Source organism: Amphibalanus amphitrite, unplaced genomic scaffold (genome assembly GCF_019059575.1).
Source record: "Amphibalanus amphitrite isolate SeventyFive unplaced genomic scaffold, NRLGWU_Aamphi_draft 001370F_arrow, whole genome shotgun sequence".
NCBI classification, from domain to species: Eukaryota; Metazoa; Arthropoda; class Thecostraca; order Balanomorpha; family Balanidae; genus Amphibalanus; species Amphibalanus amphitrite.
Window position 1 is genome coordinate 15,443 of NW_024882863.1, and position 70,137 is coordinate 85,579.

The following is a 70,137-nucleotide window of genomic DNA, read 5'->3' on the forward strand; positions in this document are numbered from 1 at the left end:
GTGCTGGCAGCCCAGCGTGACCTGACTCTGACACAGCTAGGTCAACTAGCTGATGAGCTGGTGCCGCTGATGCAGTCTTCGTGCATGGTGGCACAACCTCACAGTAGCCGGCAGTCACGAGCACGGTCACCGTCACCATCTGAGCGCTATGAGTCGGACCGCGGCGCATACTATTCAGACGGACACACGCGCCCATCGAGACAGCACAGTACCGGACAGCGATACAGCTCGCGACAGCGCAGTCCCTATCCGGATCGGGACCATCGAGAGGGTGTGTCAGCAGGACTTCAGCCGTTCCGTGAAGGACAGCGCCCCAAGGTCTGCCGAGCGCACATTTACTTTGGCGTGGAAGCGCGCACATGCAAGCCGTGGTGTCAGTGGCCTGATAAAGCACACACCAAGATGCAACCCCTTTCTCGCTCCTCCTCACCGAGGCCGTCCCAGTTGGGAAACTAGAGGGGCAGATCCCAGTTCATGCTGCTCATGGACTGCCACTCATGCAAGTAGCAGCAACACTTGGCCAAAAATCAGTTGATTTTGTCATTGACACCGGAGCAGGTGTTTCCCTCCTGCCCAAAACCGTCCCGGTTGGCTCTATCCTGCAGCCTTCAGCAGTGCGAATATCAACCGCAAACGGTGAGTCTCTTCATGTTGTGGGAGAAGTCACATGTGATGTCACAATTCCTCAACTGCGCCGCACCTTCACATGGACCTTCGTGGTGGCTGACGTCACTACACCACTGCTGGGTCAGGACTTCTTGAGTCAGCACTCACTCCTGATCGACTGCGGTACCCGGACTTTGATTGACAGATCTACTGATTTGTCATCACAGTGCCGAGTCAGTAACCAATCGAAGGCCAACCTGGTGGTGAACGACCTGTCTACAGTTTCAGCTCCGATCAAGAACATCCTGGAAAGACACCGCTCAGTGCTAGAGCCATGCCAGCCAGGTGACCTGGAGGGGGCAATGAAACAGCTGCCAGGATGTCACACCATTGACACAGGCAGTGCACCACCGACATTTGCGTCACCGAGACAACTGCCACCAAACAAGCTCAAAGCCGCCAAACAGTGTTTTGACACACTGCTGAAAACTGGGGTGGTGCGGCCTTCAAAGTCTCCATGGGCCTCTCCTCTGCACATGGTGGAGAAGAAGACACCCGGTGAATGGCGCGTCACAGGGGACTACCGAGCTCTGAACTCGATCACGAAGAGGGATCGCTACCCTCTACCTCACATTCAAAGCTTGTCGACACAGCTCGCCGGAAAAACGCGCTTCAGCAAGATCGATCTGCTCCGAGCATATCACCAAATACCAGTGAGCCCAGCGGACAGCGAGAAGACTGCAGTGACCACGCCCTTCGGCCTGTATGAATACATATTCATGCCAATGGGCCTCTGCAACTCTCCAGCCACATTCCAGAGGATCATGGACACCATCTTCCGCGACGTGGACTGCGTGTTCATCTATCTCGATGACATTCTTGTGTCATCTGCGACCCAAGAACAGCACCATGCGGACCTGGAGAGAGTGTTCCGCATCTTGCACGAGCACAACCTTCGCATCTCACTAGACAAGTGCGAGTTTAACCAGCCAGAAGTCACCTACCTGGGACAGCTGGTGACATCAACTGGAATTCGTCCTCCAAAGAGCAAGGTGGAGAGCATCTCAGAAATGTGCGCGCCGAAGAAGTCGGATGATCTACGCAGATTCCTGGGCATGGTCGGCTTCCACAGGCGAATGATTCCGCATTTTGCGGAGATCGTCTTCCCATTGACCGAGCTCATGCGCTTGTACCCCAAGTCGAAGGAACTACCGTGGGGCGACAGCGAAGCCAAGGCCTTCAACGGCATCAAGACAGCACTGGAGGCCGCTTGCACTCTCCACCACACTCAGCCAAACAGCGACACCTTCCAGCTTGTCACAGACTGCTCCCAAGTCGCTGCTGGTGCAGCCCTTCATCAGATGGTCGACGGCAGTGCAGTACCGGTGAGCTTTTTCTCAAAGAAGCTGTCTGCACCGCAGCGCAAGTACTCAGCCTACGACCGAGAGCTGCTGGCTGCCTATCTCGCCACGCTGCACTTCCGAGATCTGCTCGAAGGGCGGAACGTCACGCTCTTTACAGACCACAAGCCCCTGGTCACAGCCTTCCACAGTCCTCATGTGGCGAAGTCAGATCGACAGCAAAGACACTGGTGCGTCATCACCGAGTACATCGCAGACGTCAAATACATCAGGGGCGCTGACAACATCGTCGCAGACTGCCTTTCGCGCCCTGTGAACGCCGTTCAGGTTGACGCCTGTGACCTCCCAGCCATCGCCGAGGAACAGAAGAAGGACGAAGAAATCGCAACATACCAGGATCGCCTCAAAACTGTGTCGCTGCAGAATGACTCCTCAGTGCTTTGTGACGTGTCTACGCCACAGCCGAGGCCGTTCGTTCCGCTGTCATGTCGACGAAGTGTGTTCGAGAGGTATCACAATCTTTCACATCCTGGTCTGAAAGGATCACTTCGGCTCATCAAGGCAAGATACTTCTGGCCAGACATGGATCGACAGATCAAGACGTGGGTGAAGGAATGTGTGGCTTGTCAAGAAGCCAAGGTCCATCGCCACACGAAGACCGCAACTGGAGAGTTTCACCTGCCATCATCACGTTTTGAAACGGTGCACATCGACATAGTTGGACCGCTACCACCTTCATCTCAGCATGGGCAACCGTTCCCGGCGACACATCGGTATCTACTCACCTGCATCGACCGCGCTACCCGATGGGTAGAGGTCGCGCCCATTACCGACATCACTGCCACATCAGTAGCGAACGCGCTCCTCGAGACTTGGATTGCACGGTTCGGCGTCCCTCTCTACGTGGTAACTGACCGTGGAGCCCAGTTTGAAGCCGAGCTCTTCCAACTTCTGGCTGAAATGATAGGATTTCATCGCCTCCGGACATGCGCCTACAGACCGCAAAGTAATGGAATGATTGAGAGATTTCATCGCACACTAAAGACAGCACTGAAGGCGCGGAAGGAAGACTGGCTGAAGTCACTCCCAATAATTCTCTTGGGTCTGCGTGCAATGCCAAACGAGTCTGGTGCCTCACCGTTCACAGCAGTGACAGGTGACATGCTGCTCTGTCCAAAACTGTGCTTAGGAGAACAGTCTTCAACACGTTCTTCATTCAAGATGATCCAGGAGCTGGCCCAGCACATGACGGAACTGGATTTCACCACGGCCTCCCTCGGAACCGATCACGGTGCTGTCCAGGAGCACATTCCCAAGGACTTAATGACATGCACGCATGTGTGGGTCCGAGTGGACAGGATCCAACGTCCACTCCAAGCTCCATACCAGGGAGAGGGACCGCTACGTGTAGCTCACAGAGGAGCAAAGACTTTTCGCATAGAACTACCGTCTGGGGCGATAGACACTGTATCAGTGGACCGACTGAAGCCCGCCTACTTCCCGCGACATGACGACACCCGGCGGCTGGTGGACAGGGAGCAGGAGCAGCCACAGCCGAGCAGTGCCGCTGAGCCCGGTCCAACAGAATCGGTCCCTCCAGAGGTCGTGCCGGAAGCAGAGTCACCACGTACCAGAAGTGGAAGAAGGGTTCGTTTCAGAGTGGATCCAGCGACTATATTTAGCTGAGGTGGAACCCAGAAAAATGATGCTGTAGTTGTGATTTTTTTTCAGATTGTGTTATCTGTGACGTGTTACGTTGATTGGCACAATGTCAGCACACTACGTAACTCCGTTCTAGGTGGGGAAGTACCTGTGGTGACCCACATCCCTGAGCGGAGGTGCACACAACACTTGAGTTTGTGCTGTATGTGTAATTGTAATTTTGGTTCAGCGAAAAATGTAAAAAAAGATTAGATATTCAGGATCACTTCAAAATACAAAAAGTCTTGTTTCTAACTGCAAATAAAACTTAAAACTAAAAGTATTATTTTAACTCATACCATTAACCCATAAGGTCACTTCAAGTGACCTGGTGACCTGACCTTGAATGACCTTGGTCTGAAATTTTTACAGCATGTGTAGAATTGATGTATGATAAGGTGTACCAAAAACACCTTTTTGGGTATATTCGTTTTTTTGATATTTTCGTTTTTGAGATATTCGCGAAAAACCACAAGGGGGGTGTTCAAACACCCCCCAGCAGGGCGCGGGTTAAGCGGAGACCGCATTCACCCACATTGCTTAAGCACAGGAAGAGTTTCCGCTTAAGCGGGCGGATACTGGTAACTCTCTCCGCCACAACTCATGTTATCGAAAATCATCGATGGAGAAATGTTTAAAACATATTTTGCTAAATCAGGTCACTGATACAAGGTCAGGTCACGGAGGCCAGGTCACTGAGGGTCACAAGATGAACTAGACTCGTGTGATGCATGTTTTATGGTCCATTTTACACGGCACTAATGCGATTATGTGGTGGGTAAGGGTCAGGAGACCATAAGGGCCACCTATAGTGTAGTGTTATGGAACCCGAACTGATATCTGTTGTATACAATGGCCAGGTGGAACGTAAACTGTATTTTACACAAAATGGCGGCGTCACGTGAGGTCATGTGAAAAGCACTAAACAACTGCCATAGCGAACACTACACCCGCCGGCCCTTGAAGTTACACTTCTCGCCGATCACGTAAATCGGCGCGGCAAGAATCGGCGGCGTCCTCGGGAGGAGGCCGGCAACTCACGGCGCGGGGTGCCGCCGACGGGCGCCCTCTGAGGCGGGCGCGGCCCACCGGGGGACCGGTCACGAGCGGCGCCGGTGGCGGCCGGCAGCGCAACCTCAGCGACATCTGACGGGCGGGCGCTCTCTGTCGGCGCTGTAGGTGGCGCGGTGGACGCTGTCGGCTGCGGCGATGGCGGCTGGGGCTCGCCGGAGCTCGGAGGAGCCGGGTCAGCCGGCGGCGGCGGCGGCGGCGGTTCCGGCCCGTCGGTGCTCGGAGGTGCTGAGCCGGTCGGCGCCGCGTCTGGGATGCGGGCGAGGTGTGAAGCGTTCCTCTTTGTCCCGTCGGACAGGATGAAGGTCGCTGGGCCGAGCTGTCTGGCGATTCGGCGCGGGCTGGAGAACCGACTCTGGTTCTTGGGCACGTGCCCCTGTCGCCGCACGCGCACCGTGTCGCCAGGCTGGAGATCTGACGGCCGGGTGGCCTGTCGCGAGTCGTACCCGCGGCTGTTGCGCTGCTGCTGGGTAGCGACTCGGTGCTGTAGCGAGCTGTCGCGCGGCGGAGTCTCTGTGGTGACCGGCAGGTGCAGACGCATGCGCCGGCCGTGCAGGAGCGCCGAGGGTGACTGGCCGGTGGTGCAGTGCGGGGTCGCTCGGTACAGAGCGAGGCGCTGTCGCATGTGTCCGCTGAAGCTGGCGGCCGTCCGCGACTGCAGCTGTGTGGCCTCCTTGAGCCACACCTTCACCTCTCGGTTGAGCCGCTCCACTGCTCCGTTTCCGCGCGGCCAGTAGACGGCAGACGTGTGGTGTCTGATACCGCGCTGGGCCAGATACTGTCGGAACCTGTCGCTGGTGAACTGGGGTCCGTTGTCGGTCACCAGCTCGTCACACAGTCCCTCTCTGGACCAGGCCTGGCACAGGAACTGGATGACGTCATCAGTCTCGATGGATGACGTCAGAGCGACCTCTGGCCACTTACTATGGTAATCCGTCATAGTAATGGCGTACTTTGCAGACGGTGGGGCGCCGGGGATCGGGCCCACGATGTCCAGTCCGAGCTTAGACCAGGGCCGGTCTGGAAGCTCGACCGGTTGCAGCGGCGCGGGGCGCGCCTGCTGCGTCAGCACGGCGTCCTTTGCGTGGCAGGACGGGCAGTCGGCGACCAGTGCAGCGGCGTCCTTTGACATTCCAGGCCACCAGGCGAGGTCGCGTAGGAGCTGCTTTGTTCGCACGACACCATCGTGCGCTCGGTGCGCCAGTTGGAGGTACTTTGAGCGGAGCGCGGCCGGGACGACGGCGCGGTCCGGGCCGCGCAGCACGACTCCGTCCTGGCGGACTTGCAGCTCGTTCCGCACGGCGAAGTAGTCGCGCGTCTCCGGCGTGCACTGGCGCGCGGCGTCGGGCCAGCCGGTGCGGATGACAGACCGCAGCTGCTCCATGACTGGATCGGCGGCCGACGCGGCACATACATCGTCATCAGTGATGACGTCACTGACGTCATCGGTGAGCAGGGCGACGATCTCGTCGCCGTCCGTCTCGGCGGCGCCGGTGTCCGGCAGCGGCAGCCGCGACAGGGCGTCAGCCACTGGGATGCTGCGCCCGGGCCGGTACTCCACTGTGTACGAGTACGGCAGCAGGCGGGACTGCCACCTGGCGATGCGCGCGCCGGCGCGGTTGGACGTCTTCGGCGTTAGCAGAGTGGTGAGCGCAGAGTGGTCCGTCCGCAGGGTGAATGAACGGCCCCACAGGTACGTCCGCCAATGCTCGACAGCATTGACCGCGCTGAGGGCTTCCTTCTCGGAGACGGAGTACCGCGACTCGGCGTCGGTGAAGGAGCGGGACCAGTACGCCACTGGCCGCTCCTCGCCGTCCGGCTGGATCTGAGTGAGCATGGCACCGGCGCCGCGGTCGCTGGCGTCGGTCGTCACGATCGTCCGGAGGCGGGCGCTGAAGGGCTTCATCACCGGCCTGGCTGAGATGAGCCGTTTCACCTCGTTGAAGGCGTCGTTGGCCTCCTTGGTCCACTGGAACGTGGCGTCCTTCTTCAGCATGATGGCGAGGGGTCTCACCACAGCGGAGTACTGAGGCACGAACCTGCTGAACCAGCCGGTTGAGCCCAGGAGACTGCGCAGCTCCTTTACGTTGGTGGGAGGCGGGGCCTCGGCCACGGCCTTGGTGGTAGACAGGAGAGGTACCACTCCGTGTCTGGAGAGCTGATGACCGCAGAACTCCACCTCTGGCTGGCTGAAGGAGGACTTCTCTGTGTTGATGGTGACATTTGCCTGCTTGAGGCGGTCCAGCACGGTGCGGAGGCGCCTGTCGTGCTCGGACTGATCACGGCCGGTGACCAGGATGTCATCCAGATAGTGTCCACAGCCATCGATACCCTGCAGAAGATGACTGAGCAGCTTCTGGAACGCACTGCCGCTAGACACCAGGCCGAACGGGACCCTGGTGTAGCGCATCAGGCCGTCTGGCGTGAGGAAGGCGGTGATGTCACGCGAGTCCTCGTGCAGACGCAGCTGGTGGTAGGCCGACTTCAAGTCGATCCTGCTGTAGAGGGTGCCACAGAGCTTGGACTCCAGCTCGTCGATCGTGGGCAGTGGGTGGACTTCTGGGACGATTTGGCTGTTCGGCCCACGCAGGTCTACACAGACCCTGATCCTGCCGTCCTTCTTCCTTGAGACGGTCAGCGGGCTGATCCACTGAGAGGAGTCAATCCTCTCGATGATGCCTGCTTCCAGCAGACTGTTCAGCTCTGCTGAGACCTCCTCTCGCACGGAGAGGGGCAGCCGGCGCAGCTTGTAGGCAGTTGGTACTGCGTCCGGCTTCAGCTTGATGCGGTGCACGTAGCCCTCGATGGCAGGTAGCTCTGACGGGGCTGAGCCTGCCACCGTGTAGACGCTGTGCGAGGCTGGGTGGAGGGTGACTCCCAGGGCCTGCAGCAGGTCCATACCCATGATGGTCTCCGTCTTGTTGGTGTCCACCAGGTAGAAGTTTGTTGGCACAGCCTGATTATTGTAGGTCACCGTGGTAGGCAGCGTTCCCAGGACTGAGAGTGGCTGCTGGCCGAATCCGTAGAGCCGTGAGCTGGAGGGGCTGAACGCCACGCCTCTGAACAGCTCCTTGGCACGGTTCACACTCAGGAGTGAGCAGGTGGCACCCGTGTCCACCTGGAGGGGTACCTCCTGTGTGACGTCACCTGCAGTCACCTGGACGGTACAGGTGAGGCGTGACCCAGTGGTGGCAGCACAGGAGAGCACGTTCAGCTCCTTCACTGCCTTGTGGTGCTGTCGTTGAGCTGGCCTTGCTGGGGTTGCTCCACTGCCGCCTCTGCACCAGCTGGCGAAGTGGCCCTTCTTTCCGCAGGAGTGGCAGGTCACTCTGCGGGCTGGACAGGCAGCATCCCTGGGTGCGTGATCATCACGTCCGCAGTTGGTGCAGAAGTCGCTGCTGGAGCTCTGCTGCTGCTGCTGCTGTCGCTTCTGTTGTGGCTTCCTCGTAACTTTTGCCACGGATGAGACGGGTGGGGCTGCAACTGGTTGGGAGATGGCTGCAGCCTCACGCAGGGAGTCCTCGTAGGTCTCTGCGACGCTCAGGACCTTGTCCAGAGTGAGGTCCCTGTCCTGAAGGAGTCGCTCCCTCAGGCGCTGGTGGGGGGTCTTCTCCACCACCACGTCCCGGATGAGTTCCGACTCCATTGCGCCGAACTGGCAGGTGCGAGCCAGGCCGCGCAGAGCAGCAACGAAGTCTGCTGTGGACTCTGTGGGGGCCTGGGCTCGCTGTCGGAACCGGAATCGTTCCACGATGACGTTGGTCCGGGGAGTGTAGAACTCCCGGAGCTGGCGGAGGGTGACGTCGTAGTCGTCCTCGCCGTCACGTTTCGCGACCGGCGGCAGGGTGTCGAACACCCGGTACGCCTCGTCACCGATCGCGCACAGGAGCAGAGCGCGCCGCTGCTCGGGGGGCAGGGGGCTCGTGCCGCACCTGGCCAACAGATAAAGTTCGAACTTTTGTTCCCAGTTCCTCCACGGGACGGCCGGCGTCCCGGGATGGGGCAAAAACGGCGCGGGTAGGGGCGGTCCACTGTCGCCGCTCATGGCCGTACCGCGGGCCGAAACACAAAAAAAAGTTACACGGAAATTCGCGACACGCGATTCCACTAGAGTCCGCACTTATCTCGTGCTTAGTCGCCAAAATGTGGTGTTATGGAACCCGAACTGATATCTGTTGTATACAATGGCCAGGTGGAACGTAAACTGTATTTTACACAAAATGGCGGCGTCACGTGAGGTCATGTGAAAAGCACTAAACAACTGCCATAGCGAACACTACATATAGGTTGCGTTATTGTGGATGTCAGGCCGAAAAGGTCAAATTTTAAAGTCAATTTTTTTCATAAAATGTGTACCTATTCCATGTAGCTCGTCACGGGGAATCTGATGCCTGGTCTTTGTTTTGCGTGACCAAAACATTGAGTTTGAAAATTGTACGTCATCAATTTTGAACAGATTTTTTGCCACACCTTGGCCAAAAAAGGAGATATCGATCTCAAACTTGGTCTGTCGATGGAAGACCATAGGGGCTGTACTGTAACATATACCTATTTCGTTTTTTTTAATTGATGTTATCAACTGACCGGAGGTCCGACCGAAGGCCGGACGGGTCAGCATTAACCCGCGAGTTGCTGGGGGGGGGGGGCGTTAACCCGCGAGTTGCTGGGGGGGGGCGTTAAACGCCCCCACTTTTTTTGCCGGGCCATAGCATAAAAACGGCGCGCCGCAGGCGCGCCAAAATTTGGGTACCTGTAGGGAATTGATTGAAGTTTATTGTGACAAAGTTTCAAAAAAATCGGTCCGAAAATTTTTGAGATATCGAGGTTTTAGTGACGTCATGATTTCTGAGTTTTCGACCAAAAACGGCATATGTTCAAAAAATCATATAAAATCACAGAATAGACATACAGACATGCCGTAAACGCCATTAGACTGCCAATGCCATGGACAATCAAATGGCTATCTTCGATTATTGATTATCGTTCTGCATTTGCCAAAATCTTGAACTGAATCTTGGCAATTTCTCGCGACTACTTCACGACCATGATACATACATTTCTTAAATTGAACTTTTTGAGCCAAACACGTACACATATGATAAAATGAATGTCACCATCGTGTTCTACGCCCCAAATTACCCATAAAACATGTGTCGCAGGCTGCGAATTTCAGTTTTGATTTTCGGGGATATGTGCCTACCCGGTTGACCTGACCTTGACCCTGACCTATGTTTGACTGACCCCTACATGGAGCTGACACTCTTGTAGGCCTTATATGATGGATTGTGCACCGTTTTGACAACGTTTATGACGAGAGGCGCCCATTGCGAAGCCCTGAAGTCCATGCTACTGAAAGCCCGATTTCAGATGTTTGACCTGACCTTGACCCGACCTGTGACCTCAAAATTCAACTTTAAAGTACTCATCTGAAGCGTCTCGTCGCGCTCTTTCGTTTGCCGCCTCGTGCGTTTCGCTGCGCCTATTGGTTCTCGAGTTATCGGCTGGGGGCGTTTAACGCCCCCCCCCCCCCCAGCAAACGGTGGGTGGCGAAATACCCCAGCAACTGCCGGGTTAACCCATTTACGCCCTTCGTTGCGTTTTCGCAACACAAGCAAGCGTCGACGTGATCAAATCTTGAGAAGTGTATAATGGCGTCTCACCGATGAGACAAGTTTCATCGCGTTTAGCATGGTTGCGCGCATGATGCTACGCAGCTACAAGTCTGTATGGCCGGTAACTTACTGTCCAGAGCTCCCAGAGGGAAGTCGTAGGTCCCGTCAGTGATGACGTCACGAAAACCAAAATAAGTAGATTAAGTGATTAATTATATCGTAATGAATAATGTGTGAACATATTCTGCAGAGTCCCTACAATAGCTAGAATATGCATTTTATTAACAAATTCTGCTGCAAATAGGGTTTGTGACTATTTTCAAATATGACTACAGTCGTGTTGCGGTAACGCAACGTTGGGCACATCGGAAAGACAGGGGTGTTGCGAAAACGCAACGAGGGGCAAATTGGCAGGGCAGCGGAAGTATAGGAACATCAAATAGACTTCACTTGTGATGCGTTGTGGGTTCTTTCCTTCTCTCCCCAATCTTCCTCCCTCTCTTCCACGCTCCCCAACTCTCTCTCTCTCTCCTTCCCTCCCTCCCTCTCTCTCTCTCTCTCTCCTCTCTCTCTCTCTCTCTCTCTCTCTCTCTCTCTCTCTCTCTCTCTCTCTCTCTCTCTCTCTCTCTCTCTCTCTCTCTCTCTCTCTCTCTCTCTCTCTCTCTCTCTCTCTCTCTCTCTCGTTTTGTAGTCGTGAGGGACGTGTAGGTATGTAAAGTGCAAGGTGCATTTGCACGTGAATGTTGCGACACGTTTCACATTAACTCACTTAAACAGCTATCAAACACTCATTTCTTTTTCTCTCGCAGATTATCGGGCTGTTCACTAAGCAATGGGTTTTCGAGCATCTGAAAATCGCATGGTAGGAAAAGGGACCTGCATCAAACGGTCGGCGATGCTAACGGAGCTGAGAGATAGCGAGGTACTTTGAAAATTGGATCTACTTTGTACCTACTAAATAATGGGGACGTAGTCTGGTATCAGACGACAGATAGGCATTGAGATTCTCTGGATACAATCCGCTGGCCCTTACGTTAGAAAAGATAACTCCCAGAGTCGGCAAATGTGGGATATGTGCCCTCGGGGGGGGGGGGGGGGCAACAGACCCCTTCGGCAGGGGTGATGAGGGCGTCTGGAAAATAATAGTTTATTTTTAGAATTCATGGTTTGCACGGATTGATAAGGTGGTTGATGTGAAGCATTGCTTGTTTGTTTACTGAGGGTAGGCCTTTTGTCTAATTAGACCATTTTAGAGCTAGAGGATTATTGGAATTACGGAAAACATTGGTCTGAGCGGGCATGGTGAATCGTCGAGGCTGAGCCCATCCATCCAGGCACCCATGAACCCTTCCCAAGCACTTTCTGTATCCGGCTACAGACCCGTGCTCCTATGTGAGCTGCTCGAATGCGATATAGTTGCCTGTCCAGCTTGAAACAGGGGTTGGGGCATGAAGGAGAAGGATTCTACTATCCTGAAGATGGAAAGGACGGATTGACGGAACACTTGGAAACTGTGAACTGCGTCGAATCACCAGTCTGCCCTGGCATTGTCTCGAGAAGGACGTTACAAGTGTGAAGGTCGCGATGAAAATTTTGGATTAGGTGTAAAAGTGATAAAATGGGTCCTGGGAGACACTTCAAGCCGAGTTGTTATGACGCGCTACGCCTTACGCGGGTAATTTGTGAAAGCCGGATAGGTTCATTTTTTGCTAAGAGTGCGCACGACTACCCTGCATTTGAATTTGTATTTACTCCTAGGAGGGTGGTTAACAATGGTATTGCGGATAGGCGCTTAGGCGAGGCACTGGTTTACTCCCAATCCTCGGTTAAATTGTTTTCAGTTTGGGGCTCTCATATGAGAGGGTAATGGGCTAATGGCTCTGTCTAACTTCCAAAAAGAAAGCACCGCCCAGGGTACGTGCCGACCACTAGGTACGTTAAATGGACAATTGTTGTTGATAATGACCGTTTGTTGCCGTCTACCCGTTCGCGAACCCTTAAGTTATGCTCCCTCATTGAGGCTCTTGGCGGGTAATAAAGCATGAGGGATGTGGGTTCCGCATTCTCAAGCAATATTTTTCAACAGTTGGTGAAATATATGTAAAACAAACTAGCATATACATACGGCGGTTTAGTGTACTTTATGTCCGTCTGATGTGCCCGTCGTTGCGTTTTCGCAACGCTGATGGCGCCCGGTGTGCCCTTCGTTGCGATTTCGCAACGCATGTTTTTTACGTTTTTCTCGAAAAACTTTTGCTGCCGGCAAAAATTATTTTCGATTCCATGCAAGGCCCTGGTAGAAGCGTAACATATCTTGATTTCATCGATTTTCATGATGGTCAATATTCCTGGGCATAAATGGGTTAAACGCCCCCACTTTTTTCGCCGGGCCATAGCAATTAGCATAAAAACGGCGCGCCGCAGGCGCGCCAAATTTTGGGTAGGTACCAGGCCCATGTCACTCTACTTTTGATGACATCACAAGGGGGCCACAGGACAATTAATGGCGCGGTGCGCCACAATCGCTCCCAAGCTACTGGCCAACAGCTGCCATTTTTGAAAATATTATTTTGAAATAAAGTTTCAAGTAATGAAAATATTGTAATAAAGTTGTAACTTAAATCTATACCATATCTAAAAACTTACTGAAAAATGATTTATCCATAGTAAAAATATAAGCTCGATGCGTTTTTACGTTGCTTTCATGCTGTTGCAGAGGGTTTTTAAATCGTCTATATCTTCAAAACCGGCCATTTCTTAGCATATTGCTGCTCTTTTTTGTCGCTGGAAAATTAGTTGAGCTTTCCATTGACATCAACGGCTGAGCGGTATGTGCAGAGTGCCATCAATAATCTTCAAATGAAGTTAGTCATTTTTACGTTGCAAAGGAATGGAGTACCCCTTGCGAGCATCAGGGATGACGTCACTCAGGATCTGTCTCTGATTGGTCGGCGGGGGAGTGACTGTACCTTCTATAGATGGCCTTGGTAGGTACCTGTAGGAAATTGATTGAAGTGAATTGTGACAAAGTTTCAAAAAAGTCGGTCGGAAAATTTTTGAGATATCGAGGTTTTAGTGACGTCATGATTTCTGAGTTTTCGACCAAAAACGACATATGTTCAAAAAATCATATAAAATCACAGAATAGACATAAAGACATGCCGTAAACGCCATTAGACTGCCAATACCATGAACAATTAAATGGCTATCTTCGATTATTGATTATCGTTCCGCATTTTCCATAATCTTGAACTGAATCTTGGCAATTTCTCGTGACTACTTCACGACCATGATACATGTATTTCTTAAATTGAACTTTTTGAGCCAAACACGTACACATATGATAAAATGAATGTCACCATCGTGTTCTACACCCCAAATTACCCATAAAACATGTGTCACAGGATGCGAATATCAGTTTTGATTTTCGGGGATATTTGCCTACCCGGTTGACCTGACCTTGACCCTGACCTATGCTTGACTGACCCCTACATGGAGCTGACACTCTTGTAGGCCTTATATAATGGATTGTGCACCGTTTTGACAGAGTTTAATTTTATGACGAGAGGCGCCCCCATTGCGAAGTCCTGAAGTCCATGCTACTGAAAGCCCGATTTCAGGTGTTTGACCTGACCTTGACCCGACCTGTGACCTCAAAATTCACCTATAAAGTACTCATCTGAAGCGTCTCGTAGCGTTCTTTCGTTTGCCGCCTCGTGCGTTTCGCTGCGCCTATTGGTTCTCGAGTTATCGGCTGGGGGCGTTTAACGCCCCCCCCCCCCCCCAGCAAACAGTGGGTGGCGAAATACCCCAGCAACTGCCGGGTTGATGCGGTTTCAGCTTGGGTTTCTGTGATGGTCAATTAAATTCAAAAGCAGTTTGTCTCGTTTTCTTGCTTGGTGCGGAGAAGAAAAAAGGTAAAAAGAACTAAGGCAATCTTGTGCTTTGAACAGTAGGATATCTATTATAATTTAGTGGTTTAAGAATTAAAAGGCATAGTATATACTGTTCAGTATTCATTTTCTTTATCAGCTTGCTGTCGGTCGGTTTGCATTTTTCGTCCTTTCATTGGCGTACAGTACGTAAGCAGTACTATAAACCAATGAGAGGCCAAGATACGCTAGCAAGTAAGTTCTCATGGATATCCTCAACTCAACTCACCTCAAACAGCTTGCGTTCCAAACACTGGAAGTGGACGAATGTTGATGTAACGGAAGTTGGCACAGATTCAGCACAGATTCAGCACAGCACAGATTCGGTAAGGGGAAAAAAGGCCCCGGTAGAGGGAAACCTTTATGACCCGTTTTCCCCTAGAAATGACGTCACAAAGAGGTAAAAATGGGTATCAATCGAAAGCTCTCGTTTACCCAGACACAGTCCTGCAGGAAAATTCCACTTTTTCCCCATAGGAAAGTTTGCATAGGAAAATCAAAATTTTGGGTCAATGGGGGGTCCCCCCCGATTTCGTTCAAAATCGGCACACAGGTGCCCCAACACCAGCTGAGAAACTTTCCCCAAAACGGTCCCCGTTGCATTGACGTTTAAGGCCCGTAAAGCCCCCTAGACTCGTAAAATATCCGTAAAATCGCCTTTGTACGGACAAAAAGTGGTGCTAAGGTAAAAATGGGTATCAATCGAAAGCTCTCGTTTACCCAGACACAGTCCTGCAGGAAAATTCCACTTTTTCCCCATAGGAAAGTTTGTACGGGAAAATCAAAATTTTGGGTCCATGGGGGGTCCCCCCCGATTTCGTTCAAAATCGGCACACAGGTGCCCCACCACCAGCCGAGAAACTTTCCCCAAAACGGTCCCCGTTGCATTGACGTTTAAGGCCCGTAAAGCCCCCTAGACTCGTAAAATATCCGTAAAATCGCCTTTGTACGGACAAAAAAGTGGTGCTTTGGTGATTTTAGGCGATTTTACGGATATTTTACGAGTCTAGGGGGCTTTACGGGCCTTAAACGTCAATGCAACGGGGACCGTTTTGGGGAAAGTTTCTCGGGTGGTGGTGGGGCACCTGTGTGCCGATTTTGAACAAAATCGGGGGGGACCCCCCATTGACCAAAAATTTTGATTTTCCCGTAAAAACTTTCCTATGGGGAAAAAGTGGAATTTTCCTGCAAGACTGTGTCTGGGTAAACGAGAGCTTTCGATTGATACCCATTTTTACCATATCACCACTTTTTTGTCCGTACAAAGGCGATTTTACGGATATTTTACGAGTCTAGGGGGCTTTACGGGCCTTAAACGTCAATGCAACGGGGACCGTTTTGGGGAAAGTTTCTCGGGTGGTGGTGGGGCACCTGTGTGCCGATTTTGAACGAAATCGGGGGGGACCCCCCATTGACCCAAAATTTTGATTTTCCCGTACAAACTTTCCTATGGGGAAAAAGTGGAATTTTCCTGCAGGACTGTGTCTGGGTAAACGAGAGCTTTCGATTGATACCCATTTTTACCATAGCACCACTTTTTTGTCCGTACAAAGGCGATTTTACGGATATTTTACGAGTCTAGGGGCTTTACGGGCCTTAAACGTCAATGCAACGGGGACCGTTTTGGGGAAAGTTTCTCGGGTGGTGGTGGGGCACCTGTGTGCCGATTTTGAACGAAATCGGGGGGGACTCCCCATTGACCCAAAATTTTGATTTTCCCGTACAAACTTTCCTATGGGGAAAAAGTGGAATTTTCCTGCAGGACTGTGTCTGGGTAAACGAGAGCTTTCGATTGATACCCATTTTTACCATAGCACCACTTTTTGTCCGTACAAAGGCGATTTTACGGATATTTTACGAGTCTAGGGGGCTTTACGGGCCTTAAACGTCAATGCAACGGGGACCGTTTTGGGGAAAGTTTCTCGGGTGGTGGTGGGGCACCTGTGTGCCGATTTTGAACGAAATCGGGGGGGACCCCCCATTGACCCAAAATTTTGATTTTCCCGTAAAAACTTTCCTATGGGGAAAAAGTGGAATTTTCCTGCAGGACTGTGTCTGGGTAAACGAGAGCTTTCGATTGATACCCATTTTTACCATAGCACCACTTTTTTGTCCGTACAAAGGCGATTTTACGGATATTTTACGAGTCTAGGGGGCTTTACGGGCCTTAAACGTCAATGCAACGGGGACCGTTTTGGGGAAAGTTTCTCGGGTGGTGGTGGGGCACCTGTGTGCCGATTTTGAACGAAATCGGGGGGGACCCCCCATTGACCCAAAATTTTGATTTTCCCGTACAAACTTTCCTATGGGGAAAAAGTGGAATTTTCCTGCAGGACTGTGTCTGGGTAAACGAGAGCTTTCGATTGATACCCATTTTTACCATAGCACCACTTTTTTGTCCGTACAAAGGCGATTTTACGGATATTTTACGAGTCTAGGGGGCTTTACGGGCCTTAAACGTCAATGCAACGGGGACCGTTTTGGGGAAAGTTTCTCGGGTGGTGGTGGGGCACCTGTGTGCCGATTTTGAACGAAATCGGGGGGGACCCCCCATTGACCCAAAATTTTGATTTTCCCGTACAAACTTTCCTATGGGGAAAAAGTGGAATTTTCCTGCAGGACTGTGTCTGGGTAAACGAGAGCTTTCGATTGATACCCATTTTTACCATAGCACCACTTTTTTGTCCGTACAAAGGCGATTTTACGGATATTTTACGAGTCTAGGGGGCTTTACGGGCCTTAAACGTCAATGCAACGGGAACCGTTTTGGGGAAAGTTTCTCAGGTGGTGCTGGGGCACCTTCGTGCCGATTTTGAACGAAATCGGGGGGGGGACCCCCCATTGACCCAAAATTTTGATTTTCCCGTAAAAACTTTCCTATGGGGAAAAAGTGGAATTTTCCTGCAGGACTGTGTCTGGGTAAACGAGGGCTTTCGATTGATACCCATTTTTACCATAGCACCACTTTTTTGTCCGTACAAAGGCGATTTTACGGATATTTTACGAGTCTAGGGGCTTTACGGGCCTTAAACGTCAATGCAACGGGGACCGTTTTGGGGAAAGTTTCTCGGGTGGTGGTGGGGCACCTGTGTGCCGATTTGGAACGAAATCGGGGGGACCCCCCATTGACCCAAAATTTTGATTTTCCCGTACAAACTTTCCTATGGGGAAAAAGTGGAATTTTCCTGCAGGACTGTGTCTGGGTAAACGAGAGCTTTCGATTGATACCCATTTTTACCATAGCACCACTTTTTTGTCCGTACAAAGGCGATTTTACGGATATTTTACGAGTCTAGGGGGCTTTACGGTCCTTAAACGTCAATGCAACGGGGACCGTTTTGGGGAAAGTTTCTCGGGTGGTGGTGGGGCACCTGTGTGCCGATTTTGAACGAAATCGGGGGGGACCCCCCATTGACCCAAAATTTTGATTTTCCCGTACAAACTTTCCTATGGGGAAAAAGTGGAATTTTCCTGCAGGACTGTGTCTGGGTAAACGAGAGCTTTCGATTGATACCCATTTTTACCATAGCACCACTTTTTTGTCCGTACAAAGGCGATTTTACGGATATTTTACGAGTCTAGGGGGCTTTATGGGCCTTAAACGTCAATGCAACGGGGACCGTTTTGGGGAAAGTTTCTCAGCTGGTGGTGGGGCACCTGTGTGCCGATTTTGAACGAAATCGGGGGGGACCCCCCATTGACCCAAAATTTTGATTTTCCCGTAAAAACTTTCCTATGGGGAAAAAGTGGAATTTTTCTGCAGGACTGTGTCTGGGTAAACGAGAGATTTCGATTGATACCCATTTTTACCATATCACCACTTTTTTGTCCGTACAAAGGCGATTTTACGGATATTTTACGAGTCTAGGGGGCTTTACGGGCCTTAAACGTCAATGCAACGGGGACCGTTTTGGGGAAAGTTTCTCGGGTGGTGGTGGGGCACCTGTGTGCCGATTTTGAACGAAATCGGGGGGACCCCCCATTGACCCAAAATTTTGATTTTCCCGTAAAAACTTTCCTATGGGGAAAAAGTGGAATTTTCTTGCAGGACTGTGTCTGGGTAAACGAGAGCTTTCGATTGATACCCATTTTTATCATAGCACCACTTTTTTGTCCGTATAAAGGCGATTTTACGGATATTTTACGAGTCTAGGGGCTTTACGGGCCTTAAACGTCAATGCAACGGGGACCGTTTTGGGGAAAGTTTCTCGGGTGGTGGTGGGGTACCTGTGTGCCGATTTTGAACGAAATCGGGGGGGACCCCCCATTGACCCAAAATTTTGATTTTCCCGTACAAACTTTCCTATGGGGAAAAAGTGGAATTTTCCTGCAGGACTGTGTCTGGGTAAACGAGAGCTTTCGATTGATACCCATTTTTACCTCTTTGTGACGTCATTTCTAGGGGAAAACGGGTCATAAAGGTTTCCCTCTACCGGGGCCTTTTTTCCCCCTACCGAATCTGTGCTGTGCTGAATCTGTGCTGAATCTGTGCCAACTTCCGTTACATACGAATGTTGGATTGGGGGCGTATTTACAAATTGCAACCGAGCTCCGCCGTAGGGTATTTTTTTCCGCCGTAGTGTATTTCACTTGGTGGATTTTCTACCATACATCTGCCTGAGCTTAGGGTAATTACAATTTGTCCGCGACGTTCAAAAATGATGCACCTTTTTTCGCAGTATAGGATATCGCATGTGCATATTTCTGCCTATTTGGGTGCGCTTTAACGGTTTTTCGTGAGTAACTCGCGTAAAAACCGTCCGATCGCGACGAAACTTTCAATACCCCCGAGTTTATCAATTTTACACCTACCCTGAAAATTTCATGGCCCTGACCCAAATGACCTTTGACCTGTGACCTATTTCTCGAGACCATGTTTGGCCCGAATACTCGGTTATGGCGATTCGGCGTATGTCAGCTCGCATTAGCCGCGCGGTTGCAGTCTTCACGTGGTTTCAAGCCTTGAAACATGTGATATGATGCTGGTCCCATGCATTAGGGTGGGTGTCAAGGTCACCTGAAGGTCAGGTCAGCTCAATGACCTTTGATGACCTCGGTTCACTTTTTCGAGTTTTACATGTTTCTAGGCTAGTTTTTGGAGCTGATTTCGAATTTAGCAACCATTTGAACATCACAGGGGGTGTAACGAAATTATCCGGACACCTTTCTTCCCGCTGTAAAAGCAAAACAATCTGGTACTTTTTCTTTTAACTGAGCTTGTAGCCACCTTTCATAAAAAACACACTTTACTCACCTCGTTCACTCACCTCGTTGGTTTCTGCATATCTTTGGAGTGGTTTCAAGGGACAGTCAGAGAGGAAGTGAGGAACCCACACAGTGGCGAATGTTCTGGAGCATTTCAGCCAATGGATTTTCCAGCACACTGGCTTTGATGCGGACCAACGCCGTCTAAACCTGTGCCTGCGGTTGAGCAGTGGCGGGTGGCTCTTCATTACCTCCTGCTAAACAAGAGCCCACAGGTTTTCGATTGAAATGGGATCGCGACTTTTTCCAAGTAATAAGCGTTAGCCCAGAATGATTGAAGGTTCTATCGGCATCACTTCCCGTTCTTTTAGGGACTTTTAACCCTCGCCCGCACATGCCATTTTCCCATCCTAGAACGCACATGGGGGGGGGGGGTGGTTGCCACCCCCCCGCGCCATTTCGTTCCTGTTGGAGATAGAGCTTAGCAGTAAAGACCAAAAAGATTCTTTGGGAAGAGACAAATCCAATGATACCCAGTTTTACCTTCTCAGGTCAGTCATTGACCTTCCAGGTCAGGTCAAACTAAAAAATGTTGCTGTTTTGGGTCACCGTTGGATATCAAGTGCGCTGCTTATCAAATACCGATGACGATGCTGTTTTCTGGTGCCAAGCCAGCTAGAACCTCTTTGTCACACTATCCGACCAGAATTTTGCTGCTGAGGTCATTTCAGGTCAAGTTAGGTCAAGGTCAATTATATGTGTTTGTATGTGTGTGTGTGTCTGTGTGTATACTGATGTGTGCACCGATTGTTTTTGGGTCCATATCACATGAAATCATGATCTGAGGTTTTACCAAAAATGCAGTCAAAAAACTTCACAAAAAGTAAATTCAGCTTGCCTAAAACGCAATTATCTTAGATGACCTAGGTTGACCTTAACCCTGACCTTGACCCCTGTACATCGTCGAACAACATGTTCCATGATAGGTGGGAGGTAAGACTGGCAAAAAAGGCCGAAATCAGGGTGTCAAAAGCTCACAAGGCCCATGGCAAACGCAAGATGTTGAGAATTGCCCCTTTGGGTCATGACATGACCTGAAAAACAAGGTCATATCTCCGAAACAAAAAATCACAGAAACTTGAAATTTTCAGTGGACATCAAGAAAGGATAGACGAGCAGCTATACGAAAAATCAGCCTTCTAGCTCTAAAAATGTTGAGTGCAGAGCAGAAAGACTGCCTGGGGGGGGGGGGGTGGCAACCACCCCCCCCCCATGTGCGGGCGAGGGTTAAGTAGCGCGCCGCCACGCATGAAGACAGCGTGGCTTGAATCAGGCATCAGTGCGCGTTCAGAAACCGTGCCCTCCTATGCCGTCTGGTGGAGCGCCTCCAATCATGCTCCACCACGGACCACCTTCCCTGGAAAAGCTCCACCCTTGCCTATGGGGCAAAATATAAGGGACAAAAACACAAAACAAGACAGATAAGGACAAAGCAAAATTAACTCATTATCTAATGAAATTCAGGCTGGAGCAAAAACATAGGTAATAGGTATCTATGTCAAATTAGAATGAAAGATTAAAATCAACCTGACCAGGCCTTACGGTCTGACCGGGTCATAACCACCTTACTTCGCCTAACTTGGCCCAATTCAACCTAGGCCTACCACAACACCTGCAGAGGTACCTTCCTGGAAAAAATGACGCCCAGGGAGATGGCTGTCCAACTTATTGGAATACTACCATGATTGCTTGTCAAAATGTGTGTCATCAATCATCATGCTCTTGTTTGACAAGTGATGTATAATAAATGTGATATTTAATAGTTATCTCCTGACTGTTGACTGTTGAGTGATCAAAATATTCAAATTATCAGGGTACAATCCTGTGCATAGTGCACACTAATCATGCTGTTTTTGTGTAGGCCCTCTGCACATTGTTGTGTGCACTGCTATGTGCACTATAAAAAAGTGACTGGTGTTACATGACAAAAGGTTGAGCAACTGTGAAGTTCATGCCCTTGGTCTTGCTGGTGCCAAATGCCTATAGCTATAGCAGGATCAGTGAGGGTTGTAGACATGCTACATACATTGTGCATTGAAGATATTGGCACAAAGTTCATCCGTAATTACTATGCTTAACACCTAATGTAAGAAGCGACATAAATGCCCAGATGATAAAGCTCTCTGGTCAACATCACACAAATTTATTAACATACTTTGCAGGTACATATTAACATTCATGGCAAACACTTTCGATTTGATTCAGAAACTAGTTGCTAGTAAGCTTGCATTTTTGTAGGTACAACAACGACCATATATTAAATCATAAAAAACCTTCTCATGGCATTCATCACATACCTTTTTACCGAACAAGTACCTTATACCTAGCTACCATGCAATGATTCTAAAATTTGTCCGCAATCCATCTATATCTCAACTGACACAATGAATTTTAAATACCCTAGCAAAACCTATAACTGTACATAAGAAGAATGCAATACTACAAGAATTATGAATTTCTGAAGTTATTCTCACATGCTGGAATGTTGAAACTCTACTTTTGTTGTCCATTTCCATGTTTGATTGAGCCATCATATTGAACTGTTTTCATTCTTCAGTCACAAGCTTTCCCACAAATCTTGAATTTTTACACATCATCTTGAACCATGCTCCAGTCTTTCCAACAAGGTACTACGTAACATCAAAGCAATTTTGATTTGTTACAACAGCTTCAGATCATGATAGGCTTGAGGTTTGTTACACCATTTGCCAGACAAATCTATAAAATGTGTATCAATTCCCAAACTAAGTAATTGATCATATCAGTATTTGCAGTTTCCACACAATGTTTCATAATACTATTCTATGTTTATATAAAGAAACTCAAATAATCCACAAATTGTTATTGGAACACTCCCACTTCAAGAATTCACAGCAATAACAGTACAAGTTCGGAAGCAAACAAACATTGCGCCACATTTCGTATGAAACGCGCCATCGTCCTGAAGTTTCTACCACAGACGGTAGTTCAACCGCAGCCGTAGTGTGAAAACCCCTGCCCACCTTACCCCACGGCGGAGATCGGTTGCAATTTGTAAATACGCGGATTGGGGATGTAAATAAAACACTCAGACATGGCTAATTGGCTAATTGGCTAGTAAGACATGGCTAATTTTGATAGGAGATAGCGAATTCGCCAATGAATCGTCTTTGAAGTTTTGATAGGGGCGTCAGTCAACACTCAACTCTACCGTTTGAATAGGTACTTGAGTCAAAGACCGTGAGCCAACCTGAAACTTCACATGTGGCAAATGTTAATTGATAATTTTAATATCAAATAAAATATATCCTTACAATGTAACATTTACATGACTTTACCCTAACCTCTTCTTCTACCCTAACACTGGGCCCTGTTTCAAGGCCTGAAGCTGCAACACGCTGCGCTACGGCCTACACTGCTGTGTCGGTGCAGTGTTTGAGCCAAATTTGCCTTGGCCCTCCAGTGTTGCAAGTATTCAAGTTGAAGTTTGCTAATTTGAAGCCCAATACATGGCTACAGCTTGCTGTAGCATTGTGCCTTGAAACAGGGTACTGGCTTACCAGTTACCACCTAAGCTTTAGTTTGATCCAAGTCACTGATATAATGTCTTATACTGATACAGACTGTGTGCATGTTGGTGCTCAGTTCATTCTCCCATCAAAATTGAAATACCTACATTATATCACATACGAGACAGATTTATTGTTAACAACTAAGCTTGTCCTTGTGAGTTCTGAGCAAAGAATCCAAGATATTTCGGTAAAAGTATACATTAAGTCCGAGTGCCTGTTAAAAGATAAACTTTTCATATTCTTACATAATTTGACATCCTGAATCCAAAAATGATACTTATATGTCCTGGAAATAAAAGAAAACATAATCAAACCTGACCTAACCTTACCTATTTACCTACAACCTACCAACCTACAACCTACAACCTACACAAACCTACAACCTAACCTAACAACCTAACCTAACCTAACCTAACCTACAAACCTACCACCCTAAAACCTACAAACCTACAACCTAACCTAACCTAAAACCTATTTTTTTTGCTGTTACATATTTGTATCAACAGCGTCACAATTGTCCACTCGGACCTAATATATACTAATACCGATATTTCTATGGGAGGAATGAGACATGGGCGGTGTTTCACGGGACGCTGCTACCACGCTGCTATCAAATTGCGCGAGCTGACGTCACACTTGTGGTAGTGTTGGAGCAATGGGCCTGTTGATGTTTCCATGGAAACCCAATTTGACACGTGTAAAAGCAGCGTGCTGCTATCACCGGTGAAACAGGGCCATGACTAATTGCACATCTGAGGGCTGTGTTTTAGCCCTAAAGCTTTCCATGAAGTCGAAAAAAGAAAGATTTGTTTCCAATAAATCATAAAAATGTTTAGAGCATTGTTTAGTTGCTCTAATGAGCTTTGGCACAATTATGCATCCAATGCAAAGGTGCGATAGTGTTTAATGTTTTAAGTAGGTATGTAGCAAATTATATTACAAAGAACATCCAATAAAACCATTGAATGGGTTTAGTTGACCATGATGGGAATTTGCCGTAGAAGACTGTTTCAGCTTGCAGTGCAGCACTGATGGCCAGTCAGCATCAGATGGATCAGTGTCCTCTATCTTTGTGCACCTGCTTGAGCTGAATGTTTGAAAGGGTCAGAGGCTTCAGTTCAGTGAACAAAAGCTCAAATTCAAAGGCTACTCATGCCATGCCTCCTCTGACTTTCTGTCTGTTTGCCACTGTTCATTTCACTTTGACACTCTAATCACACCCAAAGCGTCAGCCTCACTGACCGCATGGGTACCTCTAAAATATCCTCAAAGCTTCCAAACAGCATCGGCGTGTTTCAGGGATCTGCGCTGGGCCCCCTACTTTTCAGCGTATTTGCCAATGACCTTAACCTTTTCGCGGAGGACGCCCTGGTGGTCCAATATGCGGACGACACCCAGCTCTTGGTCAGTGGTCCTAAAGCTCAGTTAAAAGACACTATCGCTCGTTTGGAACGTGTCCTGAGCTGTCTTGATAATTGGTTCAGATTCAACGGCTTGAAGGTGAACGCTGAGAAAACACAGCTGATGCTGTTTGGAAGCAAACAAAATTTGCGCACCGTTCCCCAATTCAGTGTAAAATTTCGCGACCATCTCTTAGTCCCTTGCTCAGAAGTAAAAAATCTCGGACTTGTCTTCGACCGCACCTTAAGTTGGAATTCGCATATCGCGCTCGTCAGTAAACGCTGTTTCGGAATCCTAACTGGTCTGTCACATCTGAGGCACAGCCTGCCAGCCGGTGTTCTAGCCACTCTAGTAAACGCTCTGGTCCTGTCTCAGATCCGCTACTGCCTGGCAGTGTACGGTAACGGCTCGCAGCTCAATACGTCTAGGATTCAAAAAATATTAAACTTCGCCGCTAAAGTCATTTTCGGCCGCAAAAAATACGACCATGTATCAGACTTACACCAACGGCTTGGCTGGCTGTCAGCTGCGGATCTAGGCAGGTTCCACACAATCACTCTCACTCACAAAGTTCTCCGTTCTGGCGAACCAGACTCGCTCGCCTGTGTGCTCCGGACTGTGGGTGATGTGCACGAGCGACCCACAAGACAGGACAGTGACCTCTTTGTCGCTCGATCCCGAACTGAAATGGGGAGGCGCCGCTTTTCGATCCGTGCACCTGCCCTCTATAACACGCTACCACTAAACCTTCGCCACCTCCCAGGTGCCCCCTTCTCAAGGCAGTTGAAATGTTACCTTAGGAGAAACGCTGGGGCGAGCCGAGCTCCTTTGCGGAGATAAGTCCGGAGGCTGATGAGTGAGTGCATTTTAGAGTGTGTGAGACGTGTGTGTGAGGCTTGTCCTCCTGTTTTTATTCCCTTTTTAATCTGTTGACGATGGGTAGGAATAGCCTGAAGCTTATTCGGGATTGCCCAAATACACGTGAATATGAATATGAATATCTTACGTACAGTCACCAGCACTTGCTACCCATCACCCCCGGACGGCGGGGGAGCAAGCTACCACCGCCCTTGCGAGACTAGCGCCACCATGCGCCAAGAAGTGGAAACACCACGTGACTGAGGCCACGTGAGGGCAGGGTCACGTGATGGAGGGGCGGAGCATAGCAGCTTTTGCGCCCGACACTTACTGAAATGCGGCGCTGTGATTGGGCGCCTTAGCATGAATGAAGCCCCGGCGCCAGAATCAGCCGTTCGCCTTATATGGAAGGTTAGCCTGTGCGTTTCACCGTTCTGTGTTGGTTTGAGAGCCACGGCACCATACGAATTGTGAGCCCTTTTGAACGGGTCACCGCCCGAGGCACTGAGACGACGGCTGTGCGGGCTGTGCCGGGCAAAACCTAGCCTGGTGGGAGAGGTGGGCCAGGGAAAGTGCGATCGAGCAGCCACACTGGGACGTGGATTGGTATTATCTAACCGCGACAAACGATGTCAGCAACCTCTTCTCGTTGACACAAAAAGTTTGACAGACAACGTGGGCAGTGCCCAATCAAAAGCTACAAAACGATTCAGTTAAGAATTTGGCGAGATAACCAGACCCAATAAAAAGTTTTTACTTCGATTTTTGATTGACAAATGACACACAAGCCCGCTGTGATGGACCAAAAAAGGAGCATACAACTTCTACAAAGCTCAACGGTAAAAATTTTAAAGTCAAATGTTAAAATTCAGCCTGCATGTTTAAACTCGGGTCCGGCGCTGGCAGGAAGCTTATATTGCCAGTTGCCACTTGCAATTCCACTACGTTGCAATATAACCAAGAGTTATGTGAGAGCAGCAACTGAAAGCCTCGAGCCCCGTTGGGGGGGGGGGAGGGGGCGCGAAACAGCCCCCTCTCCTTTTCAGTCGATATCTCTTAAGTATAGCGTAGGTCGCCACCAAACTTTCAAGACCCCTCCGGGCATCATTTTTACACCTTGTGACCAAATTTTTCCAGAGCTCTTATAAAAGATCAGTCACAAATGACGTCAGAGTGACGTCATATTCTGTCATTTTCGACCCAATAAAAGGTTTAGCGGGAAGAGGTGTCACGCTTACAGTTTTGAAGATAACAAAAAATATTCAAGATAAAAAAATGTAAAATAAACAGCACCACAAAACTGCTAACTCTGATTTCTAAACAAAAATTTAGTTCGACCATCAAAACTATAGAAGTATAACACCCCGGAAATACCAACAACATTCAAAATTAAAGCTGGAATATATGTTATAGAGCTATTTGCTCTAGATATGCCAAACTTAAACTCGATAGCTCCATTTTTAGCAAAGTTATGGCAAAAAAACACTACTCAAAATGTATTACGTAAAATTTTCAAACTCAATTTTTAGCCGTCACAGAACACACAGAGCAAGCCAAAGACCACCATTGGATTTCCCGTGATGAGCTGCATCGAATAGATACCCCTTTTATGCAAAATATAAACTCTGAAATTTAACCTTTTTGAGCTGACCTTGACCTGACCTCCACCAGAACGCAATCTAAACCGGCCCCAATGGCCGTGTAGCCCACACCATTGAATTTTAAATGTAAAATTGACCATAAAACATGTATCACGTGACCCTAGCAATTAGCATAGTTGGGTTCATATTGTGACCCTTAGTGACCTGACCTCTGTGACCTGACCTGGCATCAGTGACCTCTTTAGGCAACATATGTATTGGGCAGCCACGCTCCATCGATTTTTTCGATAACATGCCTTTTATTTGATGTGTTAACTGACTGTAACGCATTCCTTAGACTAAATCGGTGAAAAAATGCAACATTTGACCTGACCTGTGACATCATGGGTTGCACCTAAGTCAACGAAACCTGGTAACAAGGTAGTTCCCTGGTGGGGCTATCGAACGTTCTTCGAATTTTCAAAATCGGTCGGTAACTTTCCGAGATCTTAGGTGGAGGACGAAACGGCTGCACCACCCCATCAGGTGGTAGGGTCCGCCAATAACACAACGGGGCGCGAATTATTTACTCATTCATACAGTGTCATCTATTTTGAGAACACCTTTCTCACGCCCTGACATGGTCATCTCGTAATGGATCGAGATGAGGAGAGTGTTTTCACGCCTCCTTATGCACGGCTCTAGTGTCATTGAGTCATTGAGCTATCAACTGTCAGCGGTTTTCGGACAATGAAGGAAGGCTTTTGGTCGTTTTTAGGTAAGGTCTTGGGTCAGATCATTTCAGTGGCGGATCCAGACGGGGGGCATGGGGGCCATTCTCCACCCCCCCCCCCTTGGGTCTCCCGGGGCCCATCACGGAGTTTTTTTTTTTATTCATCACGGAAGTCACCGACGGGAGCTTTAAAGGTAGTGTGCCACCTTCGAATGATTTCCCATTTTATTTTTCCTAGGATAAGAAGGTTCTGTTTTTACCTAATATCGCAAAAAAAAAATCAAAAATGGGCCTAAAATAGTGCTTTTTTCGCCTAAAAGTTTATCGGTTTTTCGATATGTATAACAATTATAGTGGGCTGACCTGCAAACAGGCGTCGGCAACAATCACGAATGCGGCGCACATGTGACAATAAGCAAAGGTCATTATAGAGTTACGACGTACGGGAATGAGTTATCAGCTGTTTGATCGTAGACAACACAATGTCGAATTTAAACTGTAAGCCTGTATTGGTATTATTTCTTTAATTTGGCTGTCGAACATTAATTTATGGTTTGAAATATTATTCTATGTAAAATAATTGATATGAAACAGCCGTCTCTAAAGTTATGACCCCATCTCACCACATGAAAGTGGCAGAAATGACAATGATCAGCTGACGCATTTTTCTTGGCCGAAGTCAGAGCGCGAGGCCCGACGCACCACCACCGCACCACGAAGATATGAGCAGAATCCGCGCCCAAAGCCAGGGCCCCGGTAACGTGAGGTAGCCGAGTCGGGGCAGCGTGCGCTGACCCAAGCCGGGGCCGTGGCTTTGGGCGCGGTCTACCGCATCCCCGCGGGCAGCCCCGGGCTATCACATGACACCGGGAGGACGCGCGGCCCCGGCTTGGGTCAGCGCACGCTGCCCCGACTCGGCTGCCTCACGTTACCGGGGCCCTGGCTTTGGGCGCGGTCTACCGCACCACCTAACAGGCGTGTTCGAAACCGCAGGAGATGATGATGAACGGGTTTATCGAAACTTGATTGGATGAGCCTATCGGTAATAGCGATTTCAGTGTGTGCATTTATTGTTCATAGTGGTGTGAAATGTGGTTGGGGTACGACCGACAACCCGTCGGGGCGAATTTCGCACTGGGGTACTCAAAATTTGAAGAATTTAAGACGTTTCCATGGGTTTTGAAGGTATGGATAAGTTCTAAAAATCCGGTCCTCCTTATCTGGGCCATTAACTCCATACGGTCCAGGAAAGCTGGCACACTACCTTTAACCCAGAGGTCTCCTAAGGGGGCACCATCCAGGTCTATCGGAATAGGGTACCGTTTTCGGGGTCTCCCGGAGGCCCATTTCTGTCCCTCACCTCGTGTTTTTAGTTAAGTTTAGTTTTTTAGTTTTTAGTTTAATATTGTCCATTTATTTCCATCCCGAGGTCCGCGGGGCACCATCTCGAGTTCTCAGCTGGCACTATCCCGAGTTCTCCGCGAGCACCATCCCAAGGTCGGAGAGGGCACCATCTTGAGGGTCCGGGGCACCATCCCGAGGTCTCCGGCGGCACCATCGCGAGGTCTGGAGGCACCATCTCGTAGTCTCCGGGGGCACCATTCCAAGTTTCCAGCGGCACTTTTCCGAAATCCGAGTTCTGAAGGAGCACTCTCCCCGGGTCTGAGGGGGCACCATCTCGAAGTCTCAGGGGCACCATCCCAAGGTCTCAGGGGCACCATCCCGAGGTCTCAGGGGCCGTTTGATCCGCGCCGTCCTGGGGGGAGTTTTTACGCCCCCCTCCTAGGTTTTTAGCGAATATCTAAAAAAAAAAACGGCGACGCGTAGCGCCGCTGTTTTAGATACACCCGCTCCGACATCTTTTTCGCACATGCTATGAAAATTTCAGACCCCGGTCATTCAAGGTCAGGTCACCAGGTAACGTTAAGTGACCTTACCTCAGAAAAAGTTAGAAAGCTCGCTGTGGCTACACCGACTGAGCGATCACTTTTAAACTTTCAGTACTTGCTTAGGGTAACAGTTTGTATAAAATGGATATCTCGGATTTTTTTTCTATATCTGTGAGTTGTGACCTAAGATCAGTTCAATTTTACGACTGCTCCATATAAATCAATGGGAGAAAATTGAAATGAGCCTCTTTTGGCCGAATGTCGTTCTACACCCTCTCAAACATCGGTTCATATGTAAACATGACACTCTGAATCGGGAAATTGCACCTGTGCCCCCTTTGTGTGCCCCTGAGGTCATCTCAGGTCATGAAAGGTCTTCAGCAGTTTTTTTTTACTATAACTTTTGATTTGACAGAGACGTGCTAGAGCGGTGATCTGAGGTCAAATTTGAAGTCAATCAGAGCGGTGCCCTCTGAGGGCTAAACCGTTGATCTGAGGTCAAATTTGAGGATATGTTGGCGAAAGAGCGTTAAAAGAGCTATCGAATGCGCTTTTCCATGCACGGCGCTGTAGCTCTATTGGTTCCAGAGTTAGTCGTCGGGTGTTTAAAATCGTTGAAATCGACAAAATTTGATCTTTGATGAACTCTGGTGACCTGACCTTTGCTCTGACCTTAAAATGACCGAGTGTTTTCCTTCTTATTTTTGACGCTCTTTCGATTGCCGCTTACCGCGTGTCGCAACGTGGCCCAGGAGCTGAGTTAGACGGATGAAACACCCCCCCCCCCCTCAGCACTCGACGGAAAGTTCATGCCATCATCACGGCTCGGGTGAATTGTTATGTTAGCTAGCTCCTGTTGTAAGCTTTGGAGTCGTGGAGCTGATCTTGAAGGAACTGGGCCTAACATTTTCATAGCAAACGTAAAAAAAATGTTTAATAGGTGATGCAAAAAATAGCATCTCTTTTATGAAATATTTGCGAAACCCTCAACATCATCCCCATTAGTGCCGAGCTGCCAACGACGACCATAAAAACGTCCCCATCCCGTCAGCGTTTGTTTATCATAAGGATGCTAAGATTTAATTTCCAATCCGAAGCTGAAATGATGGAAAGCAAATTTACATTTTACATACGAAACAAGCTGACACATTTAAATATTTTCTCTCTCGCTCCCCTCACTGATTTACCCATTACCTTCTCTCTCATTTTACCCTCCCTGGTTTTCCTTTTCTGTCTCTGTTTTCTCTCCTCCCGTCCTTATCCCTTCCCTCCAGTCTTTCTTCTTTCTCTCTCTCTCTCTCTCTCTCTCTCTCTCTCTCTCTCTCTCTCTCTCTCTCTCTCTCTCTCTCTCTCTCTCTCTCTCTCTCTCTCTCTCTCTCTCTCTCTCTCTCTCTCTCTCTCTCTCTCTCTCTCTCTATCTCTCTCCCTTTCTCCTTCTCTCTCCCTCTCTCCCTCTCCCTCTCTCTCCTCTCTCTCTCTCTCTTTTCTCACAATATTCTCGACTGCCACAGCGCTGTAGAACTTGTTTCCAGACAGGTCCAGGCGCTCCCCACTCCGCAGGCCCCAGCCCACACGGCCCAACCGCCCAAACACCCTCCGGCGGATGACCTCTGACCTCGGCGACCTGACCCCAGCCGACCGATCGCGTCCCTCTCCACGCCTCCGCCCCGCTTCCCCCACTACAACTGCGTAGTAATTGTAGCGTGTGCAAAGGTCACGTGACATTATTTACTTCTGCGGTTTGTTCGGCTGACAAGAGATGGCACTAGTGGTCTGTGGATCAGTGGCGGGGCTAGGTTCTACGACTTCTTGGGGCAACTTTAGGGCAGAAAAGACGTTTTTTTGGCTCCTCATCCTAAAATGCTTCGAACATACAAAAACAAGTTAGATATTCGAAAATCGGAGGACCGAACCGATCGTTTGACGTATCTTGCTCGACTGAGAATTGATCGGTCTTCAAACTATTGAGCAAAAACGAGGTGATTAGTAGCAAGTGCTGGTGACTGTACCTGTATTTATTTCAGTTTGCATGGATGCTTGAAATGGGAAATTCTAAAGGTCACAGAGTAATTCATCCACTTATTGCCGTTTTTCTAATTGCCAATGACCTTAGTGGGTAGTGTTAAAGCATTCAGTGTTTAAATGGCCCTGAATGGCCTGAAATCACCATCTCATCTATAAAATCAGTTAGCCCTCAACCATCTGTACTCTGTAGTATGGTCATCCAGAGTTCACCAACTGGTCATCCGACACCACACAACTTGAAACTTTTAACCCCACAGGGCCAGTATAAAGTAGGGCCCTACACCATTGCTTTTACCTCAGAGAGCAAATAATTATTGAAATTGAAATGTCAATGTTAAATCATTTTTAGCTCCAGGATGTCATATTTTAGCATTGGAACAGATCCAAATGTTGAATTTTATCCCAGAGAAAGGCTCTACTGAATTTATGAGAGCTTGGGAACATTCAGATCTTCTGGTTTGAGTTGACCCTGCATTGATCAAACCATCACACTTTGGCGCTTATGAGAAATGTGCCTAATAAAATACCCAATGAAGTATTATCCACAAGCCAGTTGACCTCAGAGCTCATTCTATCTTGAATAAAAGAAAACATTTAGCCACCACAGAATAGCGCACAATTTCCAGTTTTCTCTCCAGCCTTGTCACGTAGAATCCAGTTACTGATTCCCGACGCTATTCTCAGATTTTGTCGAGAGTTACCCCCAGAGAGCGCAACAAAAACGGCTTGAATAATTTGTACCTCGGTTTGCCTCAAGAATCGGGCTCAGGTATTTCAACCGCAATTTTAGGCCAGGCTTTCATTTCAGTCTGCTTTGGCAATATTTGATCGATGTACCAAGATGCGCATTACCAAATGTACCAAATAATGTAATAAATGTACCAAAACGGTATATTTATTCTGTCTACACTTTTACATACTGACAGGTTGGCCTCATAAACAACATAATGAATCCTACATTAAGTTCACTGTTTGTTAAACCCATTGTATCAGTTTTAATCAATATAACACGAATTGCCATTATCACTTATTCGTCGTATGTTTCTGAGTTCTTTTTTGCCTCCCTTTCCTTCACCCTCACTTTCACCCTCACCCCTTGTCTTTCTTTTCCCACGAGCACACACACGTCGCACAGCCCAGATTCCCTGTCAATACGTTGGTCACAGACCACAGGTGTCTCATTACACCGCACCTTTGGTGAGGTGCAGGGACGCAGTGCGTGAGTCTCAGTCTCGTGCCGAGTGTGCTGAGAGTGCGTGTGATTGAAGACATTCCCGTGCTGTTTCGTTTGACGCATGTTGTAGCAATTTATTATAGGTAGGGCTCGAATAAGTGGCGTTTGTTAAGTCCAACCGTGTGTGTCATGTTTTGCGGCTGTGGCCTTATTGTGTCCTATTGTGTGGTTGTGGCCTTTTAGTGATTGGTGCGAGTTGTATTTAAGCCTCTGTATATCCATGCTAGTGTATGCTATAGGTCCTAGCTTTCTAATGATACCCACACTAAACATTAACCGTAGGTATGCTTTTCTGTTTGCTTTCAGCTCTATGCTCCACTACTGCTTGCCATGACATCGGACAAACGTGAACCGGCCGTAATCACCGCGCCCGAGCGGTGACCTGACCTGGGTCACGCTAGTTGACCCAGTTATGGCCCAACCAATCACGGAACCATACACCGCTGCCACCTCCAGCAGTTTCATCACAGTGGCGGCAGAGGCAGCCACCGACTCCGCCGACCTCCTCGAATACAGGTCCAGTGGTGACGTCAGACACTGGCGAGGTGATGATGTCATCAGTTGGTCTGATGAAGAGAACGGCGGGGCAGTGTCTGGTGAAAGTGACGTCACTGAAGTCAGTGAGAAGTGCGGTGGGTTAGAGGACAAAACTGAGCAGAAAAATGACAGATACGTTACCGATGCTCAGGACAGCCGCGATGACGCTAAGCACGGAAGTGAATCCACGTCACAAAATCACCACCAGGGCTCAGAAAGTATTAACCAGGTTTCCTCTGAATCTCGCCTCAGCTCGACTTGGCAGATACCAAATGAAAGCTCAAGTCTGGCAGCAAGCAGGTCTACTATTGAACCCCTACTAACCACCAAGCCTTTAGAGTTACGAAGTGTTAACAGTGACGGGAGTATGAAGACTGCCAGTGGACTATCCACAGTGGACGAGGTGGACGCTGTCCACCCCCGCCTCTCCTCCGGCAGCGCTCGTCGCCGGCCCTCCCATCCTGCCTTCGTTTGTGACACGTGCTCCCGCGATACGTCAGGTTGGCAGGACTGTGTGGACCACGCCTATCGCTCCGGACACGGCCTGGCCGCGCGCTGTGCGCTCTGCCGTCTACCAGCCGTGCGATGTCGCAGAAAGGGTCGGCCTGGAGTGTGGCATCGCTGTGTGGTGACCGACACAGTTCGGAAGATGGGTGTGGGCAATGTCGCTGCCCTTATGGCTGGGTCGCATCTGACTGCGCCAAGACCGTGGAGGTTGAGCTGTGGCGAATGTGGCGCAGCGTTTGCGGCGAAGACGGCGCGACTGGTGCGTCACGTTATAGAGCGAGGACATTCAGTGGAGAGGCATTGCGAGAAGTGTTTGTTTCCCGTGTTTGTGTTTGCGCTCAATGATGAACGCAGGGAGATGCATGTTTGTGTGGGGAACTCGGCCTGGCTGAGGAAGGAGGAAGAGGCTCTGCTCGCCACAGCAGGGGACGATGCGCGGTACCTGACGCACTTCAGTGAGAACGGCGAGGAGAGAGGGCAGGGACGAAGGCAGGACGGAGGAACACCAACCCATCACCATCGTCACCACCACGGCCACAGTCATACGGGACTCGATCACCATCACGAGCACCAAAACGGTGGCATACCCCGTCGTTCTGATGACACCACTTCCAGTTACAGTCATCAGAATGGTGCGTCCAAGACTGCCAACGGGAGCACGTCATCTCACAATCATCAAACCAGCATTAGCACCAATGGCGGTGACGGCGGGGTGGGTGGCGTGGGACACTCCAGTGTTCCCCTATCTGGCGGAAAGCTCGTGGTACCTCTCACGGCCGGTACGGATCGCCGCTGGCCTGAAGAGCGAACGGCGTCCTGTGTGGCGATTTGAACCCGAAAAGTCATCCCGCTGTGTAGCGAGGTGAGTTTGGGGTCGAAATGGGCCAGGGGGAGGCTCCGTGCTGAAGGGCGATACCCTGCATCCCTCGGGGTGACATTCTACAGGGTGAAATTGAAGACACTGTTCGAGATGTGTTTCCAAGGCAGCTATCCCCGTAGCAAATTACTGTCACAAACTCCCAGCCGTGTCTTCCTAGTATTGCATCACTGCATATCACCCGTATAAGACCCAGTTTAGAGCGTGAATACGGTCACAGAGTGTGTTGGATGAAGGGTTTTTGCTTTTGTTGTAGATATCAGGGAAATGTCACGATCAGGTTATGTCATGGTCAGATTTTTGGTGCGTGTGTCGAGATGTTTTTGAGAAACGTGTCGGAGTTGTTTGGTGCAATAGCGAGGCGAGGGTAGTTAGTCAACACATGCATCAGTTTTAATTCGCCATCTTATACCAATTTCTACAAGCTCATTTGGTCATTTTGCTAAAGTTATTATTTGAAACGCAATGTCAATTGTCAAACATTCTTGTTGAAAAAGGTAATTACGAATCTACCAACAGCTTTCCTTCTTAGTTGTTCGGTATTCACTGCTGAATATGGTATAAAGTTACCATTATGGACGGTGGTGAAGTTACTTGCTCTCATGGGTACTTAACTGTTAATTTTGTTCTTGGTTAGGGTTCTGGGCTTTTTCAGTTGCACCAAATGTTAAAGAGCCATCTCTTTGATGCTGCCGGACTTGTTTCAAATTATTAACATTACCCCAACCAACAGCCAACTGTAGCAATTTAGTTCACAATGTAATCGATGTCTCAAAGCTGTACCCTGTTATTTGTACCGCTAGCTCCGTCTACACACGTCAATGGCTGCGGTAGTAAATAAAAATATATGCAAGCTGCGTACCTGTTGACATCCCAAATATCGGGCTGCTCTCAAGAAGCGTGTATGTTTATTGTAGTAGGATGTGCGTAGTGCCAAGTATGTAGTTGTTCTATTTGTAGCTGTTTATCGGACAAGGGCTTTCTTCCTAGCTTCTAATAGTCGACATGAATGTAGTGATAGTGCTAGAGCATATGCTTGCCAGAATTGCAAATGCACATTGTTACGGCACGTATGTCGCTTATGTCAGGAAAGTTTCTGTTATTGGTTCTGGGAAGTGTTTTTGGGCCAGTGAGACATCAGTTGCTTTAGGTGACTGTTTCTGAAATCATGGAGTGTTTTCGTTTCTGAAATTTGTATTACTCTTGTACCTGGTTTAGTGGGCTATTTTGATTTGCTTAATGTTAATTGTTGGCCTATTTTTCGTGTGCTTATCGTTATCGGTTTGTTTTATAACCTACACAACAGCGTGCCAGTTAATAACGAAATGACACGTAAGCCTTGGTGGAACTGTATCTATGCAAACATATCGCACTTGCGCTCTTCGGACTGTTGAGCACCTGTTGTCTTCCCGCCAGTTATCACGAAATGTTGGAACTATGCGATACGTTTTCGCCTTTCCCATGCTTCTTTTTACTCATGCCGCACATCTTTTCAGTCACTTCTGTCCGTTCATCTTCTGAACTTATTTATTGCTTCACATATCCATCGTAATGATTGGTCCCTTCTATCGAATGTAATAGACAATGGACATATTTGACAACCAATGTGTACACAGCATACGGATTGAACAACCACAAAGGTACACTGGTGGTAAATATACGTTGAAGGTTATCCTGTGTTTAGGTTTAGTGACCGTGAGCGGTTACGTCGGTTGCGTATGAATAGAAATCAGCTGGAAAAACAGTGTACTGTGTGTAGTGGAGCACTGCTGTGTTCGATTCGACGAATGCCCGTCGACCCACGTCAGCCTATCTGATAAAACGGTGATTACGCTGAGTTTTGGGCACGTCGATGGCCTATATTATCGACGCAACCACACACCCTACCCTAACCCACTTAAAAAGCGGTTGGTTCAGACTTCAGTTCAATAATAACACGCTCAGTTTTTCATACTTATATGCACACTGCATTTGTCCTTTTATAGGACAAAATGACAACTATACATAAATCCCGTAATGTATTGGTAGACCCTTTTGCTGGTGGTAGACGTATAGACAATATACATATAGACATACTGCCCGGAGCATAGGGCGGTGAGTTGCTCGCTTTTTCCGTTGGACGTCGGTAGACGTATAGGTATGACTCACAGCTCGGCACCTAGGACGGTGACTTACTCCCGTCTGCCCCTCAGCCCGTCATGCGTTATCGCTCTATGCCGACGACCTATGAGCGACTGATACGCGTTACCGTCAGTGCCTGCGGCGTGCCATGGGCGGCAGTTTTTAGTGCTATGGCTAGTTTTTAGTGTTCAGTGCTCCCTATTTCGAACTACAAACCTGCTAGTCTTCTGTTTGTGCTAACCTGCTACAGGTGCGCTTCCTCCTGTATTACTGCGTCTCGGACGGATTTGATTGTCATAATCACCTAGCCGTCTATTCTGACCAACCAAATTGATTCTTTCAACTTCTTCATCTGGGTTTAATCACCATTCCTTTCTAGACTCACCAGATTCGCTGAGTGCTGAAGCGATTTTCTATCACTCTTCATCTGGCATCCCTCTCTCTTTCTATCCCGTCTCCTTCCGGTTCCATCCCGACGATTATCTCCGCTTCCTGTCTGTGATTCAGCGGCCCTGAGGCCGTCCCGTGGCCTCCTGGGTTCCCCGACCCCTTCTCCGGCGCCCACGGACGTCGGGCGTCCTTGGTGGGGGCGCCGGCGCCCCGGGCGCCCAGCTGAGCGGCTCCTGACGCCCAGTAGTCTCGCTGAGTTCGTGTGGCAGAACAGTTGAACGGAGTTCGGCGGTGACAGGCGTGCATAACGCTGGAGAGACGCGACTGATACAGGTGAGAGGAGGGAGGGAGGGGGAAGAGAGAGAGAGAGAGAGAGAGAGAGAGAGAGAGAGAGAGAGAGAGAGAGAGAGAGAGAGAGAGAGAGAGAGAGACCGGGAAGCCATGTAAATGTTTGAGATTGTTTCGTACTTACGACAGTTACGATTACGCTAGTACCTACGGTCCACGGATTGTCCGGGCACTTGCGGCTTTCGTTCTAATGGGAGCCGTTCCTCCTATTGACTCTTGATAAGGTCAGAAAATTTAACTTTTTCTGGTCATCGATATAAAATCCAAGATACCTATGCTTCATGCACTCCGCATAACGTTCATTCATGGCGTTTATAAAGTGGTCGTTTAATGTCCGTGTAACTAGCTATTTCCCTAATTATGGAGGATAGGGGAGGGTGGAGCTATTAGTACTTTTTATTCTGCACTTAGTGTGCAAATTATGCAACGAAATTGTACCAAATTTAGTCACATGCTAGCTTGATTCATTTAGAAAGCACATGCAATTTATCGTTTATGTATGGCTGTTCACTTTTATGTGAAAGACAAACCATAGCAAAATTTTCGGGGTAAGTTGAAAATTGTGAGGATAACCGGTACCTAAGCTGACGGATGATGTCGGGTAGCATGTCACACTTTCTTTTTCGCGGTCTCTTGATAATATTAACGATAATTAACCATCTTATCGCAACCGATCGTCTAAGTCTCACTCTCCCTTGTGGTAAACACTAAACATGTTTTCCTTCTAGAACAATATCTAAAGCACAATCCCTTGCTGCACTTCACAGGCGTGAAAAGGCTCATCTACCATGGCTCAACCTCTTGGTACATTTATCTTTCCTGGAACGCTAGAGGCACCATGCATTGCCGAACTAACGTACTAGGGTCGGCGTTTGTGCATGAAATTCACGCCGAGGTTAAATGGTGCACGCTATATGTAAGCATGCTTGGGCGGTCATGTTTCAACATAGGTACCCGGCTCTGCGGTGGCCGACTGTCACACGGTTGAACTCAAATGTTTGGAAACATGAGAGAAGGCTAGCGCTTTTCACTTGACAATCCTCCAAAAGAAAAGAACGTTTAATATTGTGAACATACTCGTACATTCAGCTTTCTAGCACGAATAGTGTTGCCGAAAGTCATCCCAAAGTATTGACCAACAAAAAATTATTTTGCAGTTATGAATTATCCCCAGTGCTCCTACATAGCGACTTAACCCTCGCCCATATAGGGGGGGTCGAACGGACCCCCCCCCTCAGTTTTTGGCGAATAACTCGCGTAAAAAGCGGCCGATCGCGACGAAACTTTCAGTACCCTCGAGTTGATCGATTTTACACCTACCCTGAAAATTTCATGACCCTGACCCAAATGACCTTTGACCTGTGACCTACTTTTCGAGACAATGTTTGGCCGGAATCACGGTTCGGCGTATGTCGGCTCGCATTAGCGGCGCGTTTGCAGTCTTTTCGTGGTTTCAAGCGTTCAAACATCTGAAATGATGTTGGTCCCATGCATTAGGGTGGGTGTCAAGGTCACCTGAAGGTCAGGTCAGGTCATTGACCTTTGATTACCTCGGCTCACTTTTTCGAGTTTTACATGTTTCTGGGCCAGTTTTTTGGAGCTGAATTCGAATTAAACAACCATATGAACGTTTACGAAGTAGTTTTGGTGCCTTCGTAACATGTTACTAAGCTGTCAGAGGCGGTTGACACCTACTACGAATACCCGGCAGGACCCCTACTGGTTGACCTGACCTGACCTGACCTGACCCGACCTGACCTAAATGCATGAAGACATCATCTGTGATCAAAACTAACATGATATTTGTGATCAGCACCCCGAAAACCCTCATAGCAGCCACACCTTACGACATTCTAACAGGTCCCGATTTTCCCGACTTTTGGGTCATTGACCTGACCTGCAAGGTCAACCAATGACCTAGGACCTTAAAATTGGGTATCTTTGGCTTCCTCTCGTCACGGGCAACACGCTCGTTTTTTTCCGCGAAGCTCTAGCTCGATCAGGGGCGAAACGGCAAGGGGGGGTCCAACGGGACCCCCCCCCCCCCCCCTTATACGTTCGCGGCTGGAAAAACACCAATACGGGCGAGGGTTAACCTACCTATACCTACCGCTGTAACAGACCCCTGTGCCTACCCCTGTAACTACCCAAGCGATACCCCCGTAACAGACAGCCCTACTCTCCCTTACTCACTTTTTCTTGAAGTGAGATCGCTTGACCTGACCTGGTGACCTGATCTTGAATGATGAGTCTGAATCTCTCCAAACGCATAATGCGTAAAAATTGAAGTCGAAGGTCATTTAATGCCATGGGATAAATTAAATTCGGTGAGTCAGGAGACGGAGAGGTCACCATGAACTTCTCAAGGGCTGGCGAATCAAGTGATATGGAGGTAACACGACCATTTTTGGTCAACTTTCTAACCTGACTGGATTTTATCTTACTTTGACCCGAGATTTTCAATTAGAGGCGAATTGCAGACGTGAACGTCTTTCCTCTCGATACCTATGCAGAAAACCTCTTGGCCGGTGGACGGTGGTTACCCATCCTCATTCTAAATCAGTGATTACTGATAGGTCCCTGTTTGGAGTAATCGTTCACCTCACCAGACAACCGGGGGACAGTGGAGCTCCAACAGTAAAGATCCCTCCGAGTAGACCAATTTGAGCGCCTTGGCGACCTTCTGAGCGGCTACTTGGCGAGTTGAGCGGCTGGGCGATCGTTTGAGCAATTGGGTAACCCATCCCACCAAAAAGTTCGAGTCTTGCGACTACTGACGAATCTCAACGGGACAGCAAACATGAAACAGCCTTCAGGCCCTTGAGCTGCACGATATCGTCCGAGTGCGTCATGCATCATGAGAATTGAGAACATCCCGTCAGTGTTGATGCTGATATGACAATATCGAGTGCCGTTGAACTGAGCCGCATTATTGTGATAAGAGATAAATAAATATAGTTGATTTGCACAGATCACAACTCAGAGTTCGAACACAAAGTGGTATCATAACAGTCAATACTGGCTGCTGACTTAGCCTAACTAAGCCTGAAGGTTGAGCTGAGTCAGCTCTTAAATCGGTAAAAAAATAAAACCGAACATTAGCTATGTCTTCAATATGGTCGATAATCGATGCCCACCTATTGCAAATGATACCTCACTTTTACAAGCACTGCTAAAATGACAACGGGCAAAATGCCAAAACGTCACACCAACCACTGTCCACTATCCTGAACGATCACCGTAGTTGCTAAAATGCTAGATGTGATGCAAGCGGAATGTGGATTCTGATGACACTTGTTTGCAAACTTTCGAACGCCTTTTACCTCTTCTTGTCGCTAGGTGACCCAGGGGCAGAGTTAACCCTCCCCCCACCTCGTTGCGTTACGCTCTATCCGCAGCTCAGTGTTATGTCGCCAAGTGTAAAAACACAGACAATACACGATCAAGGATAGGACCTTCTTTCTTTCTGTCCCCATGTCTCATCCAGAGGCTGAAGAAACAATACCGACTGATAGCAACCTACTTTGTCAACAAATTAATAGCGCGCTAATGTGCAAAACATTGCCGATTACAGAAGTGTGTCATGATGAGAACTAATCTGCGATAAAACCTTATCGCATGTCGCATATCTGATGTCTTATAAAACGGTAGCGAAGAAAACAAAGCATCAGACAAAGCCCTCTTAGAAATGACACAGTATGGGATTTTGTTATTCAACAAAGAAAAAGCTGAGATGATGCGAGTAATATCTCCTCGAACACTTATGCCTATGTAGTCGGCGGTTTGCCTAGCTTACCTCGCTATTTTGCTTGTATTATGCCTAGCAGCCCACATGTCTTATTTACCGGGATTCGGGATGCGCATATGGCATATTCTAACTAATGTTGATTGGTGACCTAACCGTTTTATCTTTTTATGTGCATTGCAATTATACCTACCTATGCTAAGCATTTAGCATTATTGAAGCAGGAATTGAATATTCGCCAAATTCAGGGTCATATACAGAACAAAAAATCACGTGATTTCTTTCAGGGTGTCATCGCGTCCGCTGATTGGTCGCCTCGCCGGCTGACCCGGTCAAGGTCGGCGGTGCACGGCCAGGTCACGTGATCACAATGCCGTCACGACTGCGACTGCGATGGAGCAAGTTCGGTCTCACCCACCACCGACCGGCCAGCTTCGGAACAGCCCAGGTAACCACCGTGAATAGCGTGAGCGTGTTAAATCACCACCTTATATTTGTTTTTAAATGCATAGGGGCATTTCGTAAATGGAGTGGGGTGAACTGTAAAAAAGAAGTTTTTCGTTTATCGTTTTTAATTTCATGGGACACCGACCATCGAAATATGAGTGGAAATGAAATTGTTTTAGGCAGGTATAGGTTAGTGTGTGTGCTTGAAGAATCTGTCTCAAAAATGCGACAGAGTTCTATGATTCTACATATGTAGGTTTACTGCTTCAAAGCTTGCCCTGAATAATGATTAGATATCTGGGTTAGACTGTTTCACTGATAAGGCCGTCGTACTCACAATCCCAGCACCAACCTGAACATCTGCCCTCCCCACCCGTCTAACCACAAATCTCCCCCACAGTGGCAGAAACGTGAGACGGTCAGCGTCCCGTACCTCCTCTACCGTCTTCTGGTCTTCTGCTTCTTCTGGGGCTTCTTCGTGGCTCTGATTGTGACGTCGACTCCCGACGTCAGGCCCTACCTCATGATCTACCTCACCGTGTGGACGTACATGACGGCGATGCTGGATGTGGCGCTACAGCTGGCGGCCTCCTGTACCGTGGCCTTCAGACATCACTACGGTAGTGGAAAGGGGATTCGCTGGGGTCGTTATACATGCAATTAATGATTAGTGATCTGAGTCGGATGTGCACTGTGCAGTCAGTTTTGATTTTATTTTTGAAACCTTTTTTCAACCATGAGCCGAGCTGTTATTAAGTTAAAAAACATCGTGCTTACTTGTAAGAGCATGCTTTGACAACACTATGACCAGGGTTGTCAAGTTTTTGTGTTAAGACGATTGTACAAAGTGTGTGAACTGAATGTGATCAATCACTACACCTTTTTACGCCCAAATATAGACATATTGCACACAGTTTAGTAAAAGTGCAACCGATTTCGACAGTTCGCCATAGACAGACTATGCTGTACTGTCAAAATCGCCAGCACTTTTGCTGAAATGTGTGCACTGCCGCCTAAATTAGGCGTAAAAAGGTGTACTTCTTACGGATATATCCTTATCTGTGTCTAAGATTTAATCAATAAATCTACGATAAAACCGTTCTAGGATTTCAGTGAATTATCATTGGTAACTCATGACTGACAATACCATTTATGTGTGTTTCAGGAATAAAGCCCGTTTGTCCACCGCTGCTGTACAAGACCCACTGGGTGATAGTGAATATTTCCCACACAATGGAGCCGTTTGTCACCATTCTCTACTGGTCAACTGTGTTTCCCCAGCTCAGCGGTAGGTGGCACCACTGTCGTCGCTTGGTTCCTTGTCTCATGTACACAGATTTCTCACTCATTGTGTAAAAAGTTTGTCGTTCGTTGTGTGCACACATATTCGTCACTGATAGCCAAGTGAAAATGTTGAAGTCTGAGTGGCATTCCTCGATGAACGGTTGGAACGGTAATTTAACGAAATAAGTCCTTTTTCTCACGTGTTTTGGATGGAAGCGATAGAACGATCGATTTTTACAATTAAATTCGGAAACTTTTTTTTACTCGGATTATTCGCCATGACTGAGAATTGAATTGCTCAATATCTCTAAAAACATTTACTGTATGCCTGGCCTATTCAAATACATTAGCCAGAGGGGTGTGGTAATAACTGGTGTAAGCAAATTGACCACGGTCAAAAATGCATTACCAGAATACACTAAAGCCAACATTTTGGGATGGTCTCGTTCCTAAGTCGGCTAAGAGCTTCGGTCCAGAAAATAAATTTATCGTTGGCATACAGTAAAATACATACCAAACTCGGCCGGTGATAAATTTTCAAGACCTCAGTCCTTACTGATTTTTGAACTCGGCCTTCGGCCTCGTTCAAAAATCCAGTAAGGACCTCGGTCTTGAAAATTTATTTACACCGGCCTCGTTCAGTATTATATATTACCTAATGGCAAACTTCTATGTCACTTATTATTTCACGGTCGTTCTGCTCTTAATAACATTGGGTAAATATTTCACCTTTAAAGGTAGTGTGCCAGCTTTCTTGGACCATATGGAGTTAATGACCCGGATAAGGAGAACCGGATTTTTAGAACTTATCCATACCTTCAAAACTTATGGAAACGTCTTAAATTCTTCAAATTTTGAGTACCCCAGTGCGAAATTCGCCCCGACGGGTTGTCGGTCGTACCCCAACCACATTTCACACCACTATGAACAATAAATGCACACACTAAAATCGCTATTACCGATATGCTCATCCAATCAAGTTTCGATAAACCCGTTCATCATCATCTCCTGCGGTTTCGAACACGCCTGTTAGGTGGCTTCTGATGCTCGTCGAGGTCGGAATTTCCAAATACGCGTGGTGCGTCGGGCCGCGCGCTCTGACTTCGGCCAAGAAAAATGCGTCAGCTGATCATTGTCATTTCTGCCACTTGCGTGTGGTGTAATGGGGTCATAACTTAAGAGACGGCTGTTTCATATCAATTATTTTACATAAAATCATATTTCAAACCACAAATTAACCCTCGCCCGCACATGCCATTTTCCCATCCTAGAACGCACATGGGGGGGGGGGGGGGTGGTTGCCACCCCCCCGCGCCATTTCGTTCCTGTTCGAGATAGAGCTTAGCGGTAAAGACCAAAAAGATTCTTTGGGAAGAGACGAATCCAATGATACCCAGTTTTACCTTCTCAGGTCAGTCATTGACCTTCCAGGTCAGGTCAAACTAAAAAATGTTGCTGTTTTGGGTCACCGTTGGATATCAAGTGCGCTGCTTATCATATACCGATAACGATGCCGTTTTCTGGTGCCAAGCCAGCTAGAACCTCTTTCTCACACTACCCGACCAGGTTTTTGCTGCTGAGGTCATTTCAGGTCAAGTTAGGTCAAGGTCAATTATATGTGTTTGTATGTCTGTGTGTGTCTGTGTGTATACTGATGTGTGCACCGATTGTTTATGTGTCCATATTACATGAAATCATGATCTGAGAAGCTTTTACCAAAAATGCAGTCAAAAAACTTCACAAAAAGTAAATTCCGCTTGCCTAAAACGCAATTATCTTAGATGACCTAGGTTGACCTTGACCTTGACCTTGACATCTGTACATCGTCGAACAACATGTTCCATGATGGGTGGGAGGTAAGACTGGTAAAAAAGGCCGAAATCAAGGTGTCAAAAGCTCACAAGGCCCATAGCCAACGCAAGATGTCGAGAATTGGCCATTTGGGTCATGACATGACCTGAAAAACAAGGTCATATCTCCGAAACCAAAGGTCACAGAAACTTGAAATTTTCAGTGGACATCAAGAAAGGATAGAGGAGCAGCTATACGAAAAATCAGCCTTCTAGCTCCAAAAATGTTGAGTGCAGAGCAGAAAGACTACCTGGGGGGGTGGCAACCACCCCCCCCCCCCCCCCATGTGCGGGCGAGGGTTAATGTTCGACAGCCAAATTTAAGAAACAATACCAATACAGGCTTACAGTTTAAGGCTCGACATTGTGTTGTCTACGATTAGACAGCTGATAACTCATTCCCGTACGTCGTATGGTCGTAACACGATAATGACCTTTGCTTATTGTCACAAGTGCGCCGCATTCGCGATTGTTGCCCGACGCCTGTTTGCAGGTGAGCCCACTACAGTTGTTATACATATCTAAAAACCGATAAACTTTTAGGCGAAAAAGGCACTATTCCAGGCCCATTTTTTATTTTTTTGCGATATTAGGTAAAAACAGAAGCTTCTTATCCTAGGAAAAATAAAACGGGAAATCTTTCAAAGGTGGCACACTACCTTTAATGAAATTGAATCAGACTATGCAGGTAAAAAAGGTATTCCACTGACTTATCTGACGCTCTTTCTCTCTCGTTCCACAGTCGCCGTCAACTACACCGATCTCCACCTTCACCTGTTCACAACCATCTACGCCATCATGGACCTGCTGATCCACGGCAGTCCTCGGCGCTACCATCACGTTCTCTATCCGCTCAGCTTCGCCCTGACCTACCTCTTCTTCACCATCATCTACTACTTCTGTGGAGGAGTTGGACCAGATGGCAGCACCGCCATCTACCCCATCCTGGACTGGGCGAAGCCGGGTCTGACGATAGGGGTAGCGGTTGGTGCGGTGTTGGTGATCTTCATCCTTCATGGTGTTACGTGGGGGTTGGTGAAGTTGCGGCAGAAGATGCATGGAAGGTGGCATGGGGATAAGAGTGCAGAGGTGGTGATGGTTGAGAGTCCCGAGGTAACGCAAGATGGAGGAGAGAATGGAAACGGGATGAAGAGAGATGAGAGTGGAGAAGGGGTGGGAAAGGAAGAGGATAGTGGGAAGAGTAGCACGAATAGGACGGAGGGCGTCTTAGAGCAGGAAGAGAGTAACGTCCAGACGAGGGAAAATGACGTTGAGAAGAAACAGAACGATGACGTGGAGAAGGCGAGAGAGGGCTTCGAGAATACAGGATATGACGTTGACAACGAATAAGAAGAGAAGGGAACGAAGAAGAGAAGAAGAGAAGGTAACGTTTTGCTCACAATGAGTCAGGTGGCGCTGTTTGAAAGACAAAGACCTCATGATTTGTGAAGCTCAGGAACTCAGAGCAGGTGGCTTCGAGGATTTATGATTTAAACCTAACTTTATGGCGACTCTTTGACCTTAGGTTGTTGAGTGGCAGGCTGCAGGCCTACCTTAGGCAATCAAAATATGGAACAGAAAGCCATGTATGATGCTTCATCAAAGGCACACTGCCTCCATTTATATACTAAGCGTTTTACGTCTGTTACCATTTGTAAGTCGTTGCGATAGGGATGTGTCATGCAAATGACATGTCAGGATTATTGGAATACTTTGGTGAGGTGATCACGTTGTGATCATTAAAATTTACATTGTGAACTTGGTTCGAATGCTGGCAATCGAAATCGTATTCTCATAGGCGACTTCTGTTTTGTAATCAAGGCGTGTGAACTGTGATTGTTATGCAGTATGTGTATGTCAGCCAGCAGCTGCCTTTCTTACGACAATTGTGTACACATGGGGCGGGTATTTAGCTGCAGGTCACTTCCATGCAGATATTGTGTGTTCGCATGAGCTCGCGTTGCACATTGCTTGGTGTTTTTATCAGGGACCGTGACAGTCGTGTTTGGATATTTATATGTACGGTATAGCAAACATCGTTATATTCCGAGCTAGGTCCGAAACTGTCCGTGTTTAGATAAGCCACTGTTTGTCTGTTTTGTCTGGCAATCTACCTCACACAGTGCGACATTGAGGGACACATTGTCTATACAATTTCTGAATGTGTAGGTATGTAAGATATATCGTGTATGCCTCATGGGGATTTTCGTTATAATGCAATAAATGGCATTTAAGCGTTGTGTGGTTTTGAAACGGCTTCGTTCTGTGAGTCATAGCTTATCGACGGCGTTGACATGTCTTGTATAAAGACTAGATGTTGAGGCAGTGACTGCCGATGTAAGGTTACATAAAGTGCAGTTTTTTATATAACTTAACCAAAGTCATTTCTGTTATTGACAAATGTCAATTCAAAACTCAAAGTTGAATTTGAGTATACCTGAGGATGACGTAAGATACAAGAAGAACCAGACGAGTCGGTCGAATGATGCCATAATTCTCGTGATCGTATTCTGTAACAGATGCCGTGACAACGAAAAAAAAAACTTTGACCTTAAAGGTCGGTGAAATGAAATCAAGATAATGCTAGCACAGCAAATCAAACACATAGGCACGGGAGCCGGGGGGGGGGGGCAGTAGGGGCAGCTTGCCCCTCCCCAACTCTGGGGCCGTGGGGGCGGTACCCCCACTGCTTTGAGACGGAATACCACACTTTTTGCAAATGTTTTCTTTTTTGTTGAAAAAGCCAAGGGATGAAAAATAAGTGGCCTAAAACCGGTGAGAAAAGTAGATTTGGGGGTACCCTAGGTTGATCTCTATCATGGCGTGCCCCCCCCCCCCCCCCCCAGTCTGAAAGTAGTTCCCGCGCCCCTGATCAAACCTACCCTAAGCAATGGATGCATTGCACGATGAGCACTCATGTTCGATACGATAATTCGCCCCCCCCCCCCCACAACCTCCCTCCATGGGAAAGCCGAGGGCGCCAGCACTTCAACATCGAGCTCAACATCGAGTGCCTATCACGCCTTCCACTGCCGCCCTCTTTACCCCTCCCCACATTGTGCTACAAAGCGCTGTTGGTTAGCTGATTGATACCACGTTATCAGTTCGAACGTGTGTGTTTTACAAGAGTCTTAGTAACGATAGCGCATAGCGCGACCACGGCAAACGCCACGGCCACGGCCGATCATGCTAGAGGTGCAAACTCAATGTTTATTCCGCTCCAATATGGAAAGGTTTGTGAGAAATGTGGGCCATTTTACCCAGTTTTTTTGTGACAGTGGCAACTAATGTCGGTATAAAACGGCCCACTTTGCTGGACAGTCTAGATAAAAACACACGATAAAGCCTGTGTTATGTTATCAAGCGGGCCGTCGCATGGCGCAAAAGCCGCATCGCTAGCATGAATAGAAGTGATAAAATCGATGCGTGGGTCGCCAGTGCCCGGGGCAGGCCACAGTGGGGCCGCATCGGTGGCGAAGGTAGGTGGTCAGGGGGTGGCAAAGAAGGAGGGGAGAAGGAGCGAGGAAAAGGAATAAGTGGAGACAGGGAGGGGCGAGTGAATGGTAATTGAGTATGGTTGAATAGAACGCGTCGAATGTGGTCCTCGGCATGCATGATATAGATCAGGAACTATGCAATAAGTGGCTTACTCAGAACGGTAAATTCCATGTCCTTTTTTATTCGTTATTACCAACCCATCATTATTCCTAGCCCTTGATTTCCCCTCCCCGTTCCGACGGGGGTCACCCGCACCTAGTCGACCGAGAAGGGTAGCTCCAGTAGGAGCACCATGCTATTTCTGTGGGGTGACCGTTTTAGCGGCTGGGTGACCTTTCCCACCAGCAAACTCCCGCCTCATTGGGATGGGCTCAGTCGCTCAGTCGGTGGTCGATTCGTACCAATGTCTCTCCTCTTATCCCTTCATCCTATGGATGATGGCTTTGAGTTAGTCTCAATAGACCAAGAAAGCTTCTCCCATCGACTAAAAAAATGTCACAGTTTCATCGTGTATTTGATCTGCAGAGTGACGTCATCGTGAAGAAGTGACGTCACCAGACGCGATGCGGTGTCGCTGGGAGCTGAAATGGCACAAATTCGGTCTGAGTCACCACCGACCGGCCTCCTTCGGAACTGCGCAGGTAAGGGAGAACATACCTATAAATAGTCACAGTCTGATCGTTCATCATCTCATCTAGTCGTGTTTGCGGCATCGAAAAATATTTAAGAAAAGAGAAAGGAAAAAATTTATATTTCGGTAGATAAAAGATCTGACTGGAGCCTGCCTCTTCGCCATGTTTCAAATGAAATAAAGATTTATCACGGGTGGAGACATCCATTTCGCGTCTAGCTAGACGCGTCTAAGTCGTAGACGCATCTTGCTGGACGGCGACTGCGTCTATCTGGCAACAGCTAACTTTAGACGCGTCTAGCTGGGAAGTTTCCGTCCAACAGTTAAGACGCCAAGTTAGACGCCAACTTGGATGTTTGCTCAGTAAGACGCCAGTTGGACGCCAGTAGAAGTCTTCACCATGAATTAAACCAAAAGCCACCTTCATTTGATTCTGCGCAGTAATTACTTACTAACATAAACACAATAGGAATCTAAGCCCTTCAGGTGATGGCACAGCCGATTTTCACGCTCCGTTAAGTGTTTGTGATTCACCCCGTCCCTGGCTCCTCGTTTTCAGTGGCAGGATCCGGACAAAATCAGCATCGGCTATGTCATCTACCGCTTCGTCATATTCATCTACTTCTGGAGTTTCTTCATCTACAATCTCCTGAACGACTATGACACCAATCAGATTAGTTATTACATGATTTACCTAACAAACTGGACGTATCTTTCTGCAATCGTGGACATCGCGGTACAGTTTCTCTCTGCTCTGACTGCAGCCTTCAGAAGCCGGAACGGTGAGTGAGAAAAGATGTATCCTTCGAAGGCGACAAAGTTTTGAGCAATCAATCGATCTTGGCAAACATTTAACTCGATGCGAGTGCACTTACTAGCTACTCCTTATATAATTTTGTTGTGTAATCTCCGTATCAGATAGACAGCTTAAACCTGCACGATTATGGACTTGAAATGTCAGCCAGATAGCTGCACCACATACCTAGCACTCTATGATATTGCACTGCTAAGCCTCTAAAGCAGTCTTATCGTTACAGCACCTGAGCAGTATCCGTTTAGAAATAAATAAATGACAGATGATTTAAGCTGAGTCCAACTTGTACCCTGAATGATTTGCTTACAGTTTCAAAGTGAGCGTAGAGGAAGCTCGCAGTCGGCACATGAAGATACTCGGAAATACGAAACGTAATGACACATTTATATGTTGAATACGGTGTTATCCAACAAATCGTCTGATCGTTTTTTTCAGGTATAAAGCCACTGGTTCCCCACTGGCTGTACAAGACCCACTGGGTGATAGTGAACATCTCTCACACGATCGCACCGCTGGTCACAATCATGTACTGGGGAGGAGTCTTCCCCTTCCTCGACTGTAAGTACATTCCGTGATTTAATCAATTTTATAATGGATCGTTGAAGAGCTGTAGGTATACTTATCTTGCCATTGTCACAACTGTACATTGGATAGCGTGGAGGTGACTTTAGCTAACAATTCAGCTGAGGATTAAAGGGACCCTCCCACCTTAACCCTCGCCGGCACAGGCCATTTTGAGTCCTTCGACGGCACAAGGGGGCGGGGGGTTGGTACGACCCCCCCTCGCGTTTGGCCCCTGATCGAGCTAGAGCTTCGCGGAAAAAAACGAGCGTGTTGCCCGTCACGAGAGGAAGCCGATGATACCCAATTTTAAGGTCTTAGGTCATCGGGTGACCTTCCAGGTCAGGTCAATGACCCGAAAACCGGGAAAATCGGGACCTGTTAGAAAGTCGTAAAGTGTGGCTGCTATGTGGTTTTCCGGGGTGCTGATCACGAATATCGTGTTAGTTTTGATCATAGATGATGTCTTTAAGCATTTAGACCAGGTCGGGTCAGGTCAGGTCAGGTCAACCGGTAGGGGTTGTGACGGGTATTCGTAATACGTGTCAACCGCCTCGGACAGCTTCGTAACATGTTACGAAGGCACCAAAACTACTTCGTAAATGTTCAAATGGTTGCTAAATTCGAATTCAGCTCCAAAACTAGCCTAGAAACATGTAAAACTCGAAAAAGTGAACCGAGGTCACCCGAGGTCACCAAAGGTCAATGACCTGACCTGACCTTCAGGTGACCTTGACACCCACCCTAATGCATGGGAGCAACATCAAATCACATGTTTGAACGTTTGAAACCACGAAAAGCTTGCAACAGCGCGGCTAATGCGAGCCGACATGCGCCGAACCGCGATTTCGGCCAAACATGGTCACAGAAAAGAGGTCACAGGTCAAAGATCATTGGGGTCAGGGTCATGAAATTTTCAGGGTAGGTGTAAAATTGATCAATGCGAGGGTACTGAAAGTTTCGTCGCGATCGGCCGCTTTTTACGCGAGTTATTCGCGAAAAACCTTAGGGGGGTTGCATCAACCCCCCCCCCCCCTGTGCCGGCGAGGGTTAACATTAGATTTGAGTTGAGATAGCCAAAATGGGTCCCTGGCTCACAATTACCGGTTTTGGCACTCACAACATCGAGAAATGCCTTAAATCGGAAATACTGAATTTCAAAATTGCAGCATTTTGATTCAGAGGGGCTAATGCATAGGAATACCCCTCTGAATGTGTGACGTCAGCGCAGATAACGATTTTTAAATGTTTGACTAAAACGTTTTGTAGCACGCGGTGGTGTATATGCTGCTTTGCGCGCAACAAGTGCCGCACTTTCAGCTGCCAAACTATTGCTTCCAAATAAAGTCGCTAGGAACAGCGGAGATCCCAAAAAGTAAACAAAAGTAAAAGTCTAATATCTTGAAAACCGGTGAATATTTTTCGGTGAAATTTGGTAGATATCCGTTTTCGCTCTTTCTGAACCGAGCGACATCACTTTCATGCCAATTCATAAACTTGTTTTGAAGGTGGGAGGGTCCCTTTAACAGATATATACCTGGAAATTACCGACGTTTTCCCTCATAGCATAAACGCTGGTAATGTGACTTTCTATGTTACCGATGATTTCAAATTAATCGTATCTCATGTTAAATGCATAATTTATTGATAAGGCTCGGGCCCTACCAAGGTTACATAAAACGCCATCATGATCGCTAACCCCCCCCCCCCCCCCTCCCCGCTCCCCTCCATCAGATCCGGTGACGTATGCCGACCTGCACCTGCACCTGCTGACCACGCTCTACACCATGGCCGACCTCTTCATCCACGGCACCCCCCGGCGCTACCACCACGTCGTCTACCCGCTGGCCTTCGGCATCACCTACCTCCTCTTCAGCATCATCTACTACCTCTGCGGGGGCGTGGACGGCAGCGGCAACACCGGGATATATCCCATCCTGGACTGGGCTAAGCCGGGATTATCAACGGGAACAGCCGTGGCGGCGTTGTTGCTGGTCTTAGGACTCCACGCAGCCACATGGGGTGCAGTGAAATTGAGGTTGAAACTGCATGGAAAGTGGAGAGGAAAACAGGTGACTGTCGAGGCGGGATTTGATGCCAATGGTGAAGAAGGTGGCGGAGGAGCAGCTGAAGGTTCTTCCGGAGCGGTGACGAGTTCTGGTGACGTCACAAGCTCAGGTGACGTCACAAACGGCGAGCGGGACGCATATATCAGTGTGGATATAGGAGACTCTTCAGGGCGAGCTGGGCGGGCTGAGAACCGGAAGGATGAACAGGATGCTGGCAAGAGGAAGGCGTTTGATAATGCTGGACTTGTGGATGACGATGGTGCTGTGAATTCACCAAACAGTGGAGACAGGACTCAAATAGTGTAACCAGGGTTTGGTAAGGGTCATGCAGGCTTCAACCGAGTATATATTCCCATAAACGTCTCAGTTTAAGTGAGATGGAGCTACTTATGCGAGATACAAAAAATGACTGGTGATGATTTATAAGGCATGACGTAATATGAGGAATAATCCAGGGTATTTAATGCGAAGGCCTTATGCAAAGTCTTCGCTTACAGGGTGCTCCAACGATGTATCGGGATGATGATAGTCATTGGCTTACTCAGAAAGATGCAACGGGCAAATAGTCGGCCAAAAAGCGTTATTACAGACTTATCTCTTTAAAAAACGTTTGAGAGTAACGTATTATCTTGACCACGGGGTATTCCTCCGGTCAGGAATCGTCATAGTGATTGGATTAGGGAAATTTTCATTTGCCAAATTATGTAACAATGAATGCTACTGTTGATTGAGCGATTGTTATTTTGCGATAATCCTTAGCTGCAGCCTTTTCCACAATATTCATCAAACACCTAACATACCACCACTCTCCGCTGGTCGATTTGATGCCGGTTGTATAATACCAGTGTATGAACTGAGTGGAAGGTTTCCACTCGCTGTTATATCATCGCCTCAAGTCGTGAGCATGACTTGTCGCATTGTCTTCGATCCCGCGCGAGCGTCGCTGAACCACTGTGATATTTCTGATTGACGCTTGTGACTTTATCACAAGCCATCTCATGACGGGATCATTGTCGCCATCTCCTTCTTATCAGGGGCTGAAGTGGTCGACAACCGCCGAAATTTGACAGATTTACGCCCCTAAAAGGTCACGATAGTCGTCAGGTAATACCAGGGTGTGCCCTGATAATGTGGAAAGTGTACAAGAACTGTATCTATGCCTCAGTTTTGTTCCTAAGCGCTGCGATGGCTTGGTGTTCCTATCTTGTTGTGAACTGTCTGGTGCAAGCGGTTGTTGATGTTATGTTTGAAGATAACTACTATGGACGTCAAACCCCTTGAGACCCCACTTTTTTGCGATAATTTTTAAATGTGTCAACATTCGTTGACAATATTCTGGCAATGTGTGTTTCAGAACCTGCCGAAACTTTTATTACTAAGGTATTTTGACGCCAAACGATTATGGAAGGTACTTCTCATTCACTCGTAATGCTAAGGTCAATTCAGGCCCGGGCAGAGGCTTGCGCTCGGCCACACTCGAGCCCCGCCACCAGCGCCATCTGCTCTAAATGCCATCTACCAGCGCCCGCTACCGCTACCAGCTACCGCCCACCATCAAGCCTGAATGGAGCGAGAGACGCGAGTGACCGGTCGCCGGGCAAGGAGCGCCGGAGGGGTAGGGCGGAGCTTAGCGCTGACGTCATTACGTGGCTCCGCCCCATGAGCGCGTAGCCTCTACCCAAACAACAGATTCGTTCCGTGAAATTTAACATTACGAGTGAATGAGAAGTACCTTTCATAATCGTTTGGCGTCAAAATACCTTAGTAATAAAAGTTTCGGCAGGTTCTGAAACACACATTGCCAGAATATTGTCAACGAGAGTTGACGCATTTAAAAATTATCGCAAAAAAGTGGGGTCTCAAGGGGTTTGACGTCCATAGTAGAAAGTTGAAATGTGATTTACTATGAATATAACTTATAAATATGTCGCGTAGCGCACATCCGTATAATGATAAGGGAAGAGCAAAAAGGTTATGAAATAGTTTTTCGCTCTGGTGGCCATTCTTTCTCATCGTTCACTTTTGCCAGTATCTGTGTCTGTCGAAAAATTGTCGTTTTCAAATGATATTTGATATTGCATCAATGAATCCTATACGCTCATTACGCTTAGACCATAACATTATGCATTTTCGCTTTGATCTACATAACATGGTAATATGATGCTAATGTAGGATAATTATGTTTGCGAAGACAAGCAATAAACATGCTATCAAGCTAATCATGTTGTAAGCCCACACAAACAAGAAAATATCACTTGTGAGTAATGAGTCAAACTTACTTATGGGCAACTGCTAAACTACGCAACTCTTAATCTTCCTTGGAGCAAAGAGCTGGTGGCTGGAGCTAAAACAGAGTTAATGTCATCTGACCCTCTCTATCAGACATAAAAGTCAAAGTCTATAGCTATAAAGTCTATAACTTTTTATTTATCGTGGCATTATCTAAAAAAAAAATAGTGCAGCTTCCAAAGCTGCATTTTGCCTCTCAAACGACCACCGGTGCCTCAATATAGTGCACATGTCCGATAAGCTTTAATTACTTTTACCTTCAAGGGTGCACTTGATACATCTGAAGATCCTTCTAAATCTGACGCTCAACCGGTACCACGATAAAACCCTCCTACGTTAGAAAGCCAAACCTGCTCTATCCATCGGAAGTTACCAGCCAGTTTTACTCTTGTACCGTTATCAAGTGCTGTGTTACCCCGATATTATATCAGGAGGGTGTCTCTGTCTATGAACGTGAACACCGGACACAATGCATATGCCACCAGCCATACAGTCCTGCCTGTGCGTGCCTAGGTGCGTTAGGCATGCCTAGGGTGAATCTGAATGAACTGCATTAAGTAGTCATTCGACAGGGTGCTGGAATAGGTATTAGGCATGCCATAGTTTCCCAGGTGTCAGTTATCAGTTTGTTTGAAAAAAAGATTCACGCAATGCGAAGCTTTTCACTTTTTCCACATCAGTCAATAACAGTCTGTGGTCGATGTGATGTATAATTTGTATTCAAATGGTGTGACATATGCGTACGAAATACGAATGCTATTCAACTTATGGACAAGGTGTTGAAGCCAAAGACATCGTTAGTGCTTCAGCATCTATTCCAGAAAAGTGCCTACGTCATCAGTATCACATCAGCTATCACAACTCATCACTCCGTCTATCACTTCTTGGCCACTCGATCAGTCCATCACTTTATCCATGGCCCTCCTCAAATATAATATCACCATGATGACCGTCCCACCCGGACCCCTTCCCTTCAGTCTCGAGTCGCCAGTTTCACAGCTCAGTGTTCACCACCTTCAACCGACGCATTCCATCCGACAGACTGATGCCAAGCAAGCACAGACCGCGCTTTAGGTCCCGTTTGTTTACGTATTGTGCCTCCGCCCCATCCCCCAAGTCCCAACCCGTCATCCAATGCCCGCGAATCGCGATATTTACGTAAACATACTGTGGTTTTGTTCATAATGCCTAAAACTGTAGAACTGTAGTTATACTTTGAGAAGTAGCAGGTAAACGCCTCGCAAACGGGCGATGACATACAGAGCACGCCCGCGGGCCGGCTTTTACTTGTTTGCACGATTACGTTTTGGGTAGGGATCTTCACAACTCAAAAGCAAGATGTGGGGGGGGGGACGGGGTATGGCAATGGCGGCACGCCTGTCATGTCCACTGTCCAATGTGTTCATATCGCTATTACCCCACTTAGAATACGTGGTAAGCATGCATTTCTGCACACAGCTCCCGATTTCAAAATGGTGAGCTAATTTTATGACTGAAAGCCAATAAAATAGTGCGTCGAGTGATAGCAAGTATGCATTTAGCCTAAAGTTAGCCTAGGGTCTAAAAAGATGTTATGTATTGATAGATAATACACTCACGCACCGTCGCTATTACGAAAATAATAAGTATAAATTCACTGTCGATACGTGAGCTGGCACAGTTTGTCGTCCGCTCCCCGAGCCCGAGTGGCGACGCCTCCCCTCCACCCCTTCCCCTCCCCCCGGCCCGACCGCCGCGCTGTTCACCGCCTAGCAACAGCGCGTCAGTTCTGGGTCAGTCTACCTCCCAGGGGCACCGGTCAGCGCGGCGGGTCAGCCATTGGTTAGCCTACCCCCCCCCCCCCGGGGGGCAGCCCTCGGTAGCCTCTCCTACCCTGCTGACGTTACATGGTGCACTGATGCCAGTTTGCGTACCAGTTGACCTTGATGGAGGTCACCACTGCTGACCCCGGGTCAGCAGTCAGCTGACTGACCCGACTCCGGCGAGATGGTGCCCCCGCAGACAGACGGGCAGCCAGCCCAGCCAAAGCAGTGCCGGCAGCCGGAAGCACGAATGGCGACGATCCACAACAGTTTGCACGGTTCGACATGACAAATACGGCTACAGCGAGGCACATTCCTAACAGACGGATCCAGTGGGATAAGACGGTGGGCGGAGCTTGTGGGGTTTGGGAAATGGGAAGTTATGCGTGTTACTAAATCTTTGAAATTGAAATTCTATCGTATTATCATCTAAAAATTGGCAGTCTTCCCGAGTGGTAAGTTGAAGATAATATGCAACGAAATTACTTTGCAGCCATGCCCCTATCATTTTAGTTTCCGTGGATAGTTACGTATTTAAATCTCGATTAAAACCAAAACATGTTGAATGTATCAAAAGCTTACTTCTCGTCTGTCAGCCGCTGAAGAATTGAAAATGAACGTAAATTTGTCCGTGACGGATATTTCTCACAACAACGCATCATTTTCTGCAAGCAATTTCAAAAGTAACAGAATGCAAACCCATCTGGATCCGCCATAAGCCACACATAACACGATAGGAAATTGAATCACCGCTCCAGTCTGAATCTGGAGCGGACTGACCTTTCAGGATCCAAGGCGACCGTATCCTCGTAGAAGTTCCAGAGACGAGCAGTGTCGACCCTTGACCAATCTCCACGGCTCCCCACCGATCGACACTCATAACAACTCACTCTCACAACTTACCTCTCACTCACCCAACTTGAACTCATTCAGCCCACTCACTGACAAGTGACAGATCGATAACTCACCGCTCGATCTAGCAAACGTCAGTCCGAACATGTGAAGTCGAAAATCGCACAAAATATGTCACTTATTGCTGTCGGCCGTCCCGTTCTGCGATGTTCCAGTTTCAACAACCACACAAAACACTTTTCCACAAACGAAATATGTAGCACCAACGGGCGCCAAAACTCGCAAACCGTCATGACCTGACCGCTACACCCCACGCACACACCATTCCAGTCACAACTGGGTCGGGTTTCCCGCCCGCGCAGCTTCCCCATGCTTGGCCGCCCGTCAGCTGATTGCCGAGGCACTGCGTGAGCGCGTTTATTGAAATCCAGTAAAAATTGGTCAAGAGTGGTAAGCTTGAATTTAGTTAAGTTCGGTTAGCTGTTATGTCAGGTGAGGTTATGTTGGTGTTAGGACCATGCTCTTTCATTTCGACAATTTTTAGACAAAGGAAAAGACGGACTCAGAAGTCGCAAGAGACATTGTCTATTTATTTTGTTCAACATAACATCATGCTTCTTACTTCATGAAAAACAGAAATGATCGAAAAAGTAACAACAGGAACGAAATAAAATTATGAACATTTCATAAAATGTCAATTCGTCAAATCATAAAATGTCATTTCGTAGCCAGCGACATAAATCACCAAAGAAAGGATTTTATCAATATATAAAATAGTTCTAGGTATAGCCTTGGATAAAATAAGTTTTTTTTAAGTAAGGCTTTTTCTAGAGAAAAAAAGCCTTTACCCATTGTTGGTGCCGAAATATTAGCTTCATGATGAAGTTGTCATATCAAACATGTTGACCTGTTACAGTGAAAACAAATAGTATACGTAATACTTGAAACGTCTTGGTATTAGTACAGAATAAATGGCCACATCTGACAACATCCATCCCGCAACCGCACAAAACGTAAATGCCGTCCAAAAAGTACCTACCTACACTGTTTAAAAAGATTAGCACCCTTTGGGTCATAAGTCAGAGTTCAATTTTCAGTACCCTGTTGGTGCTTTATTTATGCCCCAAATAGCGCTTACTTAAGTCCTAGATGCTAGCATTAGCACCGTTTTGGTGGTTAATTTACACTCCAAATAGTGCTTCGTTCAGAGCTATAGGAGCTAGCATTAGCATCGTTGTGGTGCTTAAAACTTTATTGGTGCTTAATTCACGCACCCAAAGAGTGCTTTATTAACCCGCGCCCCGTTGGGCTCTACCGAGCAACGCGCCCCGTTGGGGGGGGGCCATTTTGGCCCCCCCCCCCCTAAGATCTCGAGAACCACGCAACGTAGCGACAAGCGGCAAACGGTGTTGGATAGCCCTATCAGGGAACTACCTTGTGACCCAATTTTTTTGACCTAGGTCAAACCGATGACGTCACAGGTCAGGTCAAAGGTCCAATTTTCACCGTTTACAGGCATTTCAAGAAATGCGTTGTAAAATCGAGTAAAATGCATTTCATTGAAAATCATCGATGGGGAAATGTTCTTCAAACACATATTTTGCTAGTTGAGGTCACTGATACCAGGTCAGGTCACTGAGGTCAGGTCACTGGGGGGTCACAATATGAAAGTGTCGTGTGATACATGTTTTATGGTCCATTTTACATGACAAATGCGATTATGTGGGTCAGGCAGCCTTTGGGGCCAGCTTAGGTCACGTTTTGGTCAAGGTCAGGTCAAGGTCAGGTCAAGGTCAGGTCAAATAAGGTCAAATTTCAAAGTTGATATTTTTGCATAAAATGGGTATCGAATCGATGCAGCTCGTCACGGGGAGTTCAATGGTGGTCTTTGTTTTGCCGTACGAGGTCTAGAATCGCTAAAAATTGAGTTCAAAAATTTGACGTCATCATTTTTGGACAGTTTTTTCGCTATAACTTGGCCAAAATACGAGATATCGATCTGAAATTTGGTATGTATATAGAAGAGCGCAGGGACTATCACATATATTCCGGTTTTTTTCGAAATTCGGAAAAATTTTGGATTTTTTTTTAGTTTTTCTAAAAAAATCAATTTTTTGAAATTTTTTGGGTCAAAAACCCAAAATTTTGAAAATCCGAGATAGCAGTTTTGTAGCGCCGCTTTTTGTCTATTAGACCATATAAAGAACTTTGAAATTGCTTGATAACTGTAGATTTGGTGAGCGTTTCAAGATTGCATGTTTTTTGCTCATTTTTGCTCGAACATGACCTCAGTTTGACCTCAATAACTCCTGACCTAAGGTGACCTAAGACTTGAAATTTGGTGTGAAGGTGTCAAATTGATGCCCGGAAAGGTACTGAAAATTTGGCGGCGCTGCGCGCCGCCGTTTTCTTGCTATTCAGGAAAAACCACAGGGGGGGGCCAAAATGGCCCCCCCCCAACGGGGCGAGGGTTAAGAGTCCGGGTGCTAAGCTAACATTGGCACCGAAGTACCCTAGCAGGCGTTTAGCACCCAAAAATGTGCCGAGTTCAGTTTTCAGCTCCCTATAGGTATGCATGACATGATCAGTGCCACCAACATTTGTCAATGCTTTTGGTCAGTCCGTTTTGAGGGTGTTCGGGATGAGTGCCTATCCCCCCTTTATATTTCTAGAAAAGGACATTTTATCTCAGGCAGCTTTTGCAAAATTGTCTGGGAACTCAGGTTTGCTTTTCAATAGAAAAAAGACAATTCTAGTGAAACACGTTTTTAAATAAAGAATACAGACCTTCGGTTGTAACGCACACCTTGGCACGAAAGCGGTACCTACCGGTGCACGGGCGTTACTTTCCGAAAATTATTGGTGGAACTGTTATTGTTAATTTTAGAAAAGCAAGCCGTGCCCTAGCCATGCTACTTATCGTTAAAATAAGGAACTTTTTTATTATAGGGCTCGAGCCATACCACGCCTATTCACCGACAATCGGTGTGTCTCACTACCGCCGTTCTTGGAAGAAGGCTCTTTGGGCGGGCCGGACGTAGGTATTCGTGCAAGGTGTGACAAGCGGTATTTCAAATATCAACATTTTACGAATGCCAATGAACTGAAGATATTCCGATAGAAAAATCAAGTGTACTGACTGTTCTACAGAGTGATACGACGTGTATTTACCGTAAACACCTACTCCATCAATTGAAATTTTATGTGACCCTTTTAGAGCAACATGTTCACTTCATGTCATTCCAACATCATCAAGCGACGGCTGAAGCGACAAGCATTTTCAGCAGGCTTTAAAGACAACAGCTAAGCCATTATTATTTGTGGGAGTCTCCTTTGTTCGCAAGCTCAGTCTGTGTTGAACCGTGGACTGGAACAAGCTTGGATCCGATGCCCCATCGGCTCCGCTGTCCGCCGGTCGACTGAACGGTCCCCGCGAGTTTTGCTAGCCCTGCAGTCGTCTGGCTGAGTCTTGTCCCGCTATTTACGACCACCGCCAAGGTTCTGTGAACAGAACAAGCCATAGTAAATAAAGTGATAATGTTATGTGACCTGTGTTTCAGGGATTTCTAATTCAACTTTCTAGGCCTCGGAAACCTTTCATCAAGATACTGGAGACGCTAAGCTATCAAAATCTGTGCCAAAACTGAATGAAAATGAGCAATCAGAGTCCTTCTGCCTATAAGCCACTGACCGGGGTTGTAGTTCCTTGAGTCTCGGTCTCCGTGCTGGTACAGCCAGCCATCACGTCATCCCAGCTCTCGCTGTCATCACAATCAGGGTCCTGTCCCTGAGAATGTCCGTCGACAACTGTCGCCTGCAGCAGCAGACAGGCCGCCAGCATCACCATCAACAGTGTGGACAGCTTCATCTTCGACCGGTTCGACGTCGCAGAGATCGTGACGTTGGAGGAGGTGAAGTCGAAGAGATGTTGATGCTGAATGGAGAATTGGAGTCGGAGAGATGGTGTGTAATGGCTGACACCTGGCAGTACAATGACAGCCCCACAACGCTGCAGTTTGCCTGGTTGTCTCGTCTGTCCCCTCGGCAGTATGCCCCTCTGTGACGTCACAAAGGGTACGGCTGATCTGCGCGCTGATTGGCTGTGACATTGAACTGATTCACTCGGGGTATTGTTATGTGGCGACATTTGTGAGCCACAGAGGTCCTCTGTTTCAGCCATAGATGATAAACATAAAACATGCAAAGGCAATATCAGCGACAGGGTTGCAGAGCCGGAGTCGGTCGGAGTCGACATTTCTGCCCGGAGTCAGAGTTTGTTTTTGGAATTCGGGGAGTCGGAGTCACCGAATATCCATCGGTTCCGCAGGCCGCAGCCCTGATCAGCGATAAGCTCACTTTACCTAGCTATTGGACCTTTTTTTACCATTTTAGTGGTAGCTTAACCTTATTACCATTATTCATTCGTGAAAGGTAAAAACCCATAGATCAATAATCGGTAACTACGTTGATTTTGGAGATTGGCTACGAAAAGTTTTGAAAAAAGTTCATAGCAGACGACTAGCCCTATCGTCTGCTCAAATGATTATGCAACCCCCCCCCCCTCCGCATCCCCTCTCGCGCAAAAACAGTAGCCCCTTTGCAATTCAGAATATGACCCCGCTACCCAGTTGCAAAGCAAAACAACGTAATGAAAAGCACAGCCTGACGCACCACAGTTCGCAAATAAACTGTAAACATCATTCAGCCATTTATCGATACAGTTCGAATTTGGACTCGTGTGACTGTGTTATGGAAGTGAGCTTCCGGCCCAAGTCCGCTAATAGAAGCTGCTATAAAAGACAGGTAAAAAACATCCGCTGGCAGGCACTCGGCACGATGATGGGTCGCGAAAACCGAAAGGAGAGCGGCAAACACAGGAAACGATGAAAAGCTGCACGCCGGAGTAAATCAAAAGCATGCGATGTTACATCAACATTGCTACATTTCAATGCAGCGTGGACCGTGCGCTGATGACGATCGAGGAAAGAGCGTGGGGAGAAAGAGAAAGGGGAAAAGAGAGTGGGGAGAAAGAGCGGATGCAGAGATGCTGCTGTTGTTTGTTGGGGTGATTGTCAACGTATGAATTTGATCACATGTGTAATGTTTTCTATCGGATATTTCTTTCTGAAATGGTAAGCCTGAGATGCGCTTATTTCTGGATTCTGGAATGACCCACAACATGAGTGCATGAGTCCACCCTTCCCAGGATCAAAGTTTCGTGGGCTCGAGCTGAACTGAACTTGTTAACTACCGCCCGCAGGACATAATCCGTATTATAGTTATGTCGTATATCATCGATATGAAGGTTAATACCGCTAAGAAACACAATCATTAGGCGTATAGTTTATTCAATTACCGCTACAGCCCTCACAATTCAATAAATCGGTATAATACATGGCATGTAATCCAGTTCACTGCTCCTTGATAAACTTCCACAAATTGTACCATCCTCGACAAAAATACATCACGTCAAAAATTCACATACAGAGTACGCCACTTTCATCCCAGCCACAATTGCATTGTTTAATCCAGTGATGGACTGGTGGTGCGATGCGTTGTTGCCTTCTTGCTGCCGATCGCATCCCAGTGACGTCAGGACGGCCTCCATATTACGTCATTGGGGCCGAAATGTTGATGATCCCTGGAGGAGCACAAGGAGATTAGTGCTAGAGCAACGGAATCTTAGGATTTTTTTATAATTACCGCGTCAGCATTTCGAAGAGCAGATTAATATGAAGAGCAAATTATCACGAGCAGATAACCTGAATCAAAAGACCGTCTTTTGATGCAAGGATTACGATTGGTAGAAAAACCAGTCTAAGTTTAGCATAAATGGACGGAAACGTGTGCATTGCATTATACGCATACATCGCACGATAAGAAGCTTACATCTTACGTAAGCACGCACCATTTCACGTGCAAAAACAGACCGTAAGGTCCACCATGCATCGTTTGAGAACTTGGTTTCGCGCATGATACATCATTCTTAAAAAATTAATATTTCAAATATTTTCATTATTCGATGAGACACTCCAATGACAAACGAATAATAATTCAACCGCTAAGCCAATGATTAACCAACTCTCATTCTTAGCTCTCCAGCTCATATTTTTGTGCCCGACTGTTCAAGAATTCAGCTCTTCATCCCGCATTCCCGACTCTCACACTCACCCGTCCTGGCGAATGTCCGGTCGCCCTCCTACTTCTTGTACTGGTAGAATCCCTCGCCGGTCTTGCGGCCCAGCTTGCCCTCGGACACCAGTTTGTTGAGCAGCGGACTCGGGGCGAACAGAGGGTTCTCCGGGTACGACTCGTGCCAGCCTGGGGGAAAGGGAGGGAGGATGTTGTAAGAAATCACGGTAGATCGACACTAACGCAGAGGGCTGATTCGAGTGAAAATTTTGCTTAAATATTTATGTTATACCCGATGTATATATTACGTGGATACCTGACTGTTCAGCTGAACAAGACATGACTGAAGTACACATCAGGTCTAGAGTTGCAAAGTTTACCCAATGGGCTGCTACCGGCACCACAAAAATTTTCTGGGATACCGGCATGTTACCACGCCCCAAGCAAAAACACCACCAAATTACCGACATACCTACTAAAAAACCTGCATTCTTGATTTTGGCTTACCCCTACATGAGATGCCACATTTTGGCAATTAAATGTATTTTGCAGTGGCTAAGATTGCTGTTATTACAATTTAATAGCCTCTTAGTGTCCAAAGTTTGAATCATATGCTGATATATTTTTTGTGCGAAATCAACAATACCGGCATGCTACCGGCAAGACATGCCAGATACCACGAAAAAACCTGCGGTAGTGAAAAATTACCGGCATGCCGGTAGTGCGGTAGGAAAATTTTGCAACTCTAATCAGGTCAGTGGCATGTCTGACGCATTATGTAACCTGTAACGTGCACATTTTATATCACGATTTCAAGTCAAGTGCAGCTTTGCTATCGTTTTACGACGAGCAATCACATACGTAAGATAAAAAGAGCAAGCAGTGACTGTCACACGAAGTTTCCATGCACAAATTCCTTTCTAATTATTCCTTCTGTTCCCCATTCCTATTCTGTCCCAACCCGGCGACATGCCAACGTTACACAACGAATAGTGTTTTGTCAATAAAACAACACCCTGCGGTCAAACGTCCCCGTTGAATCCGTCGACCGTCGCGCCACCTACCGTCGATGATGAACTTGGTGGTGTCGAGACCCACATAATCCGCCAGCTCGAACGGACCCATGGGGTAGGAGGCGCCCAGTTTCATGGCCGTGTCGATATCACGCGCCGTGGCGTCACCTGGAGACGAACAGGGGGTGGGGGGGGGGAGAGGGAGGTAGAATGAGTGGGTACGCTAGGAGTCGATTGTCGAATATACATCAACTACAGCAAGGAGACGTCGAAAAGATTAATCATCAAGAGGCATGGGCTCCGAGCAACTGAGGGGTGAAGGTCAGGGTCCACGTCCTTTGTATCAATGCCAGTCGGACGGCACAGAGGAAGGACCTACTATTAATTAGCTCGCACATCCAATTCATCGGGTCTTGGCGCAGGACATGTCAGAATGGCGACCCTTTTAGGATGAAAAAAGATGAGCATTGAGCACCTAACATGCCGCTGGAGATTTATGTACAGTGAAAAAGCAGCACGTATCACCTATCAAATAACCTAATTCGCATAATCTCTCAACACCTCCCTCTCAAACTCCTAACCTACCGAATTATCACAGCTCACACCCCACCATCAACCTCTTCCTCAACCTTCTAGCAAAGTATCGTCACTTATCGTACCCCACCAGCCACCGGGCCACTATCTCACCTCGCTCCAGCATGCGGATAGCCTCCAGCAGATTCGGCACGAGCAGTCGGTTCACCACAAAGCCAGGCGTATCCTTGCACCGAACAGTGGTTTTTCCCATGGCGGCGCCAAACTCTAGCATTCGGTTGAAGGTCTCCTCTGAGGTTTGCTGGATTGAAATCACCTGGGGGAGGTATGTGGGGTTGGGGGTGAGGTACCGTCGTGGCTTTGTGTGTGGTTTGGGTTTTGACCAGCACTCTATACGCGCGGAATATATCGAAGATTGAAGTTAGATACAGCTCAACAGAATGTTTAAATTTGTATGCCCTACATCCTGCACACACCGCTACCGTATTTGTTCAGCTAATTTTTGCTTGGTTCAGTATAACTTTCAGCAATAATGACAGATTCAAAAACAATATTAACAAACGAAACAAAACTTCAGCTAATTTGCTGTTTGCTGTTACCTCCTTTCCCTCATTTTTCACGTCATACCTCCGTTAGTTCGCAGAATGCTGATTATTTAAGGACATATTTGTGTTATGAGGTTATCGGTGGAGCCAACAAATAACTAAATGCACTTACTTTTATTGAAGTTTCGGTTCCAAACAACCTTCGTCAGAATAGAATTACAAGTTAAAATATAAATATACGTCTCAAATGCACATATTCCAAACACACTGAGAACAGTAAGTAAGTGCATTTAGTTATTTGTTGGCTCCACCGATAACCTCAAAACACAGTTCGCAAAATGTAGCTTCCTCGGCTGATGCTCTTGTTTGACGTAAACACATACCTCACCAATCGGATTGTACCACTCACCTCCAGCAGTTTCATGACCGGCACCGGGTTGAAGAAGTGCAGACCACCAAACCGGTCCTTGCGCGAGGTCGGCTCAGCGATCTGGGTGATCGGGATCGAGGACGTGTTGGACGTGAAGATGGTCTTCTGCGGCGCGACCTGCGGATGTGAAAGACGTGAGATATCCTGTTAGTGTTTGGAATTGGATATACAGACTCTTTTTACAGAATGCTATGTTAAATACAGTAAGAGCGAGCCAGCAAAAAATGACGAGAATGCGATAACTCATAGAATATAAGGTGATTTGATTTCGCGAGCCGTCAACGCTTACCGTCAATAACACTTATAACGTTCTGTCGCACAACTACGATAGATGTAACCAATTGGTTGACATCATTTCACGAAGTTTATCAGTAGATAGGGTCATCGGTTACGTTTACGTGTTTTTCCATTTTCGTGTTTTATTTTAAAGCCCATACTTGTCGGACTTGTGAGTTGTGTAACGGCACGGACACCGGTTGATAGAGATTAACAACATATCGATCGATACCGACCACTTCTTAAATGCAAGAGCTGCACGTTAGGCACGAAGTACCCAGCTCCGACTGAAAAAAATTAGCGCAAACACACAATCGGACAAGGCTTTGTTTCCATATCCTCGTCAAGGGCCATTACTCCAAAATGTATCCAAAGGTCACTGCCGTCAAACGTCAGTGGTAAACAAAGGGGCGTCATTGACACAAACCACGCTCGACGTGCCCCTGGACGGGTACAGAATGTGCACAGTCATACGCGCCCCCGTCGCCCGGTTCAAGGCCACAAGGCCTGCTGCCGGGGCTCTGCTGTTCTCTGCTGGAATGATTGAAACTGCACTAATTCATGTGGGGGAAAAGCTGAACGAGAAACGGGTTGACGGAAAACGAAAAAAACGGTATTTTAGACATTATTTGGATTTGGACCTATGGGAATTCAATTTTTAGCTTTTCCTTCCTTCAATTTTTCTAGACATTTCCCACTGAAATACAGCCCCAGTATTTTACGGGTATTCTACGACCCTACGTCTCCGGTCACGCATCCGATATATATCGTATATTGATCGTATCCGATCGATACGTGCCAGCTCACCTCGTCGATGGCTTTGAAGAGTTTCTGCTTGACGCCCAGGTTTTCGACGATGGCTTCGATGACGAGATCGGTGTCGCGGACGGCCTCCAGCGTGTCCGTTGTCATGGTGATACGAGCCAGCGACTCCGAGATGAACTTCCCGGCTGCGTCGGCATCCTCCTGATTCGATGGGAAAAAATGATCAGGCATTTGTTTCTTTATTGGGACTTTAGAGCACTCCAACAACAATGGCCATTTTGCACCCAAAAGTAATTGGGCAGGGGTGTTAGGAAAGGCAATGAAGACATATATTTTGGCATTGGTAAATAAAAATGTGTATACATTAATAGCTTTCAAAGCAGGAAGCTTTTCAGTTAGGCACCTTTATGCAAAATTCTAAAAGGTAACTTTTGCTAATCTGTGTGTTACCATTCTATCAAGTGAAAAGTTGGGTACAACCTATTCATAGGCTGATTGGTAAATGGTGAAATGTTCTAAGAAGAAAAAAAACATCAAAATTAAAGCTGCCAGTAAAGAAAAATGAAAGTTTATTTTAGCCACACATACCTATTGCATTCTACATTTTATTCCTGTAGCCTCTAAGTGAAATAAAACTAACCTCAAAACTCTTATTCATGCTCATGAGCCATGTAATGACCAATCATCTGAGACAAATGTTTCATACCTTAAACATCTTCTTTGCGACCCTCTTGATGCTGCCTTCAATGTTGGCTCTGGACTTGTCCAAGAACTCATCCTTGACATCAACCAGGGTGACTTTGTGACCTGTCTGGGCTGCCACCTGTCAGAGCAAACACATCACAATGTGTCAACAGACCAATACAGTGGGGTGTGTTCCAACAAGATGACTGTTTTACAAAGACCTCAAACAAACACACATTCATAACTACCTTTGATGAAATTGGCAAGTAGCATACATAACTATTTACTCAAGATTATGTATTCTATTATTTCCTTCTTATGTAGGGGAGAGTGGGGAAAGATGCCCAGGGTTTTACTTTGTCATATATTATTCGAAAATGACGATAGGAAAGCAAAAACTTGGAGTTTCAACAGAAGCCGACATCATTTTTCTCCAAAAATATCACAATTTCGTGCCTGGAATATGATAACTCTTTTTGCTATTAAGCATTTTCCTGAAGAAGTGAAAGGGGGCATCTTACCCCACAGGGTGGGAAAGACGCCCCCTGGCGTTGGGTAAGATGCCCCCTGCACTATAAGTGACATAAATGGGCACGTGAATCGCCTGAACGAATCAGTAGTCCCTTCGAACCTGCAGTAGACACCAAACGTCATCGAAGGGCCCTCAAAAGTAGTCGTAAGGGGCTTCAGAGGTCATCGTTAGGGCTAGCTTAGTTCAGCGCGGCCAAACAAGCCTCCGTGGTGGCGTTCGGAGACCGCTGTGGGGCCCTTATAGGTCTTCATGATGCTTGAGGGCCCTCGAGCCCATCGTGGGACCTCAGATGCCTGCGCGGCCCGTGGAGCCAACGTGGGAGCCCTCAAAGGATGTCGTGAGGGGCCTTGGAGCCAATAATGGGGCCCACAGAGGCCGTCGTGAGGGCTCTCAGAGTCAGATGCCGCCCAAAAAGTCGCTGTGTGGGCCGAGAGACCGGCATGGGGAGCACCCGACCGTACTGGACTCTCAATAGTCCCAGATCGGCTTTTGTCTCTTATCACAAGTATGTAATAAATGATTTGACGGGCTGCTTGAAGGACAGCCTACGGATTTAGGGGGGCGTCTTTCCCCATCAGGACAGGGGGCATCTTACCCCAAGGTACCGAAGTAACATTAAATCAGTACAATTTGTTAGCCATAAAACTACACCCTGAAAAAAACTGTTTGGGACACAGTACACGCATGTTAATGTATCACGACTATAGCAAGGGACGCAAAAATTATCTACCTTTTTTGATATTTACAATGTTTTGACACCAAAATATTTGTTGAAAGCAGCACATAAAAAACATGCAATCACCAGCCAGCCGTTGCCCAACTGAGCTTCGCAAATTTTTGTGCAGTTAACAAGGCAGGCTTCCGCTTTACGCTAAGAACATAAATTTCCAGGTTCGATTCTTTGTTTCGCCGCTAGAGGGGGTGTGGCGTCTTTCCCACCCTGGGCATCTTACCCCACTCTCCCCTAAATAGGAAAGCTATGGGAGTAATTTAAGTACCAGAAAGATTGATGGTTGTTAATGGAATGAACTCTCCTAAATCACAATATAACTAATTAATACCTACCTTCTTTAAGCAGGTATTTTCGTTCAAATCTTTGAAACAGCAAAATAAGAATTGATCTAAAATAGCAATAAGGAAGCCCTTTCAGGAATGTCTTGTATTGTATTCTTATCTATTGAGCAATCATGAGCAATCCACATTATCAAATTTAATGGCAGTTACTTTGAGAGCCATTGGTATCGAGAATACAAACAATGGTCAAATTAGAAGTGACGGTATCGGTAACCCTGGCGTCACCGGTAGCGTTTTCGTTCAAGGTTAAGGTTTCCTGTATTAGGCAGTATTAGGCCACCGTGCCAAGCCGAAGCATGCTGTGACGTCACTGGGTAAGAGAACGTACCACGCTATCACAATCAGTATCGACTGAGACTCAGATAGACTCAGAACGACTCAGGCAGACTCAAACTAACTCAGACCGACTCAACCGACTCAAATAGATTCCAATCGACTCAGACCGACTCAGAACGACTCAAACTGACTCAGAACGACTCAACCGACTCAAATCGATTCCGATCGACTCAGACCCGACTCAGAACGACTCAAACTGACTCAGACCGACTCAGCCGACTCAAATCGATTCCGATCGACTCAGACAGACTCAGAACGACTCAGGCAGACTCAAACTGACTCGACCGACTCAGAACGACTCAAACTGACTCAGACCGACTCAACCGACTCAAATCGATTCCGATCGACTCAGACCGACTCAGAACGACTCAAACT

The 70,137-nt window shown here is 47.5% G+C and overlaps 6 protein-coding genes across 6 annotated transcripts in view; 3 read left to right on the forward strand and 3 right to left on the reverse strand.

Annotated features, from left to right (window-relative positions):
• Nucleotides 1-4,564: 4,564 nt before the first annotated feature.
• Nucleotides 4,565-8,878, reverse strand: LOC122372545 (uncharacterized protein K02A2.6-like). The gene is made up of 2 exons (XM_043349844.1): nucleotides 6,607-8,878; nucleotides 4,565-6,513 (listed from the first exon to the last, which is right to left on the reverse strand). The coding sequence occupies exons 1-2, from the start codon at nucleotides 8,782-8,784 to the stop codon at nucleotides 4,651-4,653; spliced, it is 4,041 nt and encodes a 1,346-aa protein (XP_043205779.1). The 5' UTR covers nucleotides 8,785-8,878; the 3' UTR covers nucleotides 4,565-4,650.
• Nucleotides 8,879-22,921: 14,043 nt separating this feature from the next.
• Nucleotides 22,922-36,412, forward strand: LOC122372544. Its single transcript, XM_043349843.1, has 2 exons — nucleotides 22,922-22,998; nucleotides 33,279-36,412. The coding sequence occupies exon 2, from the start codon at nucleotides 33,724-33,726 to the stop codon at nucleotides 34,693-34,695; it is 972 nt and encodes a 323-aa protein (XP_043205778.1). The 5' UTR covers nucleotides 22,922-22,998; nucleotides 33,279-33,723; the 3' UTR covers nucleotides 34,696-36,412.
• Nucleotides 36,413-37,007: 595 nt separating this feature from the next.
• LOC122372531 (protein rolling stone-like) lies at nucleotides 37,008-47,161 on the forward strand. Its single transcript, XM_043349776.1, has 6 exons — nucleotides 37,008-37,111; nucleotides 37,499-37,584; nucleotides 41,632-41,792; nucleotides 42,192-42,411; nucleotides 42,957-43,079; nucleotides 45,668-47,161. The coding sequence occupies exons 3-6, from the start codon at nucleotides 41,715-41,717 to the stop codon at nucleotides 46,273-46,275; spliced, it is 1,029 nt and encodes a 342-aa protein (XP_043205711.1). The 5' UTR covers nucleotides 37,008-37,111; nucleotides 37,499-37,584; nucleotides 41,632-41,714; the 3' UTR covers nucleotides 46,276-47,161.
• Nucleotides 47,162-48,383: 1,222 nt separating this feature from the next.
• Nucleotides 48,384-53,856, forward strand: LOC122372542 (protein rolling stone-like). The gene is made up of 5 exons (XM_043349840.1): nucleotides 48,384-48,404; nucleotides 48,949-49,064; nucleotides 49,614-49,836; nucleotides 50,304-50,426; nucleotides 52,164-53,856. The coding sequence occupies exons 2-5, from the start codon at nucleotides 48,987-48,989 to the stop codon at nucleotides 52,802-52,804; spliced, it is 1,065 nt and encodes a 354-aa protein (XP_043205775.1). The 5' UTR covers nucleotides 48,384-48,404; nucleotides 48,949-48,986; the 3' UTR covers nucleotides 52,805-53,856.
• A 6,769-nt stretch (nucleotides 53,857-60,625) lies between these two features.
• Nucleotides 60,626-62,013, reverse strand: LOC122372543. Its single transcript, XM_043349841.1, has 2 exons — nucleotides 61,133-62,013; nucleotides 60,626-60,942 (listed from the first exon to the last, which is right to left on the reverse strand). Exons 1-2 carry the CDS (start codon nucleotides 61,694-61,696, stop codon nucleotides 60,919-60,921), a joined length of 588 nt encoding a protein of 195 aa, XP_043205776.1. The 5' UTR covers nucleotides 61,697-62,013; the 3' UTR covers nucleotides 60,626-60,918.
• Nucleotides 62,014-62,772: 759 nt separating this feature from the next.
• Nucleotides 62,773-70,137, reverse strand: part of LOC122372541 (hydroxyacyl-coenzyme A dehydrogenase, mitochondrial-like) — a 9,171-nt gene continuing 1,806 nt past the window's right edge. Inside the window, exons 2-8 of the mRNA XM_043349839.1 lie at nucleotides 67,843-67,959; nucleotides 67,179-67,337; nucleotides 66,075-66,212; nucleotides 65,274-65,436; nucleotides 64,638-64,754; nucleotides 63,613-63,762; nucleotides 62,773-63,082 (exon numbers count right to left, since the gene is read on the reverse strand). Of these exons, the coding sequence (XP_043205774.1) occupies nucleotides 63,641-63,762; nucleotides 64,638-64,754; nucleotides 65,274-65,436; nucleotides 66,075-66,212; nucleotides 67,179-67,337; nucleotides 67,843-67,959 (816 nt within the window). The 3' untranslated portion in view covers nucleotides 62,773-63,082; nucleotides 63,613-63,640. The remainder of the gene's footprint in view (nucleotides 63,083-63,612; nucleotides 63,763-64,637; nucleotides 64,755-65,273; nucleotides 65,437-66,074; nucleotides 66,213-67,178; nucleotides 67,338-67,842; nucleotides 67,960-70,137) is intronic.

Excerpts from the sequence above, each read along its gene's own strand:
- LOC122372545 (XM_043349844.1), bottom strand. The coding sequence starts at position 8,784 with ATGAGCGGCGACAGTGGACCGCCCCTACCCGCGCCGTTTTTGCCCCAT. Across the intron at positions 6,514-6,606 it reads GCCTCCGGACGATCGTGACG|ACCGACGCCGAGTCGCGGTA; the intron begins ACCGACGCCAGC and ends TCCCGCTCCTTC.
- LOC122372544 (XM_043349843.1), top strand. The coding sequence starts at position 33,724 with ATGAAGACTGCCAGTGGACTATCCACAGTGGACGAGGTGGACGCTGTC.
- LOC122372531 (XM_043349776.1), top strand. The coding sequence starts at position 41,715 with ATGCCGTCACGACTGCGACTGCGATGGAGCAAGTTCGGTCTCACCCAC. Across the intron at positions 41,793-42,191 it reads CCAGCTTCGGAACAGCCCAG|TGGCAGAAACGTGAGACGGT; the intron begins GTAACCACCGTG and ends TCTCCCCCACAG. Across the intron at positions 43,080-45,667 it reads TGTGTTTCCCCAGCTCAGCG|TCGCCGTCAACTACACCGAT; the intron begins GTAGGTGGCACC and ends CTCGTTCCACAG.
- LOC122372542 (XM_043349840.1), top strand. The coding sequence starts at position 48,987 with ATGCGGTGTCGCTGGGAGCTGAAATGGCACAAATTCGGTCTGAGTCAC. Across the intron at positions 49,065-49,613 it reads CCTCCTTCGGAACTGCGCAG|TGGCAGGATCCGGACAAAAT; the intron begins GTAAGGGAGAAC and ends CCTCGTTTTCAG. Across the intron at positions 50,427-52,163 it reads AGTCTTCCCCTTCCTCGACT|ATCCGGTGACGTATGCCGAC; the intron begins GTAAGTACATTC and ends CCCCTCCATCAG.
- LOC122372543 (XM_043349841.1), bottom strand. The coding sequence starts at position 61,696 with ATGTCGACTCCGACCGACTCCGGCTCTGCAACCCTGTCGCTGATATTG. Across the intron at positions 60,943-61,132 it reads CTCAAGGAACTACAACCCCG|AACCTTGGCGGTGGTCGTAA; the intron begins GTCAGTGGCTTA and ends TTCTGTTCACAG.